The 72,089-nt window shown below is 39.5% G+C and overlaps 1 protein-coding gene across 2 annotated transcripts; it reads left to right on the top strand.

Annotated features, from left to right (window-relative positions):
* Window positions 1–38,061: 38,061 nt before the first annotated feature.
* LOC110616787 (reticulon-like protein B21) lies at window positions 38,062–42,068 on the top strand. 2 transcript variants are annotated; one of them, XM_021759278.2, is made up of 9 exons: window positions 38,065–39,486; window positions 39,565–39,627; window positions 39,717–39,819; window positions 39,915–39,989; window positions 40,068–40,212; window positions 40,305–40,374; window positions 40,951–41,016; window positions 41,534–41,656; window positions 41,750–42,068. In XM_021759278.2, exons 1-9 carry the CDS (start codon window positions 38,397–38,399, stop codon window positions 41,908–41,910), a joined length of 1,896 nt encoding a protein of 631 aa, XP_021614970.1. In that variant the 5' UTR covers window positions 38,065–38,396; the 3' UTR covers window positions 41,911–42,068. The 2 variants fall into 2 exon arrangements, with proteins under 2 accessions (XP_021614971.1, XP_021614970.1); XM_021759279.2 differs by lacking the exon at window positions 41,750–42,068 and having other exon boundaries at window positions 38,062–39,486; window positions 40,910–41,016.
* The last annotated feature ends 30,021 nt before the right edge of the window (window positions 42,069–72,089 follow it).

Below are 72,089 nucleotides of genomic sequence, written 5' to 3' on the forward strand. Positions count from 1 at the left end.
AACGTAACATAAACTCATAAACCTAACCATAAGCTAAACATGCATTCTACCCCATAGATCTACTTAAAACTTACTTAAAACATGCAATGAGCTTAAGATCAGCTCTTACCTCGTGGAGATCGAGAGAGAGATGACCTAAACTCGGAGATGGGAGGGGTTGAGTTTCCTTGAACCTCAAAGCTCCAAAACTTGCTCAAAACTTGAAAATCTTCAAAACAAGATGAAAACTTGTGAAAATCGTGAAAGATTTGAAGGAAGAACTCAAAGATTGGTGAGGGACGGCGGAGAGCTCACCTTGGCCGACAATGGGGAGAAAACTCGCCCGTTTTTCGGCTAAGGGACCCTTTTATAGTGGCTGGCCAGGCCACATTCGGGGGCCGAACGTGCCTCCGCATGCATGCCATGTTCGGCGGCCGAACTTGAGATTCGGCGGTCGAACCTGGACTTCCCTCACTTATGCCTTCGGGGGTCTAAGGCACACCCGAAATGCCTGCATGTTCGGCGGCCGAACTTGAGGTTCGGCGGCCGAACCTGGGTTTCCTCCAAAGTTGTTTTCATGCAAAAACTCATTTCCTTTTCACTTAAAACCATGAAAAACATTAAAACATTTTATGAAAACATGTTTCTACCCTACTAGGGGCTTCCGACATCCAAGGTTCTACCGGACGGTAGGAATTCCGATACCGGAGTCTAGCCGGGTATTACATTCTCCCCCCCTTAAGAACATTCGTCCCCGAATGTTCCTCAACTAGCACATAGCATGGCATACAACATAACATACACATAAAACAAATGAAACATATAAGGAACTAACCTTAGAAAAGATAAGGGTATTGCTGGAGCATGGACTCCCGTGTCTCCCAAGTGCATTCTTCCAAATTGTGGTGGTTCCACAGGACTTTCACCATCGGGATTTCCTTGTTTCTTAGCTTTCTAATCTGGGTGTCTATGATCCGTACTGGCTGCTCAACATAGGTGAGATCCTCTTGGACATCCACATCAGTCTCACTAAGAACCTTGCTCGGATCTGACACAAACTTCCTCAACATTGAAACATGGAAAACCGGATGGATTCTTTCCATTGAAGCAGGTAAATCCAGCTTGTACGACACATTCCCAATCTTTTGCAAGATTTCAAAGGGTCCGATGTATCGTGGGGCTAGTTTACCTTTCTTCCCGAAGCGAACCACTCCTTTCATAGGGGACACCTTTAGCAATACCAGATCCCCCTCCTGAAACTCTACCTGTCTTCTGCGGATGTCTGCATAACTCTTCTGTCCGCTTGCAGCAGTCTTGATTCTTTCTCTGATTATGGGTACTACCCTGCTGGTAATCTCTACTAGCTCAGGCCCTGCCAAGGCCTTTTCTCCAACTTCTTCCCAGCAAACAGGTGATCTGCACTTCCTCCCATACAAAGCTTCATATGGAGCCATCCCGATGCTAGCATGATGGCTGTTATTGTAGGCAAACTCCACCAAGGGTAGATGCTGCCTCCAAGAACCGCCAAAGTCCAGCACACACATTCTAAGCATATCTTCTATGGTCTGGATGGTCCTTTCTGATTGTCCGTCCATCTGTGGATGGAAAGCAGTGCTAAAATTCAACCTGGTACCTATGGCGTTCTGCAGAATCCGCTAAAATCTGGAGGTGAACTGGGGCCCTCTATTGGACACTATCGAAACAGGAACCCCATGCAGTCTGACGATCTCATCGACATACACCTGCGCCAACTTGTCCACAGAATAGCCACTCCTGACAGGGATGAAGTGAGCAGATTTGGTGAGTCTGTCCACAATCACCCATATAGAGTCCAATCTGTTGGACGTCGCCGGTAACCCCACTACGAAGTCCATAGCTATATTCTCCCATTTCCACTCTGAAATAGGTAGCAAGTTAAGCATTCCAGCCGGCTTCTGATGTTCCAGCTTCACCCTCTGACACACTTCGCAGGCTGACACAAACTGTGCCACTTCTTTCTTCATAGCTGGCCACCAATAAACTTTCTTCAGATCTTGGTACATCTTGGTGGCTCCGGGGTGAACGCTGTATCTTGCATTATGAGCCTCTCTCATAATGTCTCCTTTTAGCCCTATGTCATCTGGTACACATAGTCTGCTCCCGTAGCGGAGGATCCCTTTGCTGTCGAATCTGAACTCACTATCTTTGCCTGACTGAACAATCCTGGCAATCTTCACTAACTCTGGGTCCTCATGCTGTCTCTGAGCCACCTGCTCCAGAAACACGGGTGCCACTCTCATCTGGGCTACCAAAGCACCTGTACCAGACAACTCCAACTGTAGACCTTCCTCAACGAGCTTGTAAAACTCCTTCACCACTGGCCTCCTCTCTGCTGATATGTGGGATAAACTGCCGAGTGATTTCCGGCTTAAGGCGTCTGCTACAACATTCGCCTTACCCGGATGGTACTGAATCTTGCAATCATAGTCACTCAGTAGCTCTACCCATCTCCTCTGTCTCAAATTCAAATCTCTTTGACTCAGGATGTACTGTAGGCTCTTATGATCCATGAAGATCTCACATTTAACCCCATAGAGGTAGTGCCTCCACATCTTGAGTGCAAAGATTACTGCTGCCATCTCTAGATCATGCATGGGGTTATTTAACTCGTGCTTCTTCAGCTGTCTAGAAGCATAAGCAATCACCCTCTCATTCTGCATTAGTACACAACCCAGTCCCACACGGGACGCATCACAAAAGACTGTAAAATCCTCATCACTAGATGGCAGAGCTAACACTGGTGCTGAAGTCAACCTCTTCTTAAGCTCTTCAAAACTCTCTTTGCACTGGTCGGTCCACACAAATCTTTGATTCTTCCTAGTTAATCTAGTTAGAGGAGCTGCAATTTTTGAGAAGTCCTGAACGAACCTCCTGTAGTAACCTGCTAAACCCAAGAAACTCCTGATTTCTGTCACTGCAGTGGGTCTAGGCCAGTTAGCCACAGCTTCTACCTTCTTGGGGTCCACCTCTATCCCATTTTCTAACACTACATGCCCCAAGAACGAAATGCTCCTCAGCCAGAACTCACACTTAGAGAACTTGGCATACAAGCCATGTTCCCTCAAGGTCTGCAAAACCAACCGCAGATGATGGGCATGCTCCTCTGCATTCCTGGAATACACTAAGATATCATCTATGAAGACAATAACGAAGTGATCCAAGTACTGGCTAAACTGTAATACCCGGCTAGATTCCGGCATCGGAATCCCTACCTTCCGGCGGAATCTCTGTTGGAATATGGAATTTTGATGATGCTAGAGTCTTCTAGAGGGGTAAAATGTGATTTTTAAAATGATTTTTTACTGATTTCATGGTTTTAAATGAAAAAGATTTGATTTTTGAAAAGAAAAGACCAAGGAGGTTTTTGCCAGGTTCGGCCACCGAAAGTGAAGTTTAGGCCGTCGAACATGAGTTGGTTTTGGGAGCGCTTTCGGCCTCCGAAAGCTATGTTTGAACAAACCAAGTTCGGCCGCCGAACCTCAAGTTCGGCCGCCGAACATGGGGGTGTTTTGCATGTACGTTAGGCCGCCGAAGGAGGTTTGGCTGGCCACCTATAAAAGCCCCTCAGACCGAAAATGGGCGAGTTTTCTCCCCATTCTCGAGCTCAGGTGTGTTCATGTCCTCCTTTGGTCATTTCCATGTTTTTTTTCTTCATCTCCTTCATATTTTTTATGAGTTCCATGGTTGTTTTGAAGAGTTTTCAAGCTTAGATCAAAGTTTTGGGAGCTTGGAGACCCAAGGAGTAGTTTCCTCCCATCTCCAAGTTAGAGCTCGCACAAACCCTCGATCTTCAAGAGGTAAGTGTGGATCTATGCTTTCCTTTACGTTTCATGAAGTTTTAAGTGAGTTTTAAGAGGTTTTGATGGTTGAGTATGGGTAGATATGCATGTTAGGGTTTATGTGGGTTTTATGCCCAATGTATGTTTATGTGATGTGTTTGAATTAGTTTATGCATGTGGGAGAGTGTATGCATGATTGGGAAAGAGCAAGTGAGATTGTGGGATGTTTAGGTGGTTTTGGCCTATGTGGGTCATAAGCTACCTATGTATGCTTTTGATGTTGTTTTTAGAGTTTAATCTAGTTGTTAAGCTCCTTTATGCATGACTAATTGTTTATGCTTGGTTTTGAGAAGTTTAGGCATGTTTTAAGAGGTTGGAGGCTTGGTTTGAGAGGTTGGGAGGCTTGTATGCTCAAGGGCTGAGTTCTGGAAGAACTCAGGTTCGACCGCCGAAGGTGGTTTCGGCCGCCGAACCTGCCTATGGTTGCATGGATTGGCCGCCAAACCTTGCCCCCGAAAGTTGTGTTTCGGAGCTGGAGCAGACTTTCGGCCGCCGAAGGTGATGTTCGGCCGCCGAAAGTGCCTGACTTTCGTCTCTGGAGAGAAGGTTCGACCGCCGAAGGTGCCCCCGAACCTGCATGACTTTCGTCTCTGGAAGGGACCTTCGGCCGCCGAAAGTGCCGCCGAAAGTGCCGCCGAAAGTGCCCTGTCCAGCCCTTTCATGGGTGTTTTCTATGATTGTTTTGAGGATGTTTTAGGGGGTTTTTGGGGAGTTGTTTATGTATTGTTTATAGTATGTTTGGCACCTCACTGGAGTCCACCTGTGTAGGATCGGACCCGAGAAACTGAGGTGTTTAGCAGTGTCAGCTGCTTCAGAGTTAGTCCAGAGCTAGCCAGAGGTGAGTAGAACATAACTCTTTTAATATTAAAGAAATTGAATGTTCAAAGCATGTTCATGCATCATGAATGCCATGTTATGTAATAGGTTGTTGCATTAGAGATCACGAATATGTTGCATTGCATATTACGATGTATGATGATGTGGATGAATATTGGATGATCCATTAGCCCTCAGTATGATGTGATATGACATAATATGACACGATATGACATGTATGGCAAGATATGAGATGAAAGACCAGGTGTGGCCGTATCGCCCCTGGCATAGAGTATGAAAGACCAGGTGTGGCCGTATCGCCCCTGGCATAGAGCATGAAAGACCAGGGTGGCCGTATCTCCCCTGGCATAGAGTTATGTGAAGTCCAGGTGTGGCCGTATCGCCCCTGGCATAGAGCAGTGTTGGACTTGTTGTGAGATGAACTCTAGATGTAGAGGGCTAATGGTGACGAATTCATCCTTGATGTGTATTGTTTGTGATGTGATGCATGTCATGAAAGCATATGATATAATAAACTGTTTTTCTCTTTAGTTCTGCTCACTGGGCTTTTTAGCTCACCCCTCTCCCCTAACCCCAGGTTTGCAGGGTCAGAGATAGTCGGGAGATCAGCAGGTTACGTCCATGGTCATGTTATGTAATAGACTAGTAGTAGACATGATGTAAGGTAGAGATATGTATCGAAATGTAATATGTTATGATGTAAAATCATGTAATGTAATAGTTAGAGTTTTGCTTTGCCCTAGAAGTGTGGTTAATTCCCTTGTACATGGTCCTTATGTATGTTTTATAATGAGATAGGAAAAGCCAAGCTTAATGTATGTTGCCCCACGAGAGTAGATGATGAGAACTCTAGTGTTGGGGTCTATAATTATGAGTTGTGCATGCACAGGTTAAGCTTGGTGTTTGAAAGAAAGAAAAAGTTTAAAGTTTTATGTTTTAAAGTTTATGCTTATGTTTGATCATGTATGTGATTATACCAGATGTACAGGATGTATGTTAGGCTTGCTACGGGTCCCGGCGACCTTAAGTCGATCTGGATCCTAGCGCCGATAGCGGTCCGTTTTTCGGGTCGTTACAGAATGGTATCAGAGCCCTAGGTTCACATGGTCGGACCTATAGTGTGTCGGGCTCATAGAGGTTATAGAAGGGCAAGCACAATAAGAGAGATCATGTCCACTAGGATAGGATGTGGAGTCCTGTCTTGTATGATGATGTGAAATGCCATGATGATATGCATGTGCATTAATGTTATGCTATGTATGTAATGTATGTGAGGTAGGTTCATGTGTTTCCACATGAACCGTATGATGCTAATGTTTATGTGGTATGTTATGCTTTCAGAAGTCAAGATGAGAGGAACTCGTCGATCCGTAAGATTGACTGAAGCTCCGCCAGAGAATGAGGGCATGGATGCCCATCCCCCTGCTCTGCAGAGGGCAAGATCTTGTAGAACAAGCAGAGAAGGTACATCAAGGGACCCTAGAAAGTCTTTTGATGCAAGTCGGAGGAGATCAGTTCATGGTGGTATGTCAGCGGATGTGATGGGAACAGAGGAGGATAACCAGAGAAGAGATAGTAGTCTGGGCATGAGTAAGTCAGAAGAGGATATGGGAGAGTCCCAAGGAGGCACTCAGGCCTCAGGTTTTGTTCCACCACAGTATACACCCTATCCTCAGGGGCCAGGGTATCCGATGGGAAGCACGTCGGATTTCTCTAGCTATAACCCATACCCCACCTTTATGCCCTACCTTCCCTTTTACCCACCGTACCCACAGTACCCCATGTTTCCATCCTCACCCTTTTTCTCAGGTCCAGCAAACCCTAACCCAGGGAATGCTGCACCTCCTCCTCCACCAGCAGGACCAACAGTCCCTGATGTCCAGATACCCAAACCTGGTTCGTCAGTTGGGGGTAAAGTAAAGATGACAGATTACCTCAAGTTGGATGCCCCCAAGTTCGAAGCAGGCGATGACCCTTTTGAATACCTCAGAACGGTAAAGATGATAATAGATGAGCTAGGAGCAAGTGACAGTAGAGCCATTCAGATGGTAGGGTTCACATTGAAATGCAAGAAGGCAAGGGAGTGGTTCAAAAACTATGTGGACCCAAGGTTGGAGAGCTTATCCTGGGAGCAGTTTGCCAATGAGTTTGCAGGATGGGCTTTTCCAGATAGTTCCAGAGAACTGAAGATGATTGAGTTTGAGCAGCTAAGACAGACAGAAGAGATGAGTGTAGATGAGTTTACAGACAAGTTCCTGGAGCTGTTGCCGTTTGCAGGACAAGGTCTTGACACAGACCTGAAGAAGTCTAGGAGATATGTTATGAAGCTTCACTCCAGGTATTCCTCGTTGATTCAATCAGCAGAAAGGGAGAGCTTCCATGCTATAGTAGATATGGCACGGAGAATGGAGGCTAGTGCCATTATCCAAGGGACAGTTAAGCAGTCTGTGGCACAGTCTTCGGGTCTCAAAATCCCGGGGACAAGTGATGCTAATCTCTCCTCTCTGGGCGAGGATGTCACGAAAAGTAAGAAGGGAGACAGAGGTCTCAGAAGATCAAAGAAGAACAAGTTCTGGAATCGGATAAAGTCTAGTCTGGGATTAGGAGGAGGCTCGAGCTCAGGCACTGAGGTTGCAGAGTGTGCAAGGTGCGGTAGGCCGCACAAGGGAGTCTGTCGGTTTGGGACTACAGCATGTTACAGATGCGGCCAGGAGGGACACATAGCTCGGGAGTGTCCTAAGGCGGCTTTTATGACACCGCCCCATCACACAACTCCAGGTAGTATGGCACAGCCATCAGCTCCAGCCATGTTTCAGGGTAGTAGTCGAGGCAGAGGAAGGGGGATAGCCCCTTCTTCAGCAGGTTCCCTAGGTGAAGGTCCATCAGTTCCAGCTCGGATCTTCTCCATGACGCAGCAAGAAGCTAACACATCGGACATGATGGTGACAGGTAATCTCACTCTCTTATGTTTGATGTGTATGCTTTTGTGAACCCTGAGGTGTTTCTCTTTCCTTGTGGTTTCGAGAGCCGTAGATAGGTTGGGTTGATAGCTTATGGGTTAGGGTATTCCCTTTGGGTCAGTGGACCCAAGTGTGATCCATCAGTGGCAGAGTCAGTCTGCCGGTATAGTTCAGAGTAGATGCCTTCCAGCTGGCCTAGCGGTTCTAGATTTGACTGTTTGACGTCATTCTAGGGTTGGATTGGTTCTTCTACTAGTGGTGCTACTTGAGTCTGCAGAGAGAAGGTAGTCAAGTTCAAAGGTCAGGATGGATCAGAGGTAGTCCTCATAGGGGGACAAAGTAGGGATACCTAGAGGTTCGATATTAGTCCTGCAGGCTCATAGGTTGGCCGGGAGAGGTTGTCAGGGGTTTCTAGCTCGTGTAGGCGAGTTCAGTAGTCATGTCAGGGAGCCCGCCTCAGTACCAGTAGTGAGTTCTTAGATGTTTTCCCAAACGAACTGCTAGGTGTACCATCTGTTAGGGAGATAGAAGTTGAAATGAAAGTGATGATAGAGACCAGACCCGTCTCTACCCCTCCCTACAGGATGGCACCTGCAGAATTAAAGTAGTAGGAAGAGCATGTTGCAAGAGTAGGTGGTTAAGGGTTTTCATCCGACTGAGCACTTCGCCTTGGGGTGTTCCAGAGTTGTTATGAGAATGAAGGATGGATCCCTCGGACTTTGTATCGACTGCAAGTCGTTGAACAAAGTCACTACCCAGAATGAGTATTTGTTACCTTGGCTCGACGATCTACTTTGAACCAGCTAGCAGGAGCTGGTTGCCTTTCTAAGACAGATCTGAAGTCCAGGTACCATCAGTTAAGGTCAAGGAAGAAGATGTATAGAGAACAGTGTTTAGAACCAGATATGGGCACTATGAGTTTCTAGGAATGCCGTTCGGGTTAATGAACGCCCCTACAGCATTCACGGACCTCATAAGCAGAGTTTTTAGTCGGTTTCTGGATCACTCCGTTATTGTCTTCATTGACAGTACCTTGGTGAGTCCCAGAAATGCAGAAGAGAATGCCCATTATCTGAAATCAGGATTGCAGATCCTGAGAGAACATGGCTTGGATGCCCAGTTCTCCCAATGTGAGTCCCGGTCAAGGAGCATATCTTTCTTGGGTCATGGTATGTCGGAAAAAGGAAAAGTGTGGTAAACCCGAGAAAGTTGAAGTTGTAGCTGACTAGCCCAGGCCCATTGTAGTGACATAGATCAAGAGCTTTTCGGGTTGGGCAGGTTACCTACGGGAGGTTCATATAGAACTTCTTTAGAGTTGCCGCTCCTATGGCCAGATGGATCAAGAAGAATCAGAGGGTTGTGTGGTCTACTCAGTGTGAGGAGGGCTTTGAAGAGTCGAAGGAAATGTTGATGTTAGCACCAGTGGTGGCTCTGTCCGCCAATAATGAAGATGTCACAGTGTCCTGTGATGCGTCCCGTGTGGGACTAGATTGTGTGTTATTGTAAAGTGATAGGATGATTGCTTATGCTTCTAGGTAGCCGAAGAAGCGTGAGTTGAATCATCCTACACATGATCTAGAGATGGCGATGGTAATTCTTGCACTCAAGATGTGGAGGCGATACCTGTATAAGGTATGAGGATAGATCCTTATTGATCGAAAGAGCTTGCACTACACCTTGAGTCAAGGGAGAAGAATGAGAAGAATCAGAACTGCTGTAGGTCAGCAGGAAAGTTATGAAGTTATCCACAAGAGGCATGTGGAGTACCAGAAGAGAGAAGAGTTTTGTCAGAGTGTGCAGCGGAAACATGTTGAGGTTCTCGAGGAAGTTGAGGTTGCTGGGGGTGTCTCCTAAAGAGAGGGTGATTCGTTACGGGCAAAAAGGTAAATTTACTCTCAAATACATTGGACCCTTTGAAATCCTGTAAAGGATTGGGAATGTATCCCACGAGTTAGATTTACCTACTTCAATGGAAGAAATCCATTCGTTTCTCCATGTTTCCACGGATTATGAGTTCGTGTCGAATCCAAGTGAGGTTCTTAAAGGAACCAGAGGTGGAGATCATAGAGGATTTTACCTATGTTGAGCAGCTAGTATGGACCACCGACACACAAGTCAGGAGGTGTGGAAACAAAAGAGATCCCGATGGTGAAAGTCCCTTAGAATCACCTTAAGATGAAAAGTACACCAGGGAGACCGAGAGTTCATACTCCAGTGACACCATGTTTCTTTTAGATTAGAGCTTATGTGTTGCTGTGTTGTGTTTATGCATATGCCTGTTTGTTTGAACATTCGGGGACGAATGTTCTTAAAGGGGGGAAGAATGTAATACCCGGCTAGATTCCGGCATCGGAATCCCTACCTTCCGGCGGAATCTCTATTGGAATATGGAATTTTGATGATGCCAGAGTCTTCTAGAGGGGTAAAATGTGATTTTTAAAATGATTTTTTACTGATTTCATGGTTTTAAATGAAAAAGATTTGAGTTTTGAAAAGAAAAGACCAAGGAGGTTTTTGCCAGGTTCGGCCGCCGAAAGTGAAGTTCAGGCCGCCGAACATGAGTTGGTTTTGGGAGCGCTTTCGGCCTCCGAAAGCTATGTTTGAACAAACCAGGTTCGGCCGCCGAACCTCAAGTTCGGCCGCCGAACATGGGGTGTTTTGCATGTACGTTAGGTCGCCGAAGGAGGTTTGGCTGGCCACCTATAAAAGCCCCTCAGACCGAAAATGGGCGAGTTTTCTCCCCATTCTCGAGCTCAGGTGTGTTCATGTCCTCCTTTGGTCATTTCCATGTTTTTTTTCTTCATCTCCTTCATATTTTTTATGAGTTCCATGGTTGTTTTGAAGAGTTTTCAAGCTTAGATCAAAGTTTTGGGAGCTTGGAGACCCAAGGAGTAGTTTCCTCCCATCTCCAAGTTAGAGCTCGCACAAACCCTCGATCTTCAAGAGGTAAGTGTGGATCTATGCTTTCCTTTATGTTTCATGAAGTTTTAAGTGAGTTTTAAGAGGTTTTGATGGTTGAGTATGGGTAGATATGCATTGTAATACCCGGCTAGACTCCGGTATCGGAATTCCTACCGTCCGGTGGAATCTCGGATGTCGGAGGCCTCTAGAAGGGTAAAAGCACGTTTTATAAATGTTTTTATGTATTTTAATGATTTTAAGTATGAAATTAAATGAGTTTTTGCATGAAAAGTCTTTGGAGGAAAACCCAGGTTCGGCCGCCGAAAGTCGAGTTCGGCCGCCGAACTTGCATGCGTTTTGGAGGCACGTTAGGCCCCCGAAAGCATGAAGTGAGGGAAGTCCAGATTCGGCCGCCGAAAGTCAAGTTCGGCCGCCGAACATTGCATGGATTCGGAAGCGCTTTCGGCCCCCGAACGTGGCCTGGCCAGCCACCTATAAAAGGGGCACTTAGCCGAAATGGGCGAGCTTTCTCCCATTTTCGGCCACAGCAAGCTTCCAACCTTCCTTTTTCAACTCTTGTGTTCTTCCTCCAAATCTCTACCATTTTTTTCTTGAGTTTTAAGCTTGCATTGAAGGTTTTGAGCTTTTAAACCAAGTTTTGGAGCTTTGGGAACTCAGGAGCTCATTTTCGTGGATCTCCAAGTTTAGGTCGTCTCCCTCTCGATCTTCAAGAGGTAAGAGCCGATCTTAAGCTCCTTATGTGTTTTAAGTAAGTTTTATACAAGATCTATGGGTAGAAATGCATGTTAGGGTATATGTTGAGTTATGTATATATATTGATGTTTTGAACAATGTGGCTTGCTTGAGTATGTTTGAAGTGTTGTAGTTGGGGTATTTGATGTTTTGAGACCCTAGGAACTTGTATGCATGTTTTAGTTGAACTATATGCATGATTTGTGGGTTTGGAGGCGAAAATGCACAAAGGAGCCAAGTTTCTGCCCTTTGGCAGAAACCAGGTTCGGCAGCCGAAGGCACTTTCGGCCGCCGAACATGGCTGGGGAGGCAGGCCTTTCGGCTGCCGAAGATGCCCCCGAAAAGAGACTTTCGTCTCTGTCTGGCACTTTCGGCCGCCGAAGGTGCCGCCGAACCTACCTGAGTTTCGTCTCTGTCCAGGACTTTCGGCCGCCGAAGGTGCCGCCGAAAGTGCCCTGTTCAGCCACTTCATGCATATCTCTATGTGATATTTTCATGATGTTTTAGGGGGTTTTTGGGAAGTATATTAGAGTTATGTTTATGTGTGTTTGGTCCCTCATTGGAGTCCACCTGTGTAGGTTCGGACCCGAGGAACCAAGGACCCCAGCAGTGAGCCAGCTGCTACAGAGTTTGTCAGAGTCAGCCAGAGGTGAGTGGAACTAAACTTAACCTTTTAAATTAAGAAATGAAATGCTTTTATCATGCTTCATGCATCATGATCATATTATAGGTTTTTTGCATTAGAATTCACGACTATGCCGCATTGTATTGTTGTGATAGATGATAGTGGATGGACATTAGGATGATTCATTAGCCTTCTATATACGAAGTCCTGTGGTGCCCATAATAGGGCCGGGCAATAACTCCAAGTACGAAGTCCTGTGGTGCCCATAATAGGGCCGGGCAATACGAAGTCCTGTGGTGCCCATAATAGGGCCGGGCATGGAGTTGAGGGATTTTTGAATCAGTCCATCCGTGGTGTGACTTGTTTGTGCAGTGACGCATTTCATGATAGCATGTTTTAAATATTCTTCTTTTTACAGTTCTACTCACTGGGCATCTAGCTCACCCCTCTCCCCTAACCCCCAGGTTTGCAGGTACGGGATAGATAGAGAAGGCAAGAAGAGAAAAAGTCATGTGTATGTAATAGTTAGTTGGTGGACATGACAATTGTATTATGATGAAATGTAAGAATCTTCAGGATGTTATGTAATGAGGTTATTGAGGATAGAGTTGTGCTTGACCATAATGTATTGTTAATCCCTTTGTATATACATGATCTTATGTTATGATGTTTATGTAAACTAACTCAACACAGGTTGTTTTGCCTTTAAGGCTTGATGAGATCCCACAGAGGGACTATGTTATGTATATGATCAGAGTATGCACAGGTTGAGTTAGTTGATGATAGTGTGTATGAAGAAAAGTTTTAAATTGTTATGTATGATTGTTGATCATGTATGGGATTATACAGGTCTACAGGATGTATGTTTGGCTTGCTACGGGTCCCGGCGGCCTTAAGTCGACCCGGATCCTAGCGCCGGTAGCGGTCCGGATTTACGGGGCGTTACATGCATGTTAGGGTTTATGTGGGTTTTATGCCCAATGTATGTTTATGTGATGTGTTTGAATTAGTTTATGCATGTGGGAGAGTGTATGCATGATTGGGAAAGGGCAAGTGAGATTGTGGGATGTTTAGGTGGTTTTGGCCTATGTGGGTCATAAGCTACCTATGTATGCTTTTGATGTTGTTTTTGGAGTTTAATCTAGTTGTTAAGCTCCTTTATGCATGACTAATTGTTTATGCTTGGTTTTGAGAAGTTTAGGCATGTTTTAAGAGGTTGGAGGCTTGGTTTGAGAGGTTGGGAGGCTTGTATGCTCAAGGGCTGAGTTCTGGAAGAACTCAGGTTCGGCCGCCGAAGGTGGTTTCGGCCGCCGAACCTGCCTATGGTTGCATGGATTGGCCGCCAAACCTTGCCCCCGAAAGTTGTGTTTCAGAGCTGGAGCAGACTTTCGGCCGCCGAAGGTGATGTTCGGCCGCCGAAAGTGCCTGACTTTCGTCTCTGGAGAAAAGGTTCGGCCGCCGAAGGTGCCCCCGAACCTGCATGACTTTCGTCTCTGGAAGGGACCTTCGGCCGCCGAAAGTGCCGCCGAAAGTGCCCTGTCCAGCCCTTTCATGGGTGTTTTCTATGATTGTTTTGAGGATGTTTTAGGGGGTTTTTGGGGAGTTGTTTATGTATTGTTTAGAGTATGTTTGGCACCTCACTGGAGTCCACCTGTGTAGGATCGGACCCGAGGAACTGAGGTGTTTAGCAGTGTCAGCTGCTTCAGAGTTAGTCCAGAGCTAGCCAGAGGTGAGTAGAACATAACTCTTTTAATATTAAAGAAATTGAATGTTCAAAGCATGTTCATGCATCATGAATGCCATGTTATGTAATAGGTTGTTGCATTAGAGATCACGAATATGTTGCATTGCATATTACGATGTATGATGATGTGGATGAGTATTGGATGATCCATTAGCCCTCAGTATGATGTGATATGACATAATATGACACGATATGACATGTATGGCAAGATATGAGATGAAAGACCAGGTGTGGCCGTATCGCCCCTGGCATAGAGTTATGTGAAGTCCAGGTGTGGCCATATCGCCCCTGGCATAGAGCAGTGTTGGACTTGTTGTGAGATGAACTCTAGATGTAGAGGGCTAATGGTGACGAATTCATCCTTGATGTGTATTGTTTGTGATGTGATGCATGTCATGAAAGCATATGATATAATAAACTGTTTTTCTCTTTAGTTCTGCTCACTGGGCTTTTTAGCTCACCCCTCTCCCCTAACCCCAGGTTTGCAGGGTCAGAGATAGTCGGGAGATCAGCAGGTTACATCCATGGTCATGTTATGTAATAGACTAGTAGTGGACATGATGTAAGGTAGAGATATGTATCGAAATGTAATATGTTATGATGTAAAATCATGTAATGTAATAGTTAGAGTTGTGCTTTGCCCTAGAAGTGTGGTTAATTCCCTTGTACATGGTCCTTATGTATGTTTTATAATGAGACAGGAAAAGCCAAGCTTAATGTATGTTGCCCCACGAGAGTAGATGATGAGAACTCTAGTGTTGGGGTCTATAATTATGAGTTGTGCATGCACAGGTTAAGCTTGGTGTTTGAAAGAAAGAAAAAGTTTAAAGTTTTATGTTTTAAAGTTTATGCTTATGTTTGATCATGTATGGGATTATACCAGATGTACAGGATGTATGTTAGGCTTGCTACGGGTCCCGGCGACCTTAAGTCGATCTGGATCCTAGCGCCGGTAGCGGTCCGTTTTTCGGGTCGTTACATATTGCAATCATAGTCACTCAGCAGCTCTACCCATCTCCTCTGTCTCAAATTCAAATCTCTTTGACTCAGGATGTACTGTAGGCTCTTATGATCCGTGAAGATCTCACATTTAACCCCATAGAGGTAGTGCCTCCACATCTTGAGTGCAAAGATTAATGCTGCCATCTCTAGGTCATGCGTGGGGTAATTTAACTCGTGCTTCTTCAGCTGTCTAGAAGCATAAGCAATCACCCTCTCATTCTGCATTAGTACACAACCCAGTCCCACACGGGACGCATCACAAAAGACTGTAAAATCCTCATCACTAGATGGCAAAGCTAACACGGGTGCTGAAGTCAACCTCTTCTTAAGCTCTTCAAAACTCTCTTCGCACTGGTCGGTCCACACAAATCTTTGATTCTTCCTGGTTAATCTGGTTAGAGGAGCTGCAATTTTCGAGAAGTCCTGAACGAACCTCCTGTAGTAACCTGCTAAACCCAAGAAACTCCTGATTTCTGTCACTGTAGTGGGTCTAGGCCAGTTAGCCACAGCTTCTACCTTCTTGGGGTCCACCTCTATCCCATTTTCTGACACTACATGCCCCAAGAACGAAATGCTCCTCAGCCAGAACCCACACTTAGAGAACTTGGCATACAAGCCATGTTCCCTCAAGGTCTGCAAAACCAACCGTAGATGATGGGCATGCTCCTCTGCATTCCTGGAATACACTAAGATATCATCTATGAAGACAATAACGAAGTGATCCAGGTACTGGCTAAACACTCTGTTCATGAGATCCATGAATGCTGCAGGGGCGTTGGTTAACCCGAACGGCATTACAAGGAACTCAAAATGCCCATATCTAGTCCTGAAAGCTGTCTTTGGCACATCTTCTTCTCTGATCCTCAGCTGATGATACCCAGATCTCAGATCTATTTTGGAGAAACAACCTGCTCCGGCTAGCTGGTCAAATAGATCGTCGATCCTAGGCAACGGGTACTTATTTTTGGTAGTGACTTTGTTCAACTACCTGTAGTCGATACAAAGCCTAAGGGATCCATCCTTCTTCCTGAAAAACAAGACTGGAGCACCCCAGGGTGAGGTACTCGGTCGGATGAAGCCCTTGTCTACCAGCTCTTGCAATTGTTCTTTCAACTCTTTCAATTCTGCTGGTGCCATCCTGTAAGGAGGGATAGAGATCAGTCGGGTTCCAGGCATCAGTTCTATCTCGAACTCTATCTCCCTAGCAGGTGGTAAACCTGACAGTTCATCTGGGAACACATCCAAATACTCTCTGACCACCGGCACCGAGGCGGGCTCTCTAACATGACTGTTAAGCTCTCTCACATGAGCCAAATACCCCTTGTAACGACCCGAAAATCGGACCGCTACCGGCGCTAGGATCCAGGTCGGCTTAAGGCCGCTGGGACCCGTAGCAAGCCTGACATGAAACCTGTAAACCTATATAATCCCATACATGATCAACAACATGCATAAAAATTTAAAACTTTTCCTTCAAACATCCAACTCAACCTGAACATACATGTGTCATAATCATAAACATGATCCCTCTGTGGGATCTCATCAATGCCCCAACGGGCGATACAACATGAGATGAGTTGGCTTTCATGAACATTATAAAAAATTTTTGATCATGTAATAAAAGGGATACCTCATACACAATGTCAAGCACAATATCTAATCCTCAATATCATTACATGACTGAAACTGTACTTTTACATAACATTAATACATTTATCATGTCCACACTATCTATTACATAAACCAGACTTCATTACTCTTGTAAACCTCCTGGTCTACCCTGTACCTGCAATCCTGGGGAAATGGGGGAGGGGTGTGCTACTAGAGCCCAGTGAGTAGAATAATAAAAACATTTAAATCATATGGGTCATGGAATGCATCACATCACAACTAATCACATCAAGGATGAACTTGTCACCAATAGCCCTCTACATAGTCCAACTGTGCCAGAACGTAGAATGGGTCCTGATCTTTCCCTTACATATCATAACATAACAGTGTCCAACTGTGCCAGAACATAGAATGGGTCCTGGTCTTTCCCTTACATAGTGCCAGCGAACGTAGAATGGGTCCCACTGGTCTTACATTCCATACCGTACATATCACATCGTCATATCATAGATCGAGGGCTATGGATCATTCAACATTCATCCACATCAACATTTAACATATGCAATGCAACATATTCGTGAATTCTAATGCAAGCAACCTAATTCATCACATGGCATTCATGATGCATGAAGCATGCTAAAAAGTTCATTCTTTGCTTTAAAACATAATAAGTTATTCCACTCACCTCTGGATAGCTCTGACCAAACACTGGGGCAACAGACTCACTGCTGGGGTCCTCGGTTCCTCGGGTCCGAACCTACACAGGTGGACTCAAATGAGGGACCAAACATACATGAACATAACTCTAAACTATTCCCCAAAAACCCCCTAAAACATCATAGAATAATCATAGAAAAACATGCAAGAAAAGGCTGAACAGGGCACTTTCGGCGGCAGGTTCGGCGGCCGAAAGTCCCTCCAGAGCCGAAAGTCAGGCAGGTTCGGCGGCACCTTCGGCGGCCGAAACTCCCAGACAGAGGCGAAACTCATGCATGTTCGGCGGCACTTTCGGCGGCCGAAACTCCCAGACAGAGATGAAAGTCTCCTTTCGGGGGCAAGCTTCGGCAGCCGAAGGCTGCCTCCACAAGCACGTTCGGCGGCCGAAAGTTCCTTCGGCTGCCGAACCTGGTTTCTCCCAAAATGGCAGAAACTCAGCTCCCTTATGCATTTGTGCCTCCAATCTCATCTAAACATGCATAAACCTATTCTACAACATTCCCAAACATACATAAGCAAACATACAAGTTCCTAGGGGCATCAAACCATCAAAAACCCCAACTACAACACACAAGCAACTCACATTGTTCAAAAATTACACCAAAAACCCATAAACATAACTATGACCTAAACATGCATTCTACCCCCATGAACTTCATAAAACTTACTTAAAACATACTATAAGCTAGAGATCGACTCTTACCTCTTGAAGATCGAGAGTAGAGGCGACCAAACTTGGAGTTGGAAGAGATTCGAGTTCTTGAACCTCAAAGCTCCAAAACTTTGCTCAAAAGCTCAAATCTTCAAAATGAAGTTAAAACAAGTGAAAAACTTGAAAGATCTAGAGGAAAAACATCAAAGATCGGTGAGGGGCGGCGGAAAGCTCACCTTGGCCGAAAATGGGGAAAAGCTCGCCCGTTTTCGGCTAAGGGACCCTTTTATAGTGGCTGGCCAGGCCACATTCGGGGGCCGAATGTGCCTCCGCATGCATGCCATGTTCGGCGGCCGAACTTGAGGTTCGGCGGCCGAACCTGGACTTCCCTCACTTGTGCTTTCGGGGGCCTAAAGGCGCTCCCGAAGGCATGCATGTTCGGCGGCCGAACCTGAGTTTTCCTCCAAGGTTGTTTTCATGCAAAAACTCATTTCCATTTTACTTAAAACCATGAAATACCTTAAAACATTTTATGAAAACATGTTTCTACCCTACTAGAGGCTTCCGACATCCGAGATTCCACCGGACGGTAGGAATTCCGATACCGGAGTCTAGCCGGGTATTACATTCTCCCCCCCTTAAGAACATTTGTCCCCGAATGTACCTCAACTAGCACACATAGCATGGCATAAAACATAACATACATACATAGCACATAAACACATAGAGATCTAACCTTAAAAGAGATGAGGGTACTGCTGGAGCATAGACTCCCGTGTCTCCCAAGTGCATTCCTCCAAATTGTGGTGGTTCCACAGGACTTTCACCATCGGGATTTCCTTGTTCCTTAGCTTCTTGATCTGGGTGTCTATGATCCGTACTGGCTGTTCAACATAGGTGAGATCCTCTTGGACCTCCACATCAGGCTCACTAAGAACCTTGCTCGGATCTGACATAAACTTCCTCAACATTGAAACATGGAAAACCGGATGGATTCTTTCCATTGAAGCAGGTAAATCCAGCTTGTACGACACATTCCCAATCTTTTGCAAGATTTCAAAGGGTCCGATGTATCGTGGGGCTAGTTTACCTTTCTTCCCAAAGCGAACCACTCCTTTCATTGGAGACACCTTGAGCAATACCAGATCCCCCTCCTGAAACTCTAACTGTCTTCTGCGAACGTCTGCATAGCTCTTCTGTCTGCTGGCAGCAGTCTTGATTCTCTCTCTGATTATGGGTACTACCCTGCTGGTAATCTCTACAAGCTCAGGCCCTGCCAAGGCCTTTTCTCCAACTTCCTCCCAGTAAACAGGTGATCTGCACTTCCTTCCGTACAAAGCTTCATATGGAGCCATCCCGATGCTAGCATGATGGCTGTTATTGTAGGCAAACTCCACCAAAGGCAGATGCTGCCTCCAAGAACCGCCAAAGTCTAGCACACACATTCTGAGCATATCCTCGATAGTCTGGATGGTCCTTTCTGACTGTCCATCAGTCTGGGGGTGGAAGGCAGTACTGAAATCCAACCTGGTACCCATGGCGTTCTGCAGACTCCGCCAAAATCTGGAGGTGAACTGGGGCCCTCTATCTGACACTATCGAAACAGGAACCCCATGCAGTCTGACGATCTCATCCACATATACCTGTGCCAACTTGTCCACAGAGTAGCCACTCCTGACAGGAATGAAGTGAGCATATTTGGTGAGTCTGTCCACAATCACCCATATGGAGTCCACTCTGTTGGACGCCGCCGGTAACCCCACTACGAAGTCCATAGCTATATTTTCCCATTTCCATTCTGGAATAGGTAGCGGGTTAAGCATTCCAGCCGGCTTTTGATGTTCCAGCTTCACCCTCTAACACACTTCGCAGGCTGACACGAACTGTGCCACTTCTTTCTTCATAGCTGGCCACCAATAAACCTTCTTTAGATCTTGATACATCTTGGTGGCTCCGGGGTGAATGCTGTATCTTGCATTATGAGCCTCTCTCATAATGTCTCCTTTTAGCCCTATGTCATATGGTACACATAGTCTGCTCCCATAGCGGAGGATCCCCTTGCTGTCGAATCTGAACTCACTATCATTGCCTGACTGAACAGTCCTGGCAATCTTCACTAACTCCGGGTCCTCATGCTGTTTCTGAGCCACTTGCTCCAGAAACACGGGTGCCACTCTCATCTGGGCCACCAAGGCACCTGTACCAGACAACTCCATCTGTAGACCTTCCTCAATGAGCTTGTAAAACTCCTTCACCACTGGCCTCCTCTCAGCCGATATGTGGGATAAACTGCCGAGTGATTTCCGGCTTAAGGCGTCCGCCACAACATTCGCCTTACCCGGATGGTACTGAATCTTGCAATCATAGTCACTCAGCAGCTCCACCCATCTCCTCTGTCTCAAATTCAAATCTCTTTGACTCAGGATGTACTGCAGGCTTTTATGATCTGTAAAGATCTCACATTTAACCCCATAGAGATAGTGCCTCCACATCTTGAGTGCAAAGATTACTGCTGCCATCTCTAGGTCATGTGTGGGGTAATTCAACTCATGCTTCTTCAGCTGCCTAGAAGCATAAGCGATCACCCTCTCATTCTGCATTAGTACACAACCCAGTCCCACACGGGATGCATCACAAAAGACTGTAAAGTCCTCATCACTAGATGGCAGAGCTAACACTGGTGCTGAAGTCAACCTCTTCTTAAGCTCTTCAAAACTCTCTTCGCACTGGTCCGTCCACACAAACTTCTGATTCTTCCTGGTTAACCTGGTCAGAGGAGCTGCTATCTTTGAGAAGTCCTGAACGAACCTCCTGTAGTAACCTGCCAAACCCAAGAAACTTCTGATCTCCGTCACTGAAGTGGGTCTAGGCCAGTTAGCCACAGTTTCTGTCTTCTTGGGGTCTACCTTTATACCATTCTCTAACACTACATGCCCCAAGAATGAAATGCTCCTCAGCCAGAATTCACACTTAGAGAACTTGGCATACAAGCCATGTTCCCTCAAAGTCTGCAGAACCAACATCAGATGATGGGCATGCTCCTCTGCGTTCCTAGAATACACTAAGATATCATCTATGAAGACAATAACAAAGTGATCCAGGTATTGGCTAAATACTCTGTTCATGAGATCCATGAATGCTGCAGGGGCGTTGGTTAACCCGAACGGCATCACAAGCAACTCAAAATGCCCATATCTGGTCCTGAAAGCTGTCTTCGGCACATCTTCATCCCTTATCCTTAGCTGATGGTACCCCGATCTTAGATCTATTTTGGAGAAACAACCCGCTCCTGCTAGCTGGTCGAATAGATCATCGATCCTTGGCAGAGGGTACCTATTTTTGGTAGTGACTTTGTTCAACTGCTTGTAGTCGATACAAAGTCTAAGGGATCCATCCTTCTTCCTCACAAACAAGACCGGAGCACCCCAAGGTGAGGTACTCTGTCGGATGAAGCCCTTCTCTACCAGCTCTTGCAACTGTTCTTTCAACTCCTTCAATTCGGCTGGGGCCATCCTGTAGGGAGGGATAGAGATCGGTCTAGTTCCAGGCACCAACTCTATCTCGAACTCTATCTGCCTAGCAGGTGGTAAACCTGGAAGCTCGTCCGGAAAAACATCCTGAAACTCTCTGACAACTGGCACTGAGGCTGGCTCCCTGACCTGACTGACTAGCTCTCTCACATGAGCCAAATACCCCTGACATCCCTTCCTAAGCAACCTACGAGCCTGAAGAGCTGATATCAAACCTCTAGGCGTGCCCCTCTTGTCTCCCTTGAAGACGACCTCTGACCCGTCCTGATCTCTGAACCTGACTACCTTGTCCCTGCAGTCCAAGGTAGCACCATGGGTAGATAGCCAATCCATCCCTAGAATGACGTCAAAGTCTGTCAAATCTAGAACCACAAGGTCGGCGGAGAGGCATCTTCCCTCAACAAAAACTGGACTGTACTGGCAGACTGACACTGCCACTGACGGGTCACACTTGGGTCCACTGACCCATAGGGGACACTCTAACCCAGAGACTATCAGACCCAACCTCTCAACGGCTCTCGGAGCAATAAATTAATGAGATGCACCCGGGTCCATTAATGCATACACATCAGAACACCCAATGACGAGATTACCTGACACCACGGTGTTGGATGTGTTAGCCTCCTGCTGAGTCATGGTGAAGATCCTGGCTGGAGCTGATGGACCTTCACCTCGGGAACTAGAAGAAGAGGCTGCCCCTCTCCCTCTACCTCCGCCACTGCCCTGAGTTGTGGCTGGAGCTGCTGGCTGTGCCACACTACCAGAAGCTGTCTGCTGGGGCTGACCCATAAAAGGTGCTCTAGGACACTCCCGAGCTATGTGTCCCTCCTGTCCACATCTGAAACATGTATTAGTCCCAGCTCGACACACTCCCCTGTGCGGTCTTCCACATCTCTGGCATTCTGTACCATCTGAGCCTGAGCTCGAGCCACCGCCAAATCCCAGACCGGATTTCAACTTGTTCCAAAACTTATTCTTCTTCGGCTTCTTGGTGGTGTTATCCGACCTCTTCTTACTTGAGCTCTGAGAAGAGAAACCTAGTCCTCCTCTGCCTGGGGTCTTAACCCCTGAAGACTGGGTCACTGACTGCTTCACTGACCCCTCAACTATAGCACTCGCCTCCATCCTTCGAGCCATATCCACCACAGTGTGGAAACTTTCTCTCTCAGCTGACTGAATCAACGAGGAGTACCTAGAATGCAGCTTCATAACATATCTCTTGGCTTTCTTCGTATCTGTATCTAGAGCTTGCCCTGAAAAAGGCAATAGCTCCAAGAATTTATCCGTGAACTCCTCTACACCCATGTGCTCTGACTGCCTCAGTTGCTCAAACTCAATCATCTTCAGTTCTCTGGAACTGTCTGGAAAAGCCCATCCCGCGAACTCATTCGCGAATTCCTCCCATGTCATGCCGTCTAGTCTCGGGTCCACATAACACTTGAACTATTCCCGTGCCTTCTTGCACTTTAAGGTGAACCCTGCCATCTGAATGGCCCTGCTATCATCCGCCCCTAGCTCATCAGTTATTGTCTTCACCACTCTCAGATACTCAAAGGAGTCATCCCCTGACTTGTACTTGGGAGTATCCAGCTTAAGGTAATCTGTCATCTTTACCTTGCTCCCATCAGCTGAGCTAGGTCTAGGAGGTTGAGTAACTGGGGCTGCTGGTTCTGTAGGTGGTGGAGGTGGGGGTGCAGCATTCCCCGAGGTGGGGTTTGCCGGGTTAGGATAGAAGGGTGAGGGTGGATAAGCTGGGTACTGTGTGTAAGGTGGATAGAAAGGTGGATAAGGCATGTAGGTAGGGTAGGGGTTAAAGCTGGAGTAATCCGACGTGCCTCCCATCGGATACCCTGAACCCTGTGGGAAGGGTGGATAATGGGGTGGAAAACCATACCCCGAGGCCTGAACGCCTCCCTGTGACTCCCCTGTCCCTTCTTCCTCCATGCTCACATCCAGGTTCCCATCCCTCCTCTGATCCTCTTCCATAACCTCCCTCACATCTGAAGAACTTCCTCCTCTATCTGTCCCCCTTCTGCTAGCATCAAAAGACCTTCTAGGGTCCCTTGACACTCTTTCTCTGTTGGCTCTACAAGACATTGCCCTAGGCAATGTAGGAGGACGGGCGCTCGTGCCCTCATCCTCAGGTGGTACTCCAGTCAATCTTGCCGATCGACGGGTTCCTCTCATCCTGTTTTCTGAAAAACAGTACACATCATACAAACATTAGCATCATATGGTTCATGTGGGCACACATGAACCCTCATTACATATACATCATTCATATCATAGCATCAATGCACATGTATATAATCATGGCATTTCACATCATCATACAAGACAGGACTCAACATTCTATCCTAGTGGACATGATCTTTCCTATTGTGCTTGACCTTCTAGAACATCTATGAGCCCGACACTCTAGGTCCGATCCTATGAACCTAGGGCTCTGATACCATTTTGTAACGACCCGAAAATCGAACCGCTACCGGCGCTAGGATCCAGGTCGGCTTAAGGCCGCCGGGACCCGTAGCAAGCCTGACATGAAACTTGTAAACCTGTATAATCCCATACATGATCAACAACATGCATAAAAATTTAAAACTTTTCCTTCAAACATCTAACTCAACCTGAACATACATGTACATAGTCATAATCATAAACGTGATCCCTCTGTGGGATCTCATCAATGCCCCAACGGGCGATACAACATGAGATGAGTTGGCTTTCATGAACATTATAAAACATTTTTGATCATGTAATAAAAGGGATACCTCATACACAATGTCAAGCACAATATCTAATCCTCAATATCATTACATGACTGAAACTGTACTTTTACATAACATTAATACATTTATCATGTCCACACTATCTATTACATAAACCAGACTTCATTACTCTTGTAAACCTCCTGGTCTACCCTGTACCTGCAATCCTGGGGAAATGGGAGAGGGGTGAGCTACTAGAGCCCAGAGAGCAGAATAATAAAAACATTTAAATCATATGGGTCATGGAATGCATCACATCACAGCTAATCACATCAAGGATGAACTTGTCACCAATAGCCCTCTACATAGTCCAACTATGCCAGAACGTAGAATGGGTCCTGGTCTTTCCCTTACATATCATAACATAACAGTGTCCAACTGTGCCAGAACGTAGAATGGGTCCTGGTCTTTCCCTTACATAGTGCCAGCTAACGTAGAATGGGTCCCACTGGTCTTACATTCCATACCGTACATATCACATCGTCATATCATAGATCGAGGGCTATGGATCATTCAACATTCATCCACATCAACATTTAACATATGCAATGCAACATATTCGTGAATTCTAATGCAAGCAACCTAATTCATCACATGGCATTCATGATGCATGAAGCATGCTAAAAAGTTCATTCTTTGCTTTAAAACATAATAAGTTATTCCACTCACCTCTGGATAGCTCTGACCAAACACTGGGGCAACAGACTCACTGTTGGGGTCCTCGGTTCCTCGGGTCCGAACCTACACAGGTGGACTCAAATGAGGGACCAAACATACATGAACATAACTCTAAACTATTCCCCAAAAACCCCCTAAAACATCATAGAATAATCATAGAAAAACATGCAAGAAAAGGCTGAACAGGGCACTTTCGGCGGCAGGTTCGGCGGCCGAAAGTCCCTCCAGAGCCGAAAGTCAGGCAGGTTCGGCGGCACCTTCGGCGGCCGAAACTCCCAGACAGAGGCAAAACTCATGCATGTTCGGCGGCACTTTCGGCGGCCGAAACTCCCAGACAGAGACGAAAGTCTCCTTTCGGGGGCAAGCTTCGACAGCCGAAGGCTGCCTCCACAAGCACGTTCGGCGGCCGAAAGTTCCTTCGGCTGCCGAACCTGGTTTCTCCCAGAATGGCAGAAACTCAGCTCCCTTATGCATTTGTGCCTCCAATCTCATCTAAACATGCATAAACCTATTCTACAACATTCCCAAACATACACAAGCAAACATACAAGTTCCTAGGGGCATCAAACCATCAAAAACCCCAACTACAACACACAAGCAACTCACATTGTTCAAAAATTACACCAAAAACCCATAAACATAACTATGACCTAAACATGCATTCTACCCCCATGAACTTCATAAAACTTACTTAAAACATACTATAAGCTAGAGATCAACTCTTACCTCTTGAAGATCGAGAGTAGAGGCGACCAAACTTGGAGTTGGAAGAGATTCGAGTTCTTGAACCTCAAAGCTCCAAAACTTTGCTCAAAAGCTCAAATCTTCAAAACGAAGTTAAAACAAGTGAAAAACTTGAAAGATCTAGAGGAAAAACATCAAAGATCGGTGAGGGGCGGCGGAAAGCTCACCTTGGCCGAAAATGGGGAAAAGCTCGCCCGTTTTCGGCTAAGGGACCCTTTTATAGTGGCTGGCCAGGCCACGTTCGGGGGCCGAATGTGCCTCCGCATGCATGCCATGTTCGGCGGCCGAACTTGAGGTTTGGCGGCCGAACCTAGACTTCCCTCACTTGTGCTTTCGGGGGCCTAAAGGCGCTCCCGAAGGCATGCATGTTCGGCGGCCGAACTTGAGGTTCGGCGGCCGAACCTGAGTTTTCCTCCAAGGTTGTTTTCATGCAAAAACTCATTTCCATTTTACTTAAAACCATGAAATACCTTAAAACATTTTATGAAAACATGTTTCTACTCTACTAGAGGCTTCCGACATCTGAGATTCCACCGGACGGTAGGAATTTCGATACCGGAGTCTAGCCGGGTATTACACCCCTGACATCCCCTCCTAAGCAACCTACAAGCCTGAAGAGCTGATATCAGACCTCTAGGTGTACCCTTCCTGTCTCCTCTGAAGACTACCTCTGACCCATCCTGACCTCTGAACCTGACTACCTTGTCCCTGCAGTCCAAGGTAGCACCATGGGTAGATAACCAGTCCATCGCTAGAATGACGTCAAAATCTGTCAAGTCTAGAACCACAAGGTCGGCGGACAAGCATCTCCCCTCAACAAACACAGGACTATACTGGCAGACTGACTCTGCCACTGATGGATCACACTTGGGTCCACTGACCCAGAGAGGACACTCTAACCCAGAGATCATCAACCCCAACCTCTCAATGGCTCTCGGTGCAATAAAAAAATGAGATGCACCAGGGTCCATCAAGGCATACACATCTGAACAACCAATGACTAAGTTACCTGCCACCGCGGTGTTAGATGCATCTGCCTCCTGCTGTGTCATCGTGAAGATCCGTGCTGGAGCTGATGGACCTTCACCTCTGAAACTCGCTGAAGAAGAGGCTGCCCCTCTCCCTCTACCTCTGCCACTGGCCTGAGTCGTGGCTGGAGCTGCTGGCTGCGCTACACTACCTGAAGCTGTCTGCTGGGACTGTGCCATCAGGGCTGCTCTTGGACATTCTCGAGACATATGCCCCTCCTGACCACATCTGTAACAGGCTGTCATCCCAAACCGACATACTCCCCTGTGTGGCTTACCACACCTTGCACAAACTGCATTATCCGCACCAGAGCTTGAGCCACCTCCAAATCCCAGACTGGACTTAACCTTGTTCCAGAACTTGTTCTTCTTGGACTTCCTAGAGCCTTTGTCCCACTTTTTACTACCTGAAGCTGCTGCACTCATAGAAGAAGAGCCTGGGGTCTTAGAACCAGAAGGCTGTGCCACTGACTGCTTGACTTTCCCTTCGATGATAGCACTAGCCTCCATCCTCCTCGCCATATCCACTATGGCATGGAAGCTCTCCCTATCTGCGGACTGAATCAAGGAGGAATACCTGGAGTGAAGTTTCATGATATACCTCCTTGACTTCTTCTGGTCTGTGTCAAGAGTTTGCCCTGCAAACGGCAACAGCTCCAAGAATCTGTCGGTGTACTCCTCTACACTCATTTCCTCTGTCTGCCTTAACTGTTCAAACTCAATCATCTTCAATTCTCTTGAACTGTCAGGAAAAGCCCATCCTGCAAATTCATTTGCAAACTCCTCCCACGATAGGCTGTCCAACCTCGGGCTCACATAGTTCTTAAACCACTCACGGGCCTTTTTGCATTTAAGTGTGAACCCAGCCATCTGAATGGCTCTACTGTCATCCGCCCCTATCTCATCTGTAATTGTTTTGACCCTCTCAAGGTACACAAACGGGTCATCACCGGTTTCAAACTGGGGAGCACCCAGCTTCATGTAGTCGGTCATCTTGACCTTGCTCCCACCATGTAACGACCCGGAAATCCGGACCGCTACCGGCGCTAGGATCTAGATCGACGTAAGGCCGCCGGGACCCGTAGCAAGCCTAACATACATCCTGTACATCTGGTATAATCCCAAACATGAATAACATTTCCATAAAACATTTAAAACTTTACCTTTAACCAGCTTGACCTGTGTATGCACTATGACTGAATTCATAGAACCCCTAGGGTCAGCATACTCTATGTCAAACTCGGTCCAAAACATACATCAACATAAAAATAAAAACTCATGTACAAAGGGATTATCCAACTCGGGCCAAGCACAATACTATAACTCTGAACAAATCACATAATATCATTTCGTAAAACAACTCTTTTACATTATCACATAAACTTACATTACATCATGTCCACTACTAATCTATTACATGAATCTGACCATAGTCATAACCTGCTGATCTTCTGACTATCTCTGACCCTGCAAACCTGGGGTTAGGGGAGAGGGGTGAGCTATAAAGCCCAGTGAGCGGAAACCATAATAGCAAAACAGTTCATTTACAAGTATGCCATCATGGAATGCATCACATCACAAACATATCACATCAAGGATGAACTTGTCACCATTAGCCCTCTACATATCGAAATATGTCCAACTATACCAGGGGCGATGAGGCCACACCTAGTATTCGCTTACATAACTCATATCATAACATGTCCAACTACACCAGGGGCGATTAGGCCTCACCTAGTGTTCGCTTACATATAACATAGTACCAGGGGCAACCTGGTCTTTCTATCTCATATCATACCATGGCATATCATATCATTTCATATCGTACTGAGGGCTAAGGATCATCCAATATCCATCCACATCAACATCATATTATACAATGCATCATATTCGTGGGTTCTAATGCAAAACATCCTAATACATATCATGGCATTTTATGATGCATGGATCATGCTCTAAAAACATTTGATTTCTTAATTTAAAGCATTAGGTTTAGTTCCACTCACCTCTTACTAGCTCTGGGCCGACTCTGAAACAGCTGACACTGCTAAACACCTCGGTTCCTCTGGTCCGATCCTACACAGGCGGACTCCAGTGAGGTGCCAAACACACTCTAACAACTCATAAGCAACTCCCCAAAAACCCCCTAAAACATCATAGAAACATGCATACAGAACACTCATGAAAAGGCTGGACAGGGCACTTTCGGCGGCACTTTCGGCGGCCGAAGGTCCCTTCCAGAGACGAAAGTCATGCAGGTTCGGGGGCGCCTTCGGCGGCCGAACCCTTTCTCCAGAGATGAAAGTCAGACACTTTCGGCGGCCGAACATCACCTTCGGCGGCCGAAAGTCTGCTTCGGCTCCAAAACACAACTTTCGGGGGCAAGGTTTGGCGGCCATTCCATGCATCCATAGGCAGGTTCGGCGGCCGAAACCACCTTCGGCGGCCGAACCTGAGTTCTTCCAGAACTCAGCCCTTGTGTATACTAGCCTCCCAAACCCCCAAAACAAGCATCCAACCTTTTAAAACATGCATAAACTTCTCAAAACCATGCATAAACCCTTAGTCATGCATAAAGGAGCTTAACAACTAGATTAAACCCCAAAAACACATCAAAAGCATGCATAGATAGTTTATGACCCACATAGGCCAAAACCATCAAAACAACCCATAATCTCACTTGCTCTTTCCCAATCATGCATACACTCTCCCACATGCATAAACCAACTCAAACCTTCAACATAGCATTACATAAACACACTTTGGGCACAAAACCCACATAAACCCTAACATGCATATCTACCCATAAAAACTCCCATAAACTCACTTAAAACTTCATTAAAACAGTAAAGAAGCAAGGATTTACACTTACCTCTTGAAGATCGAGGGTTGGTGTGACCCAAAGCTTGAGATATGGAGGACCCAAGCTCTACAAGTCTCCAAGCTCTCAAAACCTTGATCAAAACTTCAAAACTTCAAAACAAATGGTAGATCTCATGAAAACTTGAAGGATGGGTAGAGAAAAACATGAAAACGACCAAAGGAGGACCAAAACTCACCTGAGCTCGAGAGTGGAGAGAAAACTCGCCCATTTCCGATCTGAGGGCTCTTTATAGGTGGCCTGCTGAACCACCTTCGGCAGCCTAACGTGCCCCCTAAACTCATGCATGTTCGGCGGCCGAACTTGAGGTTCGGCGGCCGAACCCGGGGTTCATTCAAATAAGGCTTTCGGAGGCCAAAGGCACTCCCGAAACCTTTCCATGTTCGGCGGCCGAACTTCACTTTCGGCGGCCGAACCTGGTAAAAGCCTCCTTGGTCTTTTCTTTTCAAAACTCACATTCTTTTCCATTTAAAACCATGAAATTAGTAAAAACATTTTAGAACTCACATTTTTACCCCTCTAGAAGACTCTGGCATCGTCAAAATTCCAGATTCCAACGGAGATTCCGCCGGATGGTAGGGATTCCGATGCTGGAATCTAGCCGGGTATTACATTCTTCCCCCCTTTAAGAACATTCGTCCCCGAATGTTCAAACAAACAGGCACATGCATATACATAACATAAGCACAATCATGACAACCCATAAGCTCTAATCTATAAAGAAACATGATATTACTGGAGTGCGGACTCTCGGTCTCCCTAGTGCACTTTACATCTTAAGGTGATTCTAAGGGACTTACACCATCGGGGTTTCCTTGTTTCCACACTTCCTAACTTATGTGTCTGCGGTCCGTACTAACTGCTCAACATAGGTGAGATCCTTTATGATCTCCACCTCTGGTTCTTTCCAGAACTTCACTCGGACTCGACACGAACTCATATACCGTGGAAACATGGAAAAACGAATGGAGCTCTTCCTTTGCAGTAGGTAAATCTAACTCGTGGAATACATTCCCAATCCTTTGCAGGATTTCAAGGGTCCAATGTATTTGAGAGTTAACTTACCTTTTTGTCCATGACGAATCATCCTCTCTTTAGGAGACACCTCCAGCAACCTCAACATGCTTCCTCGGCGCACTCTGACAAAACTCTTCTCGCTTCTGAAACCTTACATGCCTCATGCGGATAACTTCATAACTCTCCTGCTGACTCACAACAGTTCTGATTCTTCTCATTCCTTGACTACTGACCTTCTTCTTACTATACTAAGGGATGGGATAGCCGTCAAGTGGTTTCCAGTTGAGGGCATCTTTCAAAATATTTGCCTCACCGTAAAATGAGCCTTGAAGTCATAACCACTACACAGTTTTTTTTTTTTTACCCATCACCTCTGCCACCGGTTCTTCCCCCTTGACTCAAGATGTATTGCAAGCTCTATCGATCCGTAAGGATCTACCATCATACCTTATACAGGTAGCGCCTCTACATCTCGAGTGCAGGATCATCATCGCTAGCTCTAGATCATGTGTAAGATGATTCAACTCATGCTTCTTCAGCTATTTAGAAGCATAAGCAATCATCCAGTCACTCTACGTTATCACACAATCTAGTTCCACTCGGAACGCATCACAGGACACTGTGACATCTTCATTGCTGGCGGACAGAGCCACCACTGGTACTGACATCAACATTTCCTTCGGCTCTTCAAAGCCTTCTTCACACTGAGTAGACTACACAACCCTCTGGTTCTTCTTGATCCATCTGGCCATAGGAGCGGCAACTCTAGAGAAGTTCTAAATGAACCTCCAGTAGGTAACCTGCCCAACCCAAAAACTTTTGATCTACTCCACTACAATGGGTCTGGGCTAGTCAGCTACAACTTCAACTTTCTCGGGTCTACCTCACTTTTCTCTTTTCGACATACAATGACCCAAGAAAGATATGCTCCTCGACCGTAACTCACATTTGGAGAACTAGGCATCCAAGCCATGTTCTCTCAGGATCTGCAATCCTGATTTCAGATAATGGGCATACCCTCATGCATTTCTGGAACTCCCCGAGGTACCGTCAACGAAGACAATAACGGAGTGATCCAGAAACCGACTAAAACTTTGCTTATGAGAACCATGAATGCTGTAAGGGCGTTCATTAACCCGAACGACATTCCTAGGAACTCATAGTGCCCATATCTGGCTCTAAACACTGATCTCTGAACATCCTCTTCCTTGATCTTAACTGATAGTACCTGGACTTCAGATCTATTTTGGAAAGGCAACTAGCTCCTGTTAGCTGGCTTAAATAGATCGTCGATCCAAGGTAACAAATACTTATTCTAGGTAGTGACTTTGTTCAACGACTTGTAGTCGATACAAAGTCCTAGGGATCCATCCTTCAACCACGTAACATTACTGGAACACCCCAAAGTGAGGTGCTTAGTTAGATGGGAACCCTTGTCTACCAACTCTTGCAACTGATCCTTACAACTCTTTTAACTCTGATGATACCATCCTGTGGGGAAGGATAGAGATTGGTCCAATTCCATACGTTACTTCTATTTTGAACTCTATCTCCCTGACAGGTGGTAGTCTTGGGAACTCGTCTGGGGAAACATCTGAGAACTTCTCTAACAACTGGCACTGAGGCTGGCTCCCTGACCCGACCATCAAACTCTCTCTAAAGAGCTAGAACCCCTGATAACCTTTCCTGAACAACCTACGAGCCCGTAGGGCTGATATCAATCTTCTAGGTATCCCTACACTGTCCCCTCAAAGGACTACCTCTGATCCATCCCGACCTCTAAACTTGACTACCTTGTCTCTGCATGTAACGACCCGAAAATCGGACCGCTACCGGCGCTAGGATCCGGGTCGGCTTAACGCCGCCAAGACCCGTAGCAAGCCTGACATTCATCCTGAAAACCTGTTAAATCCCATACATGATCAACAATATACATAAAAATTTAAAACTTTTCCATCAAACATCCAACTCAATCTGAACATACATGTACATAGTCATGATCATAATCGTGATCCCTCTATGGGATCTCATCAATGCCCCAACGGGCGATACAACATGAGATGAGTTGGCTTTCATGAACATTATAAAACATTTTTGATCATGTAATAAAAGGGATATCTCATACACAATGTCAAGCACAATATCTAATCCTCAATATCTATACATGACTGAAACTGTACTTTTACATAACATTAATACATTTATCATGTCCACACTATCTATTACATACATCAAACTTTATTACTCTTGTAAACTTCCTGGTCTACCCTGAACCTGCAATCCTGGGGAAAAGGGAGAGGGGTGAGCTACTAGAGCCCAGTGAGCAGAATAGTAAAAACATTTAAATCATATGGATCATGGAATGCATCACATCACAGCTAAATCACATCAAGGATGAACTTGTCACCAATAGCCCTCTACATGGTCCAACTGTGCCAGAACGTAGAATGGGTCCTGGTCTTTCCCTTACATATCATAACATAACAGTGTCCAACTGTGCCAGAACGTAGAATGGGTCCTGGTCTTTCCCTTACATAGTGCCAGCGAACGTAGAATGGGTCCCACTGGTCTTACTTTCCGTACCGTACATATCACATCGTCATATCATAGGTCGAGGGCTATGGATCATCCAACATTCATCCACATCAACATTTAACATATGCAATGCAACATATTCGTGAAATTCTAATGCAAGCAACCTAATTCATCACATGGCATTCATGATGCATGAAGCATGCTAAAAAGTACATTAATTGCTTTAAAACATAATAGGTTATTCCACTCACCTCTGGGTAGCTCTGACCAGACACTGGGGCAACAGACTCACTGCTGGGGTCCTCGGTTCCTCGGGTCCGAACCTACACAGGTGGACTCAAATGAGGGACCAAACATACATGAACATAACTCTAAACTACTCCCCAAAAACCCCCTAAAACATCATGGAACAATCATAGAAAAACATGCAAGAAATGGCTGAACAGGGCACTTTCGGCGGCAGGTTCGGCGGCCGAAAGTCCCTCCAGAGCCGAAAGTCAGGCAGGTTCGGCGGCACCTTCGGCGGCCGAAACTCCCAGACAGAGGCGAAACTCATGCATGTTCGGCGGCACCTTCGGCGGCCAAAAGTGCCAGACAGAGACGAAAGTCTCCTTTCGGGGGCAACTTCGGCAGCCGAAAGGCCTGCCTCCCCAGCCATGTTTGGCGGCCAAAGTTCCTTCGGCTGCCGAACCTGGTTTCTGCCAAACGGCAGAAACTTGGCTCCCTTATGCATTTGTGCCTCCAAAATCATCCAAACATGCATAAACCTATTCTACAACATTCATACACAAGCATACAAGTTCCTAGGGGCATCAAACCATCAAAAACCCCAACTACAACACACAAGCAACACACATTGCTCAAAAACACATATAAAACCCATAAACCTAACTATGAGCTAAACATGCATTTAACCCCATAGATCTAGCATAAAACTTACTTTAAACATAAAATGAGCTTAAGATCGGCTCTTACCTCTTGTAGATCGAGGGAGAGACGTCCTAAACTCGGAGATGGGAGGTTTTGAGTTCTTGAACCTCAAAGCTCCAAAACTTTGCTCAAAGCTTGAAAATCTTCAAAACCAAGTAAAAACTCATGAAAATCGAGTCCGATGGGAAGGAAAGAACTCAAGATCGGTGAGGGGCGGCGGAGAGCTCACCTTGGCCGAAAATGAGGAAAAGCTCGCCCGTTTTCGGCTAAGGGACCCTTTTATAGTGGCTGGCCAGGCCACGTTCGGGGGCCGAATGTGCCTCCGCATGCATGCCATGTTCGGCGGCCGAACTTGAGGTTCGGCGGCCGAACCTGAGTTTTTCCTTTAAGGTTGTTTTCATGCAAAAACTCATTTCCATTTTATTTAAAACCATGAAATACCTTAAAACATTTTATGAAAACATGTTTCTACCCTACTAGAGGCTTCCGACATCCGAGATTCCACCGGACGGTAGGAATTCCGATACCGGAGTCTAGCCGGGTATTACATTCTCCCCCCCTTAAGAACATTCGTCCCCGAATGTACCTCAACTAGCACATAACATGGCATAAGACATAACATACATACAAAGCACATAAACACATAGAGATCTAACCTTAAAAGAGATAAGGGTACTGCTGGAGCATAGACTCCCGTGTCTCCCAAGTGCACTCCTCCAAATTGTGGTGGTTCCACAAGACTTTCACCATCGGGATTTCCTTGTTTCTTAACTTTCTGATCTGGGTGTCTATGATCCGTACTGGCTGTTCAACATAGGTGAGGTCCTCTTGGACCTCCACATCAGGCTCACTAAGAACCTTGCTCGGATCCGACACAAACTTCCTCAGCATCGAAACATGGAAAACCGGATGGATTCTCTCCATTGAAGCAGGTAAATCTAGCTTGTACGACACATTCCCTATCTTTTGCAAGATTTCAAAGGGTCCGATGTATCGTGGGGCTAGTTTACCTTTCTTCCCGAAGGGAACCACTCCCTTCATAGGAGACACCTTAAGCAATACCAGATCCCCCTCCTGAAACTCTAACTGTCTTCTGCGGACGTCTGCATAACTCTTCTGCCTGCTTGCAGCAGTCTTGATCCTTTCTCTGATTATGGGTACCACCCTGCTGGTAATCTCAACTAGCTTAGGCCCTGCCAAGGCCTTTTCTCCAACTTCTTCCCAGCAAACAGGTGATCTGCACTTCCTCCCATATAAAGCTTCATATGGAGCCATCCCGATGCTAGCATGATGGCTGTTATTGTAGGCAAACTCCACCAAAGGTAGATGCTGCCTCCAAGAACCGCCAAAGTCCAGCACACACATTCTGAGCATATCCTCTATGGTCTGGATGGTCCTTTCTGATTGTCCGTCCGTCTGGGGGTGGAAGGCAGTACTGAAATCCAACCTAGTACCCATGGCATTCTGCAGACTCCGCCAAAATCTGGAGGTGAACTGGGGCCCTCTATCTGACACTATCGAAACAGGAACCCCATGCAGTCTGACGATCTCATCCACATACACCTGCGTCAATTTGTCCACAGAATAGCCACTCCTGACAGGGATGAAGTGAGCAGATTTGGTGAGTCTGTCCACAATCACCCATATGGAGTCCAATCTGTTGGACGCTGCCGGTAACCCCACTACGAAGTCCATAGCTATATTTTCCCATTTCCATTATGGAATAGGTAGCGGGTTAAGCATTCCAGCCGGCTTCTGATGTTCCAGCTTCACCCTCTGACACACTTCGCAGGCTGACACAAACTGTGCCACTTCTTTCTTCATAGCTGGCCACCAATAAACCTTCTTTAGATCTTGATACATCTTGGTGGCTCCGGGGTGAATGTTGTATCTTGCATTATGAGCCTCTCTCATAATGTCTCCTTTTAGCCCAATGTCATCTGGTACACATAGTCTGCTCCCATAGCGGAGGATCCCCTTGCTGTCGAATCTGAACTCACTGTCATTGCCTGACTGAACAGTCCTAGCAATCTTTACTAACTCCGGGTCCTCATGCTGTTTCTGAGCCACCTGCTCCAGAAACACGGGTGCCACTCTCATCTGGGCCACCAAGGCACCTGTACCAGACAACTCCATCTGTAGACCTTCCTCAATGAGCTTGTAAAACTCCTTCACCACTGGCCTCCTCTCTGCCGATATGTGGGATAAACTGCCTAGTGACTTCCGGCTTAGGGCGTCTGCCACGACATTCGCCTTACCCGGATGATACTGAATCTTGCAATCGTAATCACTCAGCAGCTCCACCCATCTCCTCTGTCTCAAATTCAAATCTCTTTGACTCAGGATGTACTGCAGGCTTTTATGATCTGTAAAGATCTCACATTTAACCCCATAGAGGTAGTGCCTCCACATATTGAGAGAGTGATTATAGACGTAAAAAAGGTTTGCTGAATTATAGTTGTTAACGATGACTTCCTATAAAATCTTATCTTGTAGTTGAGAGAGTGAGTCTTGACGAACTGAACCGATTTAAGGCCGACCTGAAGCATTCGGGTCTTTTTTTTCTTTCGATGAAACCGAATATCATCTGATAAGATACTTGCCGCGTTGTCCTTTATTTGAATATTAATATATAACTTTTTTTTAAGTGTAATAATATTAATAATACTTAAAAGTAAACTGCAATAATTCAAAGAATAATTTGATAACCTCAATTATTTCATTTTAATGTAGCAATATGAGCAGAGAGTATATTATAAAAGATAATAAATGTTTATTATTTTTTATTATATTAATTATATTTTCTTAATTGATGTGGAGATAAAAGTAAGTCAATCCTTTCGAAAATGGATGAAATATTAAAATTAAAGCGTGATTATTATAAATTCAATTTTATAAATTAATAATTTTATTTTAAATCAATTGACTCAAAAAACTTAATATTTATATATATTTATATTCTAATTTTTATTTAATTAACCTAATTTTTATATTTTAATATAATTTTAATTAATTTATAAATTATTAAATTTAATAGTTTATATTTAGAATTTAATAATTTAGTTGATATATCATCATATATATTATTATTATTATTTAATTAATAATAAAAATTATAACGATGATTAAAGATGACGACGATAGCCAGAGTGATAATTGTAGTTACAATGAATGGATAGTGGTGACAATAGGTGTTAGCTAGGCGGCAGCGGTAGTGATGATAATGGTTATTATGTAGTTGCGTGTCAATTCAATTTTATATTATTTTTATAATAGAATTCAAAAATAAAATTGAAACGAAAAACCCATTTTGTTGTATTTTTTTTAAATAGTATATAATTATTAAAATTAGTAAAATTTTGAATTTTTTATAAATATTATTTTGAATTATATTAAAATATTAATTTAAAGTAATAATTAAAATAATAACGTATTATTTCTATTAGATTTACGAGTCAAATTAAGGGTACATTATAAATAAATTTAAATAATTTTTAACCTGCCGTACATATATTAAAACGCAAAAATTTATTATTTTTTTAATCACTATCCTTTTTAAAAATTGGATTTTTAATGAATCATAAAATTAGTACAAATAAATAATTTAAAGTGTGATGACGTATTTGGCCTTAGTCGTTTCCTAACACTAAAAATGTCTCCTAGATTAGGTAGTTTGCAAACTAAACCATTATCAAAAGATAATAATTAAATAAAAGAAAAAAATTGAAAATAATTCAATTAAAATAAAAAAAAAATGAAATCCATTCTTTTGCCACACACTACTGAGTATAAACACAATGGATAGAAAGTTTCCACTATTCCTCCATCATATTAATTTTGTTTTTCTTGAATTAGTGGATCCTTTATCAAAACTTTATCATCCATAATAACACTACTACATTATCCATAATAATACTATTTGACTCGTCCATACGTAAGTGACAGATATAGAGGAGTGTTCTGACTCGTCCAGACATAAATGACAGAGACAAGTGACACTATAGTAGAAAAGCGATTATACTTTAATGGCACACAAAAAAAATGAATAAAAAAAAAATAATCTTATCTAATTAAGTTTGTCCCATTAAAAACTCTATTTTTTTTATCTAAAAATATCAATTAATATTAATATAATGAAAAGTATAATTATTTAACAAAGTATTATAATTTTTTTTTAAAAAAATTATTAATTAATTTTATTGTTTTGGACGAGTAAATTTTAAATGATAGATGTTCTCAAAGGAAGGTAACAAAAGGAAAGAGGCTGCAAATTAAGGCAGCCTGTTCACTTACATGTGAAGCTAATGACTTTGAGAAGTGCCTCGTTTACGGTGATCTTCCCAGATCCTTTGATACAAAGTTGAGAGAATAAATACTCTCAAACAACAAACAAAAGTTCACCATCCTCTCATCCCCACCAGATTTTCTTGTGAAATTTTTAATGCACAACAGAGAAACTTCCAACAAAACCCTCTCTCTCACATCATCACCAACCGTCATTTCTTCAGCTTAAAGACTGTTATCCATTATTATTAACAACCATGTCCCAGTAGTACTCAATTTCCACAAAGGAAGATAGTGGAAAGAGAGAGAGACTGACACAGTACTTAGATTAAAAAGTAAACAATGGATGTCAGTAGAAGAAGAGCTGGGGCTAGAACTGGTGCGGCTGCAGGCTCTGTCTGGGAGAGCAGAATGAAGCTTGATGAAGTCAAAGGTGGTATCAAGGTTTCCAATGGCGACGGAAAATCTCAAGAGACTGCCACATCTGATACTCCAAGAAAGATTCTCAAGAGAGGCCAATCTGGTACTTCACTGGCCGCTACAGCCAAGAGAAAGACTTGGAAGTCTGACAATTCTGATGCCCAATTTCAGACTGCTAAAGGGAAAACTGAACCACCATCACTCAAGCATTGTGAGGAACAGTGTAGAGAGTTGAGTGTTTCTGGTGATGGAATCAAGAAAAGCTCAATGCCGGCTAGAAGAGGAAGATCTGAAGGAGTTAAAGAACTGAGTGTGTCAGTTGATGTAATTGATAAAAGCCCAGTTCAGAACAAGAAAGGGAGATCTGATGTTGATAAGGAGATTGGTGTTTCTGCTGATGGAAATGAGAAGAGCCCAGTTCAGATGAGAAAAACAAGATCTGATGTAAAAGAAGCTGTTGAATCTGGTGCCCAATTGAGGAAATGTAAGTCAGATTCAGCTAATGCTGCAATTCTTTCTGGTAAAGGTATGGTAGTTGATAGTGGGATTGAGAGGGATTCAATGGATTCAATTAAAGGAAGTGAAGATTCTGTTAGTAGCATTGAGAAGAGTCCACCTGAAATTGTGGAGACCGGATCTGAAGGATCTTGCAAAGAGTTTGGAGTTTGCCAAGAAAAGGTAATTTGTAGCAGTGAAGCCAATGGAGCACCAATCAAATCAGCTCCTCAACTCTTGGTGGATAATCAAGATGAACATGATGATATGGCCACTGATGGGGATGAAGCATTTGATGAAGATGAGGAAATGGAGATTGAGATTGAGGAGAAGAACCTTGATGTTAAGGAAATTAACATACCAGAACAGAACACTAAGCCTAAAAAAATAGAGAATGAAGATAAAAGGGTTTATCAGTTTAGCAACAAAACAGCACCCACTTCTTCAACAGTGAATAAACAGTCACCTCCTGTGTTAAGAAGAGCAACAATTTACCAAAATCATCCAAAACCCACAAGTAAGAATTCCTTGTCTCATCATTTTGATGGGATTTTTTGTTCATTTGAGTTATTTCCTTTGTTGGGTGCTTTTGCAGTTCCAGTTACTAATGAATATCCCCAAAGTTTCCCAGAAACTCATGACAAACTGCAAAATCTAGGTGAGATTTCATTTCTTTGAACAAGTTGAATGAATTCCCTCTTTTCTTTTGGTTATCCAAAAAAAAAAGAAAAAGCTTTCTTCCCACAGTGGATTTGGTGATGTGGAAAGACATATCAAGATCTGCATTTATGTTTGGGATTGGTACATTCATCATAATCTCTTCGTCCTACACTAAAGATATCAATATAAGGTCAGAAATCCCAAACTCTAAGCTTGTAAAAATCTTCTTTTGTTTACTATTCATCTGTCAAAACCTGAAATCTGTTGTGTTCACTTGTTACACAGCTGCATTTCTTTAATTTCCTATCTGGGTCTTGTTTATCTCGCAGCCATTTTCTTGAGTAGATCACTCATTTACAGGTAATAATCAATCCTCTGCATCAATGATGAAACATTTAACATTACAATTTTTTTTTCTTATGAATATTATATGTGCAGGGGAGTTATATACATGGAAGATAAAAGGCATGTGCTGGGTGAAGAAGAGGCAATGTGGTTGCTAAAATTGGTACTGCCTTATTTGAATGAGTGCTTGTTGAAAATCAGAGCCCTCTTTTCTGGAGATCCTGCTACTACAATGAAGGTATTTCCTCTGATTATTTATTTCTATTTATTTTTTTTAAAAAAAACATTTGGGAAAGGTGCACAAAGTTTGATGAAGTGTGATCATGGCAGTTGGCAGTGCTGCTGTTTGTTCTTGCCAGGTGTGGCAGCTCCATAACTATCTGGAAGATGGCTAAATTGGGTATGTCCTTTCTTTGATTTGGCTTATAAGTTTCATGTCTATTTGTGCTTCAAATTCAGTGGAAATTTTGTTTTTTAATTAGTGTTAAAATATTTTCGTATTATTATATCATAACAAGGATCATTTTCAATTTTTAATTTTTAAAAATATTTACATGTAAAATATAATTATTAATTAAAAACTTAAAAATATAAAAATATATTACATAATTTCATCCATCCTCATCTTAAAATCTTAAAATTTATAGTTTAATTTATAATAAATAGCAATTTATTATATAATTTTTATATTAATATTTTTTTAAACAGTCATTATGTACTTGCAGGTTTAATCTGATAATAAGTGTATTCGAGAAGTATTGAGTTTTATTTTTTAAAATTTTTATTTTCATTAAAAAAAGGTTATTATATTATTTTAATATAAATTAAATTATAAATTTTAAAAGAAAGAATCACATAATATTTTTATATTTTTTATGAAATTTATAATTAAATTAATATGTAAAATAAACAAAAAGTCCTTTTTTTTCTTTCAGTTTTTGATCTGAAACATGGCTGGTTGTTCTCATTGCATCAGGCTTTTTTGGAGCTTTTACAGTGCCAAAAGTCTGCTCTTCCTACTCCTCACAGTTAACTTCTTACGGTAAATTCTTCAATTTAGCACTCTTTTGTCTTCTTGCAATTTTTTTTAAAATCGAGTTATTATATTATACCGTTAGACCATAGTAATTGATAAATACATTCGCTCACCGATCTAAATCTAACGCCAACAAACGTGGACCCCATCAAGTGATGGAACATGTAATTGGGTGGCCCACCACCTCAGGTCTCTTACCTACTATTTACACGTAGACGTAGTAGTGAGAGGCAGGTGCGGTCACTGGTGTAAGTTGCAACGGTTATGTTGACCAACCCTATGATAGGTGTAGATGATGATGTAGATGTGCTGGGTCCCACATGAGTCCATTATCCATCTTGATCTCAGTTATTTATCTCTAATCTCGGATTCTAATTTGGACCCACCACGCATTACAGAGAATCTAATTTTGTGTTTATATAATATTAGAAATCGAATCCGAGATTGAATACGGTAATATTAATGTCTTCTTTTTTTAACCATTAATTTTAAATTTAATTTAAATAAGAACATTTTTGTGAAGCTAAATTTTGGATCCAACGGTTTCGAGATGCGTGGCAGTCATGTTCGCACAAGAAAGCCGTCGCTTTGGCCATCTTTACCCTCGTCTGGAACCTCTCTTCTATAGTCGCTCGCGTTTGGGCAGGTGAGGACACCCTCGTCATTTCAACTAATTTAATTTACTAAAATAATTAGTTTATTTTATTTATTCTCTACATTCTATTTCATTATTATGCAGTGTTTATGATGTTCGTAGCCGTTCGATATTATCAACAGTCTATGGAATCATATAATTTGACGGAGAATGATGCAGATGATGAAAATTTTTGTGGGGAACAAAGAAAAGGAGTTGAGTTCACTCCAGTGGATGAAGTAAATAAAATGAAAAAGAAATTTTAAAAAATAAAATAAAATAAAGTATTCAGTATATATATTGATAAGAGATAATGTAAAATTTTATTTTCTTATTTTTCTTCCATCAATATAGTTTTAGTGTTTATTAGTTATATAATAATAATAATGATAATAATAATAATTAATTTCCTGATTGTGCTGTCCATTTTACTGATGCAGGTGATGTAAATGAAAATTTATTTTTTTTTTATTTTGAAATAGTTAATTGAATATTAAGATAATTATAAAATTAATTTAAAATGTAATTCCAAACTATTCTCATAGTTATTTATTATATTTTATTTTTTATGTATTTTAACTAATATTTATTTAAAATTCTATTTAGTAATATTGGATTAGCATTCGTTCGATTTAATTTAAAATTCAACAAAATCGAATAAATTAAAAAATTAAAATTTTAGATTTTATAAAAGTAATATTGAATCGATTTTGATAATAAATTAAATTGAATTGAACCGTTCAGATTGATTCAGTTCGATTTAATCGGTTTAAATTTTTGATAAATTTTTTATTTTTTACTCTTTATTTTTAATATTTTAAAATTTAATTAAAATATTTTAACCTTAATTATAATATAATATCTTTATATTATTAAAAATAGTATATTATTATTACTAATCGATTCAATTTGATATTTTTTTATTTTTTTATCAAATTAAATTCAACTAAATTAACCGAAATTAAAAATTAAATCAAATTAAAATGAATAAAAAATTAAACTGAATTTTTAAATTAATTTAATTTAATTAATTTTTTCAGTTTAAATAAAATACTACTCACACGGAATATAAACACATAGAAATAAGAAGATATGCTATAAAAAAAACTCAAACTTAGGCTAAAGTATTTGTATGTATGTGTCAAAAAATTGTGAAATATTTCTTTAGGAAAAAAAATTTTCTGTGTAAGAAAAAAATAATTTTATGAGAATTTAATTTAATTTAATTTTTATCAATTAAATTTTTTATTTGAAATGAAAAAAAATAATTTTTTTATTTATAAATTTTTATTTTAAAAAATATATAAATAATTTTATAAGAATTTATTTGTAAAAATTATGGAACGAAGCCTATTGAGCTATTTGCTTTGAACATGTACGCATAAATCCAAAATTGGGGCAGTCAATGAAAGGTATGGAGCCTTCAAATTATGGGCTAATGTTAATAGATTGGGCTAAGAAGGTTCCTTTTGCTGATTCCCCATATGGGTTTGGGTTTCAATGGCCAATGAATGGCATCCTACTATCAGACAACATATTGCCTGTGGTCTTTTCCTCTCGCACAACTATTTGTTCGGTTTAATTTAAAATTAAATCAAATTAAAATAAATTAAAAATTAAAATTTTAATATTTTTAAAAATTAAATGTATTAATTTTAAATAAAAATTTCAATTTGATTTAATTCGGCATATCATCAATTAGATTTTTTAATAGATTTTTTTTATTTTTTACATTTTATTTTAAGTATTTTAAAATTTAATTAAAATATTTTAATCTTATTTATAATCTAATATCTATATTATAAAAAATAATATATTATTATTATTAATCGATTTAATTTATTTTTTTAATTTTTTAATTATATATGAATGAAAACATATATAATTATGGGTGATAATTTTATAATAATTTAATTTGATGTTAGATTGTTAAAAAAAAATTCAAAGTTTTGAATGTATGAAGTACAATAGAGTTGAAAATTTTAAGATAATAATTATTAAGATATATTTAAATATTAATTAATTACCAATAAAATCAGTTTGTAAGTATTTAGATCATATTGAAATTACTAATATTTAAAATTAAGATAATTTTTAAAATTGAAATAATCATTTTACTATCTTATTTTTTAAATTATTAATTTATTGATAATTTTTTTATATTTTATAATTTTTATCTTTTAAATTTGAAATTATTAAATAATATTTTAATATTGTGATAATTATTTTTATCATATATATGTAATATTTAAATTTATTACTTTAATAATTTTATCTCAAACATTTTAATTTTTTAATTATATATATATATGAATGAAATGGATAATGATTTTATTATTTAATTTAATTGTAACGACCCCAAAATGGACCGTCACCGGCGCTAGGATTCAGGTCGGCTTAAGGCCGCCAGAACCCGTAGCAAGCCTGCTAAACTCTCTGTGTACCTGGAATACTCATACATGATCATACATTTTCTGTGAAAATAAAAAACTCTTTTCTGAACCAAGGCTTAACCTGTGCATGCACTATCTCTGTACTCTGTACTCTGTACCCCTGACTAGAGCTTGCTCTAGATGGGTTAACTCATACCTGTTAAGCCTGGTTTCCACATACAGGAAAACATATATACATATACAGATCATATACAAAACATACATTACTAGGTCAAGCACATTGTTAACTTTACACACAACTATTACATCTCTTTAATATTACATGTCCACTCTAAGCTATTACAAATCTCTTTACTCTTTCTGTACTCTGCTGGACTGTCCCTGTACACAGTACACTGAACCTGCAAAACTGGGGTTAAGGGAGTGGGATGAGCTTTATAGCCCAGTGAGTAGAACAGTAAAACATCTCAGTAAAATATAATCTCATGGAATGCACCATAGCACAGACAAGCCACATCAAGAGTAAACCTGTCACCACATAGTCCCAGTAACTCTGTGCCAGGGCGTAGAATCGAGCACCTGGTCTTCCTGTCATATATGTATATGTGTATATAACACCTCTGTACTTACCATTGCCAGGGCGTAGTCAAAGGCTCCTGGACTTTACTATATACCTGCCAGGGCGTAGTCAAAGGCTCCTGGACTTCTCTATACCTGCCAGGGCGTAGTCAAAGGCTCCTGGACTTCCTGTCTGAGACTATTGGATCATGCAGCATTTACCCACATCAACAAAGAACTATGCAATGCACCATATTCGTGGTTACTAATGCACTCAACCTAAGGCATAATCATGATGCATGAGATATGCTAAAACATTCCATTGTGTGCAAGTAAAAGAGTTAAGTTTAGTTCCACTCACCTCTGGCTATCTGGACTGACTGACTCTGCAGGCTCTGAACCTCTGGAGCAGTACTCACTGCTGCTCTCTCTGGTTCCTCTGGTCTAGACCTATACAGATGGACTCAAATGAGGGACCAAACAAGCGTATGAATAACTCTCTTAAACTCCCCAAGAATCCCCTTAAACTCACTCAACTATCCATGCAAAGCATGCAAAAGAAAGCTGGACAGGACACTTTCGGCGGCAGGTTCGGCGGCCAAAAGTCCTCTCTAGAGACGAAACTCAAGCACCTTCGGCGGCCGAATCTCAAGCTTCGGCGGCCGAACCCTTTCGGGGGCAAGTTTCGGGGGCCAAAAGGCACTCCAGAGACGAAAGTCTCTAACCTTCGGCGGCACCTTCGGCGGCCGAATCCCCCAAACAGAGCCGAACATGCAAAACTCGCGGGGGCAAGCTATGGCAGCCTAAGCCACCATGCAAGAGGTTCGGCGGCCGAATGAACCTTCGGCTGCCGAACCTGAGTTCATCCAGAACTCAGCCCCGAAGGCAAACAAGCTCCTGAATGCCCTTCAATCTCGCAAAACATGCAAACTCAACTTCTCAACACACATATACTCATGTATATGTCCAAAGGGGTCCAAAACTACCTAAAAAACCCCAACAAACACATCAAACAGAACACATAATCATGCCATCAAACACACCCTTTGTCACCTAAGCATGCATCTCTTCCCAACCCTGCATAACACTTCTGTAAAACAGTAAAACATGTTCAAGATCTTCACGTACCTCCTGTAAACACGAAGATGAACGATCTGAACCAAGAAAATGGATCACCTTCTCTTCACACTCATAAACACTCAAAACTACGTTTGTTTTCACTTCAAAACTTTCCACACCTGTGAAAACCTTAGCCTGAGCAGCTAAAAGCGTGCAGATAAATCATGGGAGATGTGACCAACTTCTGGACATGATCTGGTGATAACACCTGTCCAAAATGCTGACTAAGGGATACAAAACTGTTGGCTAAGCAACTCAGCTTCGGCTGCCGAATCGCATGCAAAACCATGCAACATTCGGGGGCCGAACCTGAATTCGGAAGCCAAACATTGGGCACTTTCGGCGGCCGAACTTACCTTCGGCGGCCGAACTTGGCTCCTCTGCCTTGGTTCATTTCAACTCAAAACTTGGTTCCATTTACCTGTAACACAGTAAACCACACAACATTTCTTGAGAAACTCATATCTCCTACCCTCTAGAGGATTCCGACATCCCGGAGTCCACCGGACGACAAGAATTCCGGTGCCGGACTCTAGCCGGGTATTACATTAATGTTAATTTATTAAAAGATATCAAAGTTGTGAATGTTAAAAAAATTAAGATAATAATTATTAAAATATATTTAAATATCAATTAATTACTTAATAAAATTAATTAAACTCAAAAATTTTAAAATTTTAAATATAATAATTTAATATTGTAATAATTATTTTAAGATTTTAATATTTTTATTAATATTTAAATTTATTATTTTAATAATTTTATCTCAAAATTTTTTATTTTTTAATTTATTAAAATTTGAATATTGTCAAAATAATTAATTTTTAATAATTATCTATCTAATTATCAAATAAAATTAATTAATCTAAGAAATAAAAAATTTTAAATGTGCATTAATTTTAGATGTTTAATATCTAAAATTATTATAGACAATATTTAAAATTATTTAAATAATAAAATTATTATCTATTTTAAATTTAAAATATAGTAAATAAATCAACGGCTTAGGGATATAATCAGTAATTTTAATATTTCCCTCTATAAAAATATAGATTATTCTATTGGATGGGATTATATATTAATCATTAATTACAGTAAAATTTATATAAAACTCACTATAATTAATAAATATAATATAATTATTGTATATCTATTATAAAATTTCTTGAGAACCCATTTTATACCTTCTTTCCAATTAATTAATTAATTAATTAATTAATAGAATGAATAAGTTAAAAAAATAATAAATTATGTTTTATTTATTTATTTACTTTTGCCCTTGGAGTATTTGTTGGCTTCTCCACGATTCAATAGTATCTGTCATGAGCATAAAACTGGTTTGTGATTATTTTTTCTTCTGATTTTTTTTTAAAAATAAAATAGCTATGAAGATATTTTCTCATTCATTTCTTCCTTAGTTAGGCATGTTTTATCCCTCTTCGAACTTTGAATTAGACTAGAGATTCATAGTCCTGTTCTTGTTGTTGTAAGGTTAAAAAAATTTGAATTGCACTCGCATGACTGATAAAAAAAACTTAACTTTTACTTACGGTGTCAATTGAAAACTCATAATATTTTTTCGAAAAGAAAATTTTGAGGTGAATAACTTTCAGAAATGCAATGAAAAGTCATATGCCTTTGTGGCAAAATTTGAGACTAAAGTTTCATTATTTAGGAATCAATTTTATATTTTAATTATCTTTTTAGATTTTTTATTAAATTTCTATGTTAATTTTTTTTCACTTATAATAGTCCATTTCTTTATTATTTGATGAAACTTTTAAATTTTTAAAAATTTATAAAAAATTTTTAAATTTTAATCTTTCTGAATTTCGTCTTAATCAAATAATATTAGTTAAAATTTCTTACCGAGTATTTTGTTTTGATAAATCCTCCTATTTCAAAAATTTTTCAATAATAACATTAATAATAAAAAATTTTATATTTTCAATCCAATTAAAATTTTAAAAAAGAATTTGAACAGCTACTGTTTATATAATTTACTAATCATTTCTTGGATTAGTAATTACTCTATTGAAGCAAAGTTAGTGTTGAAATGTCTCTCTCTAATTTCTCTACTGGGAGAATTTTCTCCTCGTTCCTTAATCTCAAAAACTCATTATTCTATTCATATGTCATATGTCATATAGAAGATAAAATATTTTTTTTCTCCATACCCCAATTTTTGCCTTAGCTTAATAAAATTTTCCATCTTTAATTTAAAAAATCTCTCATTGATTTTTTTTTTTAAATCAATAGGTAAATTATTTTTTTATTTCTGAACTATATTACATTTATTATTGCTCTATTTTTAAAATTTAATAATTTTTTTTTTGAAATAGGGATTGGGGGAGTCGAACCTTAGACCTTTCAAGGCTACAGGATGCACTTTCCACCAGGCTAAGCCTTTAACCGCTATATTTTAAATACGTAAATTCATATAATTTTCTTGGTTTATATTAGTGTGATAAAATTAAAATATTTACCATTCAAAATTATGTTAAAACATATTTTAAGAAAAATATATTTTTAAGAATATTTTAATAATTTTTCATATGATCGATGAAAAATTTATAAAAATTAAAACTATTGAATTTATAATAGGGCAATATATTAGTCAATTTTGACATGATTGAGGTATAAAATAGTAATTTTCAGAAAAAAAAAAAATCAGTCTTCTTCAAGCTTCACGCTATGAAGAGGAAAAGTGGTCCAACGGAATGTCACATGTATGTTTTTCTACCATCAATCAACTCCACGTTATATGCTCCATTTTTAAGATAACAGTAATTCTTCTGATTTATCAAAAGCATTCCAAATTTATTTATTTTTTCACAAAAAGAATATTTTTTAATTCTACTTTTCTTTTTTTTTTTTACGATAATTTGAGATAAATTAAAAATACTGATTGAATCAAGAACTTGAATGCATTCGTTGGAAATTAAAAACGAAGAGAATTTTTAATTTATATAATGATTAAATTGAGACTATAATAATATGAAGCAATTAGTTTTAAAATTTACGATAGACTTAAATCGGGTCTAACTTTTATTATCGACGTTCGATAGAAATTCACGATAATTTTTCGCAAAAAAAAATTCGAAACACATAATTTTTAAAAAAGTGATGAGAAGCGCATACCTATCATAAAGTTCGATATAGAAATTTTATCGTTTAAGGATCAATTTTATATTTTAATTATTTTTAAAAATATTTTTATAATTTTACATATTATAATTTTTTTATTATAAATACCCTTTTCTAACTATTAAAAAGTCACATTTTAATTTTTAAAAAAATTTTAATAAAAATTTTTAATTTTTAATTTATCGTTTTCCTATATCATTTTAGATAAGTAATATTGATTAAAATTTTTACGAAGTTTAAATACTCTTTTATTATTGAATTGAGAGGATGAAAAATGAAAGAATAATAAAAGGTTGAAAATCATTCAGTGAGGGGATTGAAGTGAGGGGCTAAAATGATAACTTATCCGGAAGAAACAAGATTATTATTATTATTATGGTAGGCAGGATTTAGAGAAATGAGTAGTGAAAGAGAGGCCTCTCACTATCTCAAAGTCGCTGTCTGCCATGTGAAGAAGAAGAGTAATTTCTTTCACAAATCCACATGTCTCTTGCACAATTTTCATCCATCAATTTCCATTTACATGCAATTCTTAATTTAATTATATGTTTGGACCACACTCCTTTTTACGTCTACCCTCTTATCATCTCACCCATTCTTTTTCCTTTTTCATTAAGGCTAGAAGTGAGAAACACGTAAACTCTAATAATATAATAGCCACAACAATTGGCTTAGCTTATCTCTTGAGAGGGAGAACCCATTATTAATTAATTGATTGATCTTATTTTCTCACAATAATATTTACAATAATTATTCTTCTCCTACTCCCAACAATGAAAGGTGATAATTTTTGTGAGCTTATGAAGGAAGATACGGCAAGGGGCACGTGCCGTACCGGCGATCGAAAAATGCTTTAAGGGGGATGAAGGTGCCGCAGCGGCGCAGTCGGTGCCCTACCAAAAAGAAGCTCCTGACTCCGCCACTGCTCTTTAAGACATGTAAATTGGCTAAATTTAAGGTTATTTTCAATAGTTACCAAAAGAAAATTAATGGATAAGATTAAGGATGAGGAGTATTTATTTAAATCGAAAAAATCGATCGAATTGAATTAATTTAAAATTTTAGTTCGATTTTTTATTCATTTCCGTTCAATTCGGATTTTAGTAAAAAATTTTTTAAATAATAATTTTAAATTATTATCCAACTACTGTTTAAATATTGTTGAGTTAATGTGCTATTAAAATTGTTGTCTAAATTTTAAATGCAGTAGCGGAAAAAATGTTAATTGATGTTGATTTCTTAATATTAATTACTCCAAAGGTCTAATTATTGTTTTTTGCTCCTACTTTGTGGTCAAGAAAAGAAGTGGATATACATGCAATGTAAGAAGCTTAAAAAAATTTCGTTTGTTTCACCGTTCCGAATCAAATAAATTGAAAATTGATATTTTAATATTTATGAAAATCGAATCGATTTTAAATAAAAATTATATCGAATTAATTTAGTTTAATTTAGTTTAATTCAATTCAATTTAATCGGTTAAATTTTTAATAAATTTTTTATATTTTATTTTTTATTTTTAATATTTTAAAATTTAATTAAAATATTTAAATTTTAATTATAATTTAATTTCTATATTATAAAAAATAATATACTATTATCACTTTCGATTCAATTTATCAAATTTTTTCTCATCAAAACATAATTAAATTGAAATAATTAAAATTTTTAAAATTAAAAATCAGTTTAAACCTAAATAAAAAAAATTAAATTAAAATTTTAAATTAATTCAATTCGATTAATTTTTTAATTTAAATCGAATACTGCTGTGACTAATTTCATTGTATCAAACACTAACTTTAAACGAGAATTACTATTACGCTCTTAAGTTATAAGAATTTCATTAATTTCTCCTCACTTCAAAATCACTCGGCTAAATATTTTTATAGTTTAAAATTAAATTGTTTAGTCATTCGGTTAAAAAAATTGTTAATCAATTTATTTTAATATTAAATAAAATAATTAAATAGTATAAATATTTAAAATTATAGAGATCAATTAATATATATAATTAAAATTATAGGAATTAAACAGTATAAAAAATTTGAGGCGATGAATAAACTTTTTTTATAAAAAATTTAACAAATTTAATTTTATAAAATATAAAAATATTTTAATTATCTGATTTCAAAAGAATGAATTATGTAAATCTTTTAAAAAGTAAGGAATCTGATAATAATTCTCTTCAAATTTAATTATAGCATAAGAAAGCTATATATGTATATATAAGTGTTGTGTTGTCAATATGAATTATGCAACCACTACTAATAATGCTTTAAAATATGAAAAAGCTGTAGTCAGTTTAAATAAAAAAATTGATTAAATTAAATTAATTTAAAATTTTAATTTAATTTTTATTTTTAAAATTTAAATTATTTTAATTTGATTAATTTTAATTAATAAAAAATTAATAAAATTAAATAAAATTGATTAATTTTAGAAAATACGTTGAAAATATGAGTTGATATATTTATCTGTTTATATTTTATGGATATAAAATTATTGGTTTAAAATTTGATGATCCCTAGCCTCTGCTATCTAAATCGGTGTGGAAACCAATATAAGAAAATTAGACCTAACTCAATCTGAGTTTAATAGGCAAGCCTGTTCTCTGACATGTAATTCAGATTACATTTGGACAGTTCAGACAGAATAGAGCTCGAGCCTAACAGAGAAGAATTCGGTTCACCTAACTTGATGGGTTAGTGGAGAACAAACCCTCCACATCTAGAAGCATATTCAAATATCGGAAAGAATTAAATAGTCGCTTGATGATGGAGAAAGGAATAATATGTTCATACGTAATATTTCACATCACCGTGACATGTGATACTATAATAAAAGGTGGGACGGTAATCAGTAGTGAGTATATTTTATTGGATAAACAATGCATGAGCACTTCTTGATTAAAGGCAAAGATGGAGACAATTGATCCTTCAAAATTCAATTCTCAAATTTGTGGCTCCTGTTCCTTGCTGCCTAAGACTGAATCCAACATGCTCCTTTCAACTTGCATCTACGGACCCCACATTTTATATTAAAATTTCCATTTCTAAAAAATAATTTTAAAAAAAATTCTATTTTTTTTTTTGTCTTCTTTATTTGTCTAACTAAGAGTTTTAGAGAAATCTGCGCATGGCATTAGCTCTTTGTTTTTTTTTTTTTCTTTTTTTCTTTTTTCTAATATTATAAGTGAAGCATGCTAGAATTCTGTAGTTATTCTTCGTATAAGACAAATAAAACACGCAATTATTTAAAATTAATTAAAATTAAAGTTATAAATTAATAAAAAATTATTTATTTTATCAAACCATTATATAACATTCATCAAATAAATATCTCGTAGCACTACTTATTTTTAAAGTTAATATTATAAATTAAGTAGTTGTTATATGTATTAGCTTAGTGAATATTTGATTTATTAATTGTATTGAATTTGATTCAAACCGTTAAATTAAAATATTTAAAATATATTTTTATAATTTAACAAATAAATTAAAAAATATTTAGTAAAAATAACATTCCTCTTCCAATAAATAAGAATTTTAAAGTCTTTAAAATGATTTTTTTTTTCCGTTTAAAAATCATTTTATATATATTAAAAATATTATTAAAATACCATTTTACATTTTTCCCTTATTTTTAACATTCCAAATAAATTGATAGAGAAATCATTTATTTTATTAAAAAATGGTACGAAAAAAAGTCCAAATAGGCTTTTTAATTTTTCATCAAATATTAAATAAACCAAAATTCAACATTTTAACTAAATAAAGGAACAATTTTATGTTAAAAATTTATTTTTTTTTAAAAATACAGTAACATATTTTCTAAATCTTTATTAATAAAATATTAATTTAATAATTTGAATGTTAATGCTTAACAATATCTATAAGAAAAGTAAAAAGAAAAAAGAAATTTATCAATTAAACTATTAAAAAAATTATTAAAAAAACGTATAGACTATTTATCGATCATAAAAAATATTAACCATTAAATTAAATTAGCGATTCTTTATGTAACAATTTGAAAATCATACTGTCATTGGTGCTAGGTTTCAGATCGACTTCAGGTCGCTGGAATCCGTAGCAAGTTTATTATATATCCTGTTACATCTGATCAACTTAAGATCACCATAATTCATCATCTTGATCTTGCTTCCTGTTGATGGATTAAGTTTAGGTGGTTGGTTTTTAAGAATCATTAGTTCTGTTAGGGGAGGAGGTGATGATGTAACACTCCCTAAGTTAGGGTTTACCGGATTTTGGTAATAGGGTGGAGATGAAAACATAGGCATAGTGAATATGGTTGGTAGTAGAGAGGCTAAGGCATGTATGAGGGGTACAGGTGGTAGCTAGAGTAATCCGATAAACCTTCAATCGGATATCTAGGTTCCTATGTGTAAAGTTGGTATTGAGGTAGATAGGCGGATCCTGAGACCTGGACATCTCTTGTTCCTCCTTCAGACTCTCAAACGCCTTCTCTTTCAAATCTTATACCTAAACTTCCATCTCTGCTTTGATCATCACTCACTGATTCCTTGACATTTACAAACATTTTACCTGGATATATTCTTTTTCTGTTAACATCAAAAGACCTTCTAGGGTCCCTTGACGCATCTTCTCTATTACTTCTACTTATTCGTGCTCTTGATGGAGCAGCAGAGAGAAATATATCTATACCCTCATTTTCAAGTAGAACTTTAGTCAATCATATAGATCGACGTGAGCCATACATCCTGTCTTCTAAAAAAAAATATTAAACACATAAACATTAGCATCATATGGTTTATATGGACATGAACCCACAACATACATATCATATCATAAATGCACATGTATATAGTCATGGCATTATACATCAGCATATATACATCAAGACAGGACTCTACATCCTATCCCTATTGGACATAAATTTTTCTAATTGTACTTGCTCTCTATAACACTATGAGCCCAACACTCTAGGTTAGATTATATAAAACTAGAGTTCTAATACCAGTCTGTAACGACTCGAAAATCAAACCACTAGCGGTGCTAGAGTTCAAATCGACTTAAGGTCGCCAAAACCTATTAGCAAGTCTACTATACATCCTATTACATCTAATGTAATCCCAACCATGATCTTAAAAACATACAAAAATATTTCCATCTTATGAATCAAAACATGACATATGCATACAAACATAATTGAAAACATAAACTCATACAAGAGCCTCATCAAATGTTATAGTATGGTCATCATTACATGCCTCAGTTTGGTTCAAATACATCTTAAACTTAAAACGTTTATACAATAAGATCATAAACAAGAGATCATAAAAGAAAATTTGGACAAAGCACAATTCTAAATCACAATATATTACATATCCACAACTATATTATTACATCAAAACTATACAATAAAACATTGTTGACCTCCTGAGCTAACTCTGGTCCTGCAAACTTGGTGTTAGGGGAAAGGGATAAGCTACTAGAGTATAGTGAGTAGAAACATAATCATAAAACAATTTAATAAAGCATATGATCATATAAATGCGTCATAAAGTAAATAATTCACATTAAGATAGACTTATCACCAATAACCCGATATGATTCCAATGGTGTCTGACCCACAATAGGTACTCCTTAGTACTTTCTCTTTAACATAACATAACATATCTATAGTGCCAGGGGCGTAGAATGGGCACCATGGTCTTTCACTTACATAGTGCCAAGGGCATAGAATTGGTCTCAACCTGAAGTTCCGTATCCGTCATAACAATCTCGAGAGCTAGTAGATCATCCAACATCCATCCACAGCAACAATTAATTATGCAATGCATCATATATGTGAATTCTAATGCAAAACAATCTAATCATATACACATGGCATTTGTGATGCATGTGTATGCTTAAAATGTTTGATTTTTCTTTAAAATAACAATTTAATTTAGTTCTACTCACCTCTGGCTGATGAAGCTTAGCTCTGAAGCAGTTATTCGACTATTGGCCTCTACGGTCTTCCAAGTCTGATCCTACATAAATGGACTTAAGTGAGGGACCAACATGACTTTTACAACTCTTAAAACTATCCCAACAAACCCTTGAAAGCATATAAGAAATAATGTAGAAAATGGGTTGAAAACGACTGGGCAAGGAACTTTTGGCAACAGGTTTGGCAGCCTAAAGGAAAACCTTCACAAGCAAGTTCGGTGGCCAAACTTAGGTTCTTCTGCAATACAGAACCTGATTCTGCCTTTGTCAACAACCCTCCAAATGCAATCAAACTCACATGCAACAACTTAAAACCATATATTTACCACTCAAAACACAAAGGACTACTTAAAATTAACCTAAACTTCAATATCCCTTCATCAAATCAAAGAGATACAGATTTTTTCTAAAAACAACCCATAAAACAAAACTTCAAACTTAAAACAAAATACAAGACTCACATGCAAGGCAGTCATGAATGGACCGAAATTAGAGCCTACCTAGAACATGTTCTTCTCTAAAAATAGAGAGGAAGGAGGTTTTTGAAAGAAATTCTTGAGTTTGAAATTTTTTGAACTCAAAACCTTAAATTTTTAAGACAAAAATGAAGATTTGTGAAATTTTTGGAGAAGATTGAAGAAGCAAAATTCAAAGTTTCAAGAATTTTGGTCGTACTGGCCTTTACTTGAAATGAAGAGAAATTCTTTCTCTTTCCGGCTAATGACTATTTATAGGTGGGCTGGAAATCACACCTTCGACGGCCGAATCTTAAAACTCTTTACATTTTTAAAATACTTAAAATTCATTTTTAAAATACTTAAAATTTATTTTATAAATATCCATTTTATTTTTCTAAATTTTTCGGTTCCACAATTCTAGATTCCAACAAAAATTTTATCGAAAAGTTAAAATTCTGATACCGAAATTTAACCGTGTATTACAATTTACCTATGAAATTTTATAATTATTTTTTTACTTTTTCATTGTCATGTATTTTTTTAAAATAAAATAATATCTTTTATAAATTCTATTAATAAAAATATTAATTTAGTATTCTAAAAGATTAACAATTATTTATTATTAATTAAAAAAAAAACTAAGCGTAATTAGCAATCGAAATCAGCGATCGAAATCCTACTCTCAAATGATTGTTAAAGAAGAAATGATGCAAGAAAACTACACTCAAGTCCATTCTTCTTGCCTATGTTCGTAATTCTATATAAACTTACACTCTCTACAATTGATGTATATAATATGGCATGAATTTTATAGTGAGATTTTTTTTAGGGCGTGTCTCATGAGCTGATTTTTCAAGATCTCACATTGGTTGTGGAGTGTGTAAGTAAGATTTATATAGGATCAAAAATTTTATTAAAATTGCCATAGTTTTAATTACATTTCAGCCCTATTTTTGAGCTTAATGTGTGTGAATTGTCGATGCATTCTCTTTGCAACAACTTGACATGTTTTATTAACTAGACCTTGCCTTGAATTTCTGAAATTGAGAGATGGATTATTATTGAGATTAGTGAATTTCTGGATTTTGAAGAAGGAAATTTCTGAAACTTTTATAAATTTGTTCTTCAACTTGAAAATTTTCTGGAATTGCAGGAATTTCTTTGTTCTAGTTTTGGAAAAATGAAGTTATGTATTGCGCGTAAGGTTAGGACTTTGCTCGAATTTTGCAAAATTAAGAGATAAGTTGCGATTGGTCTTCAATTTGTGAATTTTTTAGGTTTGAAGAAGGAATTCATAAAATTATTACAGATTTTTTCTTTAATTTAGTTGAAATTTTTGTGATTTAAATTTCTGAATTTTGTGATGTCAATATGAATTTCTAAGTCAATCTTGATTAGTTTTCTTATATTTTTAATATATAGAGAGTGAACGAAATTTTAAATTTAAGTCTCCCATTTATTTCTTTTAAAATGTTTTCATTTTTATAGTGAGAATTGAAAAATATTTTTTATTCTTTATTTTAAATAAAATTAATATATAATTTTTAAATATTAAAATTATAAAGTTTTTCATAAGAATATTAAATTGAAATTGTATTAACGAATTAATTTTATTTGATTGAACTAAAAAAATTGTACCGTAACATATCAAAATAAAAAAAATATTATAGCAATTGAATCCTATCAAATTTTTTTATATTTATTATTTTCTTTTTACTCTTCGTATGAAATTAAAGATTTCACAAAAATTTAATTTCATTTATTTTTTAGAAATTTAATTTAATTTAATTTTTTAACAATTATCTTATTTATAATAAAATAATTTAATTTTTTTAACTTAAAAAATTTTTCATTTAAAAAAATAAATTCTTACATAACTCTACAAGAATTCATTTAAATGATTTTCTTGTAAAATGAATCATGTCTAACAGAAATTTAAAGAGTTTTATAAGAAAACTAAACTAAAATTATATTTGATATAACTCGATTTTAACTTTTTAGGTAAGACCCATTGATTCATTTTTATTAGCTCTCGGTGATAACATATTTATGACTCATCCATTGTCTCCTTTGATGTGGTGTAAGGATACTTAGCAGTAAAACAAAATCATAATCCCTCACAAACTCATTGCTTAAACAGCCAAGTCTTGCTCATCTCCAGGTAAACTTAGCCATTATCACTTAACCTTTAGTAGTTATTATTATACGATCTCCATAATGTCAATAAATATTAGATTTTTTTTTCATTAGACAATATTTTTAGATTATGAATTAGAAGACAATATTCAAGGTGTAACTGATGCGGAACCTAGAATCAACATGTGATAGCATGATATTATTTCCTTACTCATATCAGTAACGACCCGGAAACTGAACCTCTACCGGCACTAGAATATAGATTGACTTAAGGTCATCAAAACCCATAGCAAGCCTACTATATATACTGTTACATCTGATATAATCTCAACTATGATATTAAAACATACAAAAATATTTCCATCTTATGAACCAAAACTCGACATGTGCATACAAACATAATTATGATCATCATTACAAGTCTCGATATGGTTCAAACATAGCTTAAACTTAAAACTTTTACATACTAAGATCATAAACAAGGGGTTATAAAAGAAAACTCGGGCAAAGTAAAATTCTAAACCACAATACGTTACATGTCCAAAACTATACTATTACATTAGAACTATACCAAGGAATATTGTTGACCTCCTGAACTAACTTTGATCCTGTAAACCTAGAGTTAGGGAAAAGGGATAAGTTATTAGAGCCTAGTGAGCAGAAATATAACATAAAATAGTTTAATAAAATATATGATCGTATGAATGCGTCATAATACAAATAATTCACATCAAGATATACTTATCACCAGTAACCCTCCATAATTCCAACAATGTTCAGCTCACAATGGATGCTCCACAGGACTTCTTCTTAAACATAACATAACATATGCATAGTGCTAGAGGCGCAGAATGGGCACCATGGTCTTTCTCTTAGATAGTGCTAGGGCGTAGAATGGGCTTCGACTTGGACTTTCATATTCGTTATATATAATATAACATGCTCGAGATCCAGTGGGTCATCCAACATCCATCTACAACAACAAATAATTATGCAATGCATTATATTTGTGAATTCTAATGAAAAATAACGTAATTATATGTACATGGCATTCGTGATGCATGAGTGACAGCGGTTGTTGAAGCCGTCAAAAATAAACCTATTAAACAATCAACAATTAACTTGTAAACAGTGGTAATAGGGTCGAACCACAGAGATTTGACACTACGAATTTTCCTATTAATGACTTGGACAAATAACAAAAGTAAATAAAAGAGAGGGTTTGACTTGATGATAATGAATTAAAACTAAGTAGCAAGATAAAGCAATAATTTAAAAGATAAGAATTTCAATGGGAAAAGGATTCTAGTTGAAGCATGGATGAATTTCAGTTTGTTTAGAATTGATTATTGACTTTTTGATACTCTTATTTATTTCAATAAGTTAGTTTAGGACGTGGAAGACGCTTCTCACAATCCAAATTCCTCCTTAGTTTTAGTTTGATTAGGAAACGTTCGCTAATCGAACTCTAGCTAACAAGTTGCCAAGGAACGTCCTTGGGGCTTTTAGCATCGAACAACTGTTAACTGCATTAGGACTTAGAGAAACCCAACTCTAACCTTGCCAACCGCGTGGTCAAGTTTAGATTATGCAACTGATTATACTTGTGATTAAATAACCTAAGCAATTACGGACCTAAATTATTCAAACAATATATTACTCAAGCAATTAAAAGCAATAGGCCTTAATTGATTTTAAAAGCAAAGCAATAATTATAAAAAGATCAAGTTGCATAAATATTGAAAATAAACAAGAGTTTAATAATGGAGTATTAAATCTCCCAATTCATCACAAATCTGAAATTTCCAACTTCAACTAGAAAGGAAAAGTGTTTAGCCACTCATGGTGGACAAAATACACAAAAAGAGAAGAAGAAAAATAGGAGAAGAGGCTGTTGTGCTTCTGCCGAGTTTCTGCAGAATTTCTGAGGTTGCTGAGATGCCCCTGCTGGTTTAGATGCTGTCCCCTTTTATAGCTGGAGAATCCTTATCCAATTAGGGTTTGGAAATCCCAATCGTGACTTAGTCTTCTTTGTAGTCTTTGATTCCTCTTTTGTATTTAATTGTGAATGGAATTCTTTAAGTGAAAGACTTTCTCGTGGCTCTTGGGACTGATCTTGCAGTATTTAAAATGGATTTGGACTTCTCCACTTTTGAATTTCAGTTTTCTGCACTTTTCCCGCTTCTGCTGTCTCTCTGTGTCAATGTGATTTGGGCGGGTGATTTGGGCAGATCACTTGCCCAAATCATTTCTGTGTGTTGCCTCCAGATTTTTGCCTTACCTTTTTGCTTCTGATTTCTGCGGGTAATTTGGCCAAATCACTTTGACCCAATCACTTTTCCAGCTTTTTCTGCACTTTTTCTCAAACTTTCAATTTTCTTCCTTTTCTACAAAAACATAACAAAAACATAAATTAAGCTAGAAAAATGTGTAATTAAACAGTGATAAATATAATAAAAATGTGGCTAAATTATGTTTGATCAAATACCCCCACACCTAGCTTTTTGCTTGTCCTCAAGCAACAAACAACTTAGTCAATCAAGCTCCTTTTTCTTTTGAGCCTAAGTACCACTTAATCAACCCCCCTAGACTCCCAAATTGAAGTATCACAGTATAGAGTACTTCAGGTCTGAGATTGTTCTCCTTTTTCCTTGTTTCCTTTCACCTACCATGGCCAAGAGAAAGGTTTTTGGTTCAATCATGCTTATTCTTTTGTTTTAAGCTTGATGCAAACCTCTAAGAGTAACTTGCCCTTCTTGTTAAGCACATTTTTTATCCAGCAGCACTTTTTCTTTATTCTTGCCTGAAAAAGTCACCAACCTTTTTATGCGAAGGTGTATATTGGTGATACCCACCCCCGGTTACTCAGTTAGTCACTTGTTCAAGTGGCTACTAGCTCTGTTCATAGCTCATTTGACCATTGGAACAGGTTTATGATTTGTGCTTTGTGCTGTTTTTTCTTTTTCTTTTCTTTTCATAACAGTTTGGGCAAATCAGCTCATAGGGAGTTTACACTAACTTTTTATTTGCATGTATTTATATTTTTATTTTTCTTGACCACAGCAAATTTAAGGATTCAAGTCAAGAAAAGAACTTCCAAAGTGAAGGTAGCACACTGTAATTGATTCAATTTAGGCTTAAAGGGGTGGAAAATCAATGGGGTCATGAGATAGGAAGATTTTTTAACCTTGTTATTGATAGGCGGTTGTCGAAGCCGTCAAAAATAAACCTATTAAACAATCAACAATAAACTTGTAGATAGTGGCAATAGGGTCGAACCACAGGGAATTGACACCAATGATTTTCCTAATAATGACTAGGTCAAGTAAATAACAAGTAATTAAAAGATGGGGTTTTGAGTTGATGGATTAACACTAAATAGCAAAAGAAAGCAATAATTTAAAGATGAGTAAATCAATAAGAGAAAAGCTTCTAGTTGAAGTATGGATCTATTTCAGATTGTTTAGAATTGATCATTGATTCTTTAATACTCCTATTTATCTCAATAAATTAGTTTAGGATGTGGAAGACGCTTCTCACAATCCAAATTCCTCCTTAGTTCTAGTTTGATTAGGAAACGTTCGCTAATCAAACACTAGTTAACAAGTTGCCAAGGAACGTCCTTGGGGCCTTTGGCATCGAACAACTGTTGACTGCATTAAGACTTAGAGAAACCCAATTCTATCCTTGCCAACCGCGTGGTCAAGTTTAGATTATGCAATTTGATTAAATGTGTATTTGAACAACCTAAGCAATTACGGACCTAAATCATTCAAACAATATTACTTAAGCAATTTAAAAGCAATGGGCCCTTATTGATTCTAAAAGCAAAGTAATAATTATGGAAAGCTCAAATTGCATAAATATTGATGATAAATAGAAGTTTAACAATGGAGATTTAAATCTCCCAATTCATCACAAAATCTGAAATTCACCAACTTCAACTAGAAAAGGATGGAAATTAGCCACACATGGTGGACTAAATACACAAAAGATGAAAAGAAAAGAAAAGGGAAGAGCTGTAGAGTTTCTGGCGAGATGAAGAGGAGGCTCAATAGCTGATCAGAAGATGCCTTTGCTGGTTTGGAGGCTCTCCTTTTATAGCTGAAGAATTCTATCTATCTAGGGTTTTGAAATCCCTTTTTGATTTGGTGTTTGACTCCTCTTTTGATGTTGAATTTAGTTGCAATTGGAATTCCTTGGATGAGAAGCTCTTTCGTGGCTCTTGGTTTTATGTTGGTAGTGATTGGGTTGGATTTGGACATCTGAAAATTCGGATTTCTGTTTTCTGCCCAATTTCCCGCTCTACTGTCAGTTTCTGCTGTCAAAGTGATTTGCCCGGTGATTTGACCAGTTTCTTCAAGTGATTGGGCAAATCACTGACCCAATCACTTTTCTGTGATTCAGTCCAGTTTTCTGCTCTCTGTCTTCTGTGAGTGATTTGGCCAGTGTCTTCGAGTGTCTTAGGCAAATCATTGCCCATATCACTTCTGCCTGTTGCCTCCAGGTTTCTGCTGTCAAAGTGATTTGCCCGGTGATTTGAGTGTTTTGGGCAAATCACTGACCCAATCACTTTTTTGTCAATTTTCTGCACTTTTTCTTCAATTTTCCAATTTCTTCCTTTTCTGTAAAAACAAGATAAAAACCATAAATTAAACTAAAAAATGTGTAAATAAACAATAATAATTATGATAAAAATGTGGCTAAATTATGCTTGATCAAATACCCCCACACCTAGCTTTTTGCTTGTCCTCAAGCAACAAATAACTTAGTCAATCAAGCTCCTTTTTCTTTTGAGCCTAAGTACCACTTAATCAGCCCCCCCTAGACTCCTAAATTGAAGTATCACAGTATAGAATACATGCACCAAGGTTGTTCTTCTCTTTTCCTTGTTTCCCCTTACCTTCATGGTCAAAGGAAAGGTTTTTAATTCATTCATGCTTATTCTCTTTGTATAAGCTCAATGCAACCTCTAAGAGAGACTTGCCCTTCTTTGAGCATTTTATTTTATTTTATTCAGCAGCACTTTTTTTTATTCTTGCCTGAAAAAGTCACTAACCTTTTTATGCGAAGGTGCATATTGGTGATACCCACCCCCGGTTACTCAGTTAGTCACTTCTTCAAGTGGCTACTAGCTCTGTTCATAGCTTATTTGGCCATAGGAACAGGTTTTATGATTTGTGCTTTGTGCTGGTTTTTCTTTTTCTTTTTTTTTTCATGACAGTTTGGGCAAATCACCTCATAGGGAGTTACACTAACTTTTTATTTGCATGTATTTATATTTTTATTTCCCTTGACCAATGCAAATTTAGAGATTCAATTTAAGAAAAGAACTTCCAAAGTGAAGGTAGCACACTATAATTGATTCAATTTAGGCTTAAAGGGGTGGAAAATCAATGGGGTCATGAGATAGGAAGCTCTTTTAACCTTGTTATCTATGCTGAGTAGAGCAAAAGCTAAGTCAAAATTCTGTGTGTGTGTGTGCAAAAAGTGAAAAAAATGTGTGAAAAAATTTTGGTGTGTGTTTATGGGGCAAAAAGATGCAAAAAGAAATAAAAAGAAAGCAAAAAGATAATGTAAACGGAAAAAATATAACCTAAACCTAACAGCAAATACCCCCACACCTATCCCAAACATTGTCCTCAATGTTTAAACATAAATATGAAAAAAATTAATAAGGAGAAGGAAAGGGACAGCCTGGGATGTGGGTGATTTGAGCAGGTGATTTGGGCAAATCACTGGTCAAATCACTGTCGTGGCTGGTCTGTGGGCAGAAAATGTTGAACCAGCAGCTGCAACATGCTTTTCATGTGCTGCATCCTGTCTTGAGCCTCCACCGAATGGTCTTGAGGTGCCTTTTATGTCCTCCAAGGTCCACCCAATTGCTTTCTTGTGCTTCCTTAATAGATCAAGGAGCTTTTCCTCTTCTTCTTGGCTGAGCTGGTTAGAAATAATTGCTGGAAGTGAATTTCCAGCTCCCAAGTAGGCATATTTGAGGTGGCTGGGCAATGGTTTCAGTTCTGGTGCAGTTGCTGTTTGTGCTGATTTCTGCTGTTTGCTGTCTGATTTGGGCTGTGATTTGGGCAAATCACTGTCTGTCAAGTCTGTCTGCTCCAGTGATTTGGTCTGTGATTTGAGCAGATTATCTGGTGATCTGGGCAAATCACTGGGCAAATCACCCACATCCAGCAAGTTACAGCAGTCTGCTGTTTTTTCTGCTTCAGTGATGTTGCTGTCCACTTCTCCTTTCCTGCAAAGACCATTATAAAGTAAATTTTCTTGATCAAAATAAAAAATTTCTTGACTTAAATCATCAATAACATCAAGGCCATAAACAGGAGAAACATCATTGGGGAATTTCATGGCATCATAAACATTAAATTTGATAACTTCCCTTTCAAACTCCATAGTCAATGTGCCATCATGCACATCAATTTTAGTTCTTTCTGTACTTAAGAATGGTCTTCCAAGTAGGATATCAGAGGTGGTGTTGCTCTTGTCTTCCTCCATGTCAATAACATAAAAATCTGCTGGAAAGACTAATTGGTCACTTGCACCAACACATCTTCTAGCACTCCCTTGGGGTAGACAATAGATCGATCAGCCAATTGGATCATAATGCTGGTGCCCTAGAGTGTACCTGCATTCAACAAGTTAAAAATAGAAAGAGGCATGACATTTATTGAAGCTCCAAGGTCACACATGGCCTTCTTTATTCCTATGTTGCCTATTTTGCATGAAATGGCAAACATTCCTCTATCCTTGCATTTGGTTGGAAGTTTCCTTTGGATAACGGCTGAAACACACTCCCCCACACTTACCTTTTCACGTTCAGCAAGTTTCCTTCGGTTGGTGCATAGATCTTTGAGAAACTTGGCATACCTTGGAATTTGCTTCACAGCATCAAGTAGGGGAATGTTGATTTCCACTTTGCGGAGTGTCTCAAGTATCTCTTTTTCTTCTTTCTCCTTTTGGGACCTTGCAAATCTCTTTGGGAAGGGAGGAGGTACCTTGAATTTCTCTGCTGGTTGCTGTTTCTGCCTTTGACTGGATTCTGCCTTCTCTGGTGATTTGGGCAAATCACTTTCTGCCTTCTCTGGTGGTTTGGGCAGATCACTGCTGGACAACTCAGTTTGACCAGCGATCGGGTCAGTTTCTACTAGTGAATTGGGCAAATCACTGCCCTGATCACTTTCTGGCAAAATTTCTTCCATGCCCTGTTTTTGCAATTTTTCAGCCCTATTGTCTTGCAACTCCTTTCCACTCCTCAATGTGATGGCACTAGCATTTTGCCTTGGATTTATCTCAGTTTGGGAGGGTAGCTTCCCTTGAGATTCATATTTGCTCATTGAAGTGGCCATTTGGCTCACTTGTTTCTCAAGATTTTGCACAGTACTTGCTAAATTCTTCACAATCTCTTCAAGAGATTCATTGGAGTTCTGAGGTGCAGCTTGAGTTTGGTTCCTTTGCTGATAGTTTGGGTATTGGTTTCCCCTTGCATAACTGAAATTTGGATGGTCCCTCCAGCCTGGATTATAAGTATTTGCATAAGGATCATACCTTCTTTGCCCATTGAAGCCTCCAACAGCATTGACTTGCTGGTCCTCCTCTTGAAGGGAAGGACATAGATCAGTTGGGTGGTTGTTGGCACATATTCCACATGTCTTGGGCTGCTGAATCTGCTGGACTTGTTGGGTTTGACTCACAACAAGGCTACGGACAGCATTGGTGAGTTCAGAAAGTTGGGATGATAAAATGGAATTACTCACCTCATTTACATTCCTTGATGGCAGCTCTTGGTCTCCAAATTGTTGAGAAGCTGCAGCCATGGAGGAGATTAAGTCCCTCATCTCTCGAGGTGATTTTTTTTCAATTGTTCCTCCACAGGCTGCGTCAATAAATTTTCTCTCTGAGGGTAGCAAACCTCCATAGAACTTACTCAATGAGAGATTAGTCAGAAATATCATGCCGAGGGCAGCTTGTGCACAACTTTTTGAACCTCTCCCAGTACTCATACAAGCCTTCAGAGTGCTTTTGCTTTATGCCACTTATTTCTCGATGGATGCCTATGGCTTTTGAGGTTGGAAAGAATTTTCTCAAGAATGCTCTTACCATATCAGCCCATGATGTGATGGATCCGGGTGGTAAGTAGAATAGCCATTCTTTGGCATAGTCTTCAAGGGAAAAAGGGAAGGCTCTAAGCTTGATATCGTCTTCTGGAATGCTTTGGGGTCTCATGGTTGAGCACACAACGTGGAATGCCTTCAAATGCTTGTGAGGATCTTCATTCTCTAGGCCTCTGAATTTAGGAAGGAGATGAATCAGACCTGTCCTTAGCTCGAATGGTGCTGTCAATAGGGGATATTCAATGCATAAGGGTGCTTGATCTCCTGCTGGTTCAGCTAACTCTCCGAGAGTTCTTTCCCGTGGCTGAGGTGCTTGGATGGGCGCGTTTCCAGCTTGTAGTTCAGCTTCCCCATGGATAGCAGGTTGTTGCGCCATTGCTGGGTTTTCTGCCATAACCTGGAATCGGGTATCAGGTTCAAATGCAGTAGTGGCTGTAGGAGAGTCTGCTGGTGCAAAAATTTCTGCAGCAGGGGCAGATGTGACAGTAAGTGCTTCAGCTGGTGCAGAAATAGGTGAATTTGCTGGTGCAGAAAAATCAGCAGGTACAACAACAGCTCTGTGAGATGGTGTTGCTGATGAAGATGCTTTTGAGGCTTGGTTCCTCAAATTTGCTTGCTTCCTTAAGTGCTTGGCAGTTTTCTCAATCTCAGGGTCATAAAGAAGAGTGTCTTTACGGCCAAACCTGGTCATAAAGGGGAAAATATGTTAGTTTAAATCAATTCCCCGGCAACGGCGCCAATTTTTGATAGGCGGTTGTCGAAGCCGTCAAAAATAAACCTATTAAACAATCAACAATAAACTTGTAGATAGTGGCAATAGGGTCGAACCACAGGGAATTGACACCAATGATTTTCCTAATAATGACTAGGTCAAGTAAATAACAAGTAATTAAAAGATGGGGTTTTGAGTTGATGGATTAACACTAAATAGCAAAAGAAAGCAATAATTTAAAGATGAGTAAATCAATAAGAGAAAAGCTTCTAGTTGAAGTATCGATCTATTTCAGATTGTTTAGAATTGATCATTGATTCTTTAATACTCCTATTTATCTCAATAAATTAGTTTAAGATGTGGAAGACGCTTCTCACAATCCAAATTCCTCCTTAGTTCTAGTTTGATTAGGAAACGTTCGCTAATCAAACACTAGTTAACAAGTTGCCAAGGAACGTCCTTGGGGCCTTTGGCATCGAACAACTGTTGACTGCATTAAGACTTAGAGAAACCCAATTCTATCCTTGCCAACCGCGTGGTCAAGTTTAGATTATGCAATTTGATTAAATGTGTATTTGAACAACCTAAGCAATTACGGACCTAAATCATTCAAACAATATTACTTAAGCAATTTAAAAGCAATGGGCCCTTATTAATTCTAAAAGCAAAGTAATAATTATGGAAAGCTCAAATTGCATAAATATTGATGATAAATAGAAGTTTAACAATGGAGATTTAAATCTCCCAATTCATCATAAAATCTGAAATTCACCAACTTCAACTAGAAAAGGATGGAAATTAGCCACACATGGTGGACTAAATACACAAAAGATGAAAAGAAAAGAAAAGGGAAGAGCTGCAGAGTTTCTGGCGAGATGAAGAGGAGGCTCAATAGCTGATCAGAAGATGCCTTTGCTGGTTTGGAGGCTCTCCTTTTATAGCTGAAGAATTCTATCTATCTAGGGTTTTGAAATCCCTTTTTGATTTGGTGTTTGACTCCTCTTTTGATGTTGAATTTAGTTGCGATTGGAATTCCTTGGATGAGAAGCTCTTTCGTGGCTCTTGGTTTTATGTTGGTAGTGATTGGGTTGGATTTGGACATCTGAAAATTCGGATTTCTGTTTTCTGCCCAATTTCCCGCTCTGCTGTCAGTTTCTGCTGTCAAAGTGATTTGCCCGGTGATTTGACCAGTTTCTTCAAGTGATTGGGCAAATCACTGACCCAATCACTTTTCTGTGAGTCAGTCCAGTTTTCTGCTCTCTGTCTTCTGCGAGTGATTTGGCCAGTGTCTTCGAGTGTCTTGGGCAAATCACTGCCCATATCACTTCTGCCTGTTGCCTCCAGGTTTCTGCTGTCAAAGTGATTTGCCCGGTGATTTGAGTGTTTTGGGCAAATCACTGACCCAATCACTTTTCTGTCAATTTTCTGCACTTTTTCTCCAATTTTTCAATTTCTTCCTTTTCTGTAAAAACAAGATAAAAACCATAAATTAAACTAAAAAATGTGTAAATAAACAATAATAATTATGATAAAAATGTGGCTAAATTATGCTTGATCAGTTATCTATGCTGAGTAGAGCAAGAGCTAAGATAAAATTCTGTGTGTGTGCAGAAAGTGAAAAATTTGTGCAAAAGAAAAATGTGTGAAAGGAAAAAAAATTTTTGGTCTGTATTATAGGGCAAAAAGATGCAAAAAGAAACAAAAAGAAAGTAAAAAATAATATAATTAATGCAAAAATAACCTAGCAGTACCCCCACACCCATTGTAGACATTGTCCTCAATGTGTGAACATATATAAAAAAATTTAAGAAGTGAAGGGAAAGGGACTTCTTGGCATGTGGGTGATTTGGGCAGGTAATTTGGGCAAATCACTCAGCCAAATCACTGTTTGTCCTGATCTGCAGGCAGAAAGTGGTCTACCAGCAGTTGCAACAGGTGCTCCATATGATGCATTCTGTCCTTAATTCTGGTGAGACGAGCCTCTACTGTCTGGTTTGGGGCTACGTCTTTAGGGGCCTGATTTGCTTCTTGCTGGGGTGCCTCATCTGCTGGTTCCTGTCCTGTTTCTCTTGCTATTCCATCTGCTGGGGCAGGCTGCTGGTATACTATGGTCTGGATGGTTTTCCTTTTTCTGAACACACGCTCATGGCGTGGTGTGAGAGGTCTTGGGTGGTAGGGCAAAGAGGAGACTCTGTCTAGCCTGGCTCGTTCAGATGCCTTGTTGAAAGTGAAGGCTTGAGTGATGTGATCATGGTCGGCTGGTTTGGGCAAATCACTGGGCAGGTGGCCGTCTTTGTGGCTCGCGGGATGTGTGTCAATGGGGGTCTCTGGTTGTTGCTCTAGGCTCGGCGGTGGTGGTGGTGGTGGCGGTGAAGGTGTTCTTGGCCGTTTCTACCTATGGCCGGTGGAAGTGGTGGCTTCTGGAGGCGTTTTGCCATCAGGGGTGTCCATCGCGACTGTTGGAGAAGAAGGTGGTGGTTCAATTATCGTCGCCTTGTTTCGCCGGTGATAGGTTTGGACGTCCGGTGTGTCGAGACGTCTGGTCTGTGCTTCCTCGGTTGTTCCGGCGTCGGTGTTGTTGGGGACGGGTGGAGGGTTTTCCATGGCTTCCTCATCACTGTCAGTGGGAATGCGAATGGGTCTGGGCATCCCGCGCCTCCTCCACATACCGGGGCCGCCAATGACCATCATCTTGGTTCTGGCCATGGTGCTTAATGTCGCCGGTGATAGAGTTTCTTGGAGAAGAAGAAGAAGATGAAACATAAAGAGATAGCGTGAGGAAAAAGGAAATAATAAAAAATTATTTAAAGTGATTTGGGATAGTTGAACCGCCCTGATCATTAAATGCTGAGTTTCTGGCTTCTTGACAGGGTGATTTGGTCAGTGATTTGGGCAAATCACTTGGCCAAATCACTTTCTTCATTGCAGTTGCTTGGTTGGCCATGTTCTCTTTGTGATGGACCCTGTCAATTTGGCCTGGAGATTTGGGCACATCACCTGCCCCAATCACTTGTGACTATGGTACACTCAGTTGATTTGCCCCAGTGATTTGGGCAAATCCTCTCATCTGGGCTGCTTTCCAGTAGCGCCCTATTTTCTGTCTTGGGCTGGACAGCTCTACCTTGATCAGTAGGTTGGAGAAAGGGGATCCAAGGGGACCTCCTCCACAAGGTGCACAGTAAATCCCTCATAGAATTGCTTCAAACGGTGCCCATTAACCTTGAATACTTTGCTGGTTTGTGGACTGTGAATATCCACAGCCCCATTGGGTAGACGTGTTCTATCAAGAATGGCCCAATCCACCTAGACCGAAACTTCCCAGGAAATAATTTGAACCTTGAATCAAAAAGCAAAACCTTATCACCAACCTGGAAGTGTTTTCTGGAGATGTGTTTGTCATGGAAGGTTTTAGTCTTGGCTTTATAATCCCATGAAGCTTCATATGCATCACGCTGAATTTCTTCTAGCTCTTGAATTTACAATTTTCTGTGGGCTCCAGCTTTTTTCTTTATCAAGATTACACTTTTTGACAGCCCAATAGGCTTTGTGTTCAAGTTCTACGGGTAGATGGCAAGATTTCCCATAAATCAGCCTATATGGAGACATCTCAATTGAAGTTTTATAGGCTGTTCTATATGCCCATAAGGCATCATTGAGGCGCACACTCCAGTCCTTGCGATTTGGGTAAACTGTTTTCTCAAGGATGGACTTGATCTCCTTGTTTGAGACTTCGGCCAACCCCTTTTTTTGAGGGTGATAGGCAGTAGAAGTTCTATGGACAACATGGTGCTTTTTAAGGAGAGTTTCCACTACCTTGTTGCAGAAATGGGTGCCTCGGTCACTGATTATGGCTTTGGACAGACCGAACCTGGAGAATATGTGGGATTTCACAAAGTCAATAACCACTTTTGCATCATCAGCCCTTGTTGCTTTGGCCTCTATCCACTTTGACACATAGTCCACAGCCAGAAGTATGTAGTTGTTGCCAAAGGAAGGTGGGAATGGTCCCATGAAGTCAATGCTCCAAATGTCAAAGATTTCACAAACCATGATGGGTGCTTGTGGCATTTCACTTCGGTTGCCAAGGTTTTCCGTTTGTTGGCATCTTGCACATGACCTACAAAATAAATAAGAATCTCTAAATATGTTAGGCCAAAATAACCCACATTCAAGGATTTTCAAGGCTGTCTTGTGTGGCCCAAAATGTTCTCCACAGCCATATGAGTGGCAGAAGGCTAGGACAGAATGTATTTCTTGATCTGGGATGCATCTCCTTATGACTTGGTCTGCACAATGCTTCCATAGGTAAGGCTTATCCCACACATAATACATTGCATCTTTCTTGATCTTGTCTCTCATGTGTTTGGGCAAGTCAGAAGGTAAATCACCTGTGGCAAGGTAATTTACTATATCAGCATACCATGGTTCCTCTTTTTGGACAGCAAAGAGGTGCTCATCAGGGAAATTTTCGTTGATGGGGCAGGTCTCCATCTCGTGTCAGTATTCTGCTGAGGTGATCAGCTACAAGGTTTTCCTTCCCCTTCTTGTCACGAATCTCCACATCAAATTCTTGTAACAGCAGTATCCAACGTACTAGCCTTGGTTTTGCTTCTTTTTTCTTGACCAAGTACCTTAGTGCAGCATGATCTGAATAAACAATCACCTTTGTCCCAAGTAGATAGGACCGAAATTTCTCCAATGCAAACACAATAGCCAGCAACTCTTTTTCTGTGGTAGAATAATTGCATTGTGCAGCATCTAGGGTGCGTGAGGCATAGTGAATGACATGAGGAGAGTTACCTTTGTGCTGTCCCAACACTGCACCTACAGCAAAGTTGCTGGCGTCACACATGATCTCAAATGGAAGGGTCCAATCAGGTGGCTGGATAACTGGGGCAGTGACTAGCAATGATTTGACCAAATCAAAGGTTGTTTTGCAATTTTCATCAAAGCTGAATGGCACGTCCTGCTGTAATAACCTGCACAAAGGCTGAGTTATTTTGGAGAAATCTTTGATGAACCTCCTGTAAAAATCAGCATGGCCAAGGAAAGATCTAATCTCCCGAATGCTGGTTGGATAGGGCAAGCTTTTGATGGTGTCTATTTTGGCTTTGTCCACCTCTATCCCTTTTGCTGAAACAATGTGGCCTAAGATGAGGCCATGGCTGACCATGAAGTGACATTTTTCGTAGTTCAAAACCAGATTTGCCTCCAAGCATCTTTGAAGTATCTTCTCCAAGTTGGCTAGGCATTCTTGGAAAGAGTTTCCATACACCGTGAAATTATCTATGAAAACCTCAATAATTTTTTCTACATAGTTAGAAAAAATACTCATCATGCACCTTTGGAAGGTGGCTGGTGCATTGCAAAGACTGAAAGGCATCCTCCTAAATGCGAAGGTGCCAAATGGACATGTGAAAGTGGTCTTTTCTTGATCTTTAGGTGCAACGGGGATTTGGTAGAATCCCGAGTATCCATCAAGGCAGCAGTAATGGCTTTTTCCAGCAAGTCTTTCAAGCATGTGGTCTATGAAGGGCAAGGGAAAATGGTCCTTCCTTGTGGCTGCATTGAGCTTTCTATAATCCATGTAAACTCTCCACCCATTTTGCACACGAGTGGGTACTAGCTCTCCTTCAGAATTGGAGACAATGGTAATCCCAGTCTTCTTTGGTACCACATGGATGGGCTCACCCATTTGCTGTCAGAAATGGGGTAGATCACCCCAATATCTAGGAGCTTCACTATTTCTTTCTTAACAACCTCCATCATTGGTGGATTCAACCTTCTTTGAGCCTCACGGACAGGTTTGCACTCTTCTTCCATG

This window comes from Manihot esculenta, chromosome 6, assembly GCF_001659605.2.
Source record: "Manihot esculenta cultivar AM560-2 chromosome 6, M.esculenta_v8, whole genome shotgun sequence".
In the NCBI taxonomy this organism is placed as follows: Eukaryota; Viridiplantae; Streptophyta; class Magnoliopsida; order Malpighiales; family Euphorbiaceae; genus Manihot; species Manihot esculenta.

Coding starts and splice junctions, on each gene's coding strand:
- LOC110616787 (XM_021759278.2), top strand. CDS start 38,397: ATGGATGTCAGTAGAAGAAGAGCTGGGGCTAGAACTGGTGCGGCTGCA. Junction 39,990..40,067: donor AGTAGATCACTCATTTACAG/GTAATAATCAAT, acceptor TTATATGTGCAG/GGGAGTTATATACATGGAAG. Junction 40,213..40,304: donor ATCCTGCTACTACAATGAAG/GTATTTCCTCTG, acceptor TGATCATGGCAG/TTGGCAGTGCTGCTGTTTGT.